Here is a 72089-nt window from a genome sequence, read left to right as displayed (position 1 = left end):
CTGAGCCTTTGGGTAACCTTTCTTTATTTGTATCACCCTCTAAGCTATAAGCTCCCTGAGGCAAGGGCCATGGCTGATTTATATTTTTCTATATATTTAGCACTTTTCCCACTGTTACATAAATATTTGTTGAATTGAATTGAATATAAAAACACTTTCAGGGAAAGAGATTTTGGAAAAGCCAAGTAGAAAATAAAATGGAAAGGCTCAGGCTGTATTGACAATTTTTGACTGGTTTAGTTATTTAAACAAAGCCTCAGTCCAAGCAAACTAAACCATTTGATTTTTTAAAATTACATTATTAGTTGTTTGCTTGAACTCACTAGCTGTTTGGTCAAAACGACTGGATAAATTGTGGGTGTGTAGACAAAATACAAGTAAAGTATGCCAATCAACATCACACGTTCTTATCACTGGTTCACACTGGATGCTCAGTAAAGCACAGCTGTGATGTCTCTTGTTCAATAATCATGGGACTGCTCCTCTTGCCAACTTTGCCTGTAGTTCACCAAAGTCAAGTTGCCCATGGTAAGACAATTTTTTTCTAAGATTATTGTTGATAGGTCCCAAAAGTGTATTAGGTGGTTAAATTCCTCATTGTTAAAAATGGATTAGTGAGTCAAGCAATAAGCATTAACTCACTAATTAGTGTCAGTAACACCTTTACTTTCAGTATTCAGTCTAGTTTTATTTATGTTTTAACATCTGTGGCAGTAGTTTTCAAATTAAGACTATGTAAATATTTAAAATATTTTGTTCTCAGAGGTAATCAAAAATATTTTTGATAAGGCTGCATAGGCAATCCAACATTCCCAACTTCTTTGTTTTTGACTAGAATTTTATTGACTAGAATTACAGTGTGTCAATTTGGATTATTTCATCCTGATCAAAGTTATGGAATATCTGATTAACGAGACAAAGAAAAGCATATTGAAGTGTATATATTGTAGCTTGTTAAATAGATCAACTCTTTCGAAGCATGAGGCCCATGGAAAGAAATAGTAAGAGGAGTTTACTAGTGAAAGCCGAGAGACTGAAATCTGTATTAAGTGCCTTAACATCTGGGTGGTCAATATGGTTGTAAGTAGTAGGTCTTATGAGAATTATGCAATTAAGATAGTTATAATGGGGATGGATATATTTATAATCTATTGTTGTGTAAAATATATTATCTCAAAATGTAGTGACTTAAAATAACAATAATCATTTATTATCTTACATGATTTTTGTGAGTCAGGTATTTAGACAAAGCATAATGGGATTACTTGTCTGTGCTCTATAGTGGCTGGAGCCTCGGCTGAAAGAATTAAGAGTTGGGGCTGGAATAATCTGAAGTCTTATTCACTCACATCGTTGATGCCAGAGGATCTCTTTGGGCTTGTTGGTCAGAACACCCCTACACCCTACACAGCCTCTTCCTGTGGCCTGGGCTTTCTTACAAAATGGTGGTTGGATTCCAAGGACAAAGAGAAAGAGATAGAGAGAGAGAGTGTTTGTGTCTCTGTGTGTGTGTGTGTGTGTGTGTGTGTGTGTGTGTGAGAGAGAGAGAGAGAGAGAGAGAGAGAGAGAGAGAGAGAGAGAGAGAGAAGCTGTATTGTTATTTATGACCTAGCTTTGGAAGTCATGCATTATCACTTCTGCTGCATTCTAATCATGTAGGCATTCACAAAGGCCAGTTCAGTTCTGGAGATGAGGAAATAGAATCAATTTCTTGATGGAGAGTGACAAAGTGCTGGAAGTGCATATGGAATCAGAAATATTACTGTGGCCAGTTTTGGAAAATATAATCTGCACCCATGGACCAGGAGTAATCATGATCACATTGTGTTCTAGACTTGCTAGGGTTTCAAAAAATAATAATATGAAATTTTTGATTTGTGGTCTGAATAATGAATATGATTGGTAGTACTGATCATAGCCAAGGATGTTGACTCCAGGGGGATGGTATTAATTAAAATATCTTTCAGATAATTCAGAAAATATAAGCAAAATGTTTTTGTTGTATTCATGGCATGTTTTTATTGCAAGTGACAAAAATTGAACTCAAATTGGTTCAATCAAAAAGAGTGAATTTATTAACTGGTATAACTGAAAATTTGGGGGACAATGCTAGCTGAGAGTACAACTGGATAAAGGCCTCAAATGATGTTGGTTGCAGGAATCAGTATCTCTCCATATCTTAGCGTTGCTTTTCTATTTTTATTGCTCAGGCAACCTTTTCTCAATCTTGGAAAAAGAAGCCAGCAGCAATTCTAGGTTTATATTTTACCAGCTTAGCAATTCCCATTAAAAAAGTATCTCTTTTTCAATAATTCCAGCAATTGTTCGGAGTATTGAGACTAGTTGGACTCTGAAAAGGTGATTATGATTATACCAATCTTTGAGTGTTTGTGACTTGATTAATAAAGCTTGAACCATGTAACATCCAGAGGGCTGGAGGTTGGGGTTGGCCTCATCCACTCTTATGAATCGAGAGACATGATGTGTATAATTGGTATATGCAGAGAATGCCTTTCACAGAAACTGTAGAAATAGAATACTGACACATTGATATGGGCACTGGGTCCCGGATGAAAGAGCACTTTCTTGCTATGATAGATGGGATGTCTTTGGAGATCACCCAGAAAAGACTGAAATCCCCAAGGATCAATGTTACGGGGAAGAAATTGAGAGCCGATGCTTGTTGATTGATTTAATAAGTTATATATCAATCTGACTTCAGTCTTAGGTATTTGTTTGACACTTAGTTGTTAAACATCTAATATGTGCCAGGAACGGAACTTTACATGTTTAGCTAGGATTGTAGTTTTAGTTTAAGTGAGAATTAGAATTGTCTGGGCAGGTCTGTCAGAGGTAAGGGGTGAGTTAGTAAAATCCAATTGTATGAGGACCTCAGAGCCTCTTGGGAGGTACGTTTGAGGGAAGGTGCAAGTCTTTGAAGTTGGAGGAGAGAGGCAAGTGCAGCATGGTGTCTCCCATTCAGATCAATTCCCTAGCCCAGTTAGCACTGATTTGTATATGAACCCCAGGGAAGATAGTGGGTTTAGAAGTCAGTATTTAAGGAGCTATAAGACAAGTAGTAGCACTGCATTGCAACCTCCTTCTGCAGAGAGAAACCCAAAGGAGAGAGAAACACTCTCTCACTTTGCTGCTGAATAGCTGGATGGCTTTAATATCTTGAGAACTACAGTGTCTGGGACATGGTGGCAAACAGTAGCTGCCAGGAAACTCTTAACAGGCTTAAGTTTAGGGTAGAGGGAGAGTATTTATTTATGAGGTTGTGGATGATGTTCTTTGGGTTCCCTCGAGAACACGTGGGACCATTTCTTTTTTAGAACGGGAAAATGATGGTCAGTACCATAAAATGTAGATTTTTATAAATAAGGGGGGCATTTGAGTTACATATAGTTTGGTATAGTTCAGTAATTTCCAGTACTATTAGAATATCGTATTTGTCCTTTATTAATACAAGGGGCTGTGGAGTGGACTGGACTTAAGAAGGCTTAACCTTAAAAAGTCTGAATTTTAGACTGATGCATTAAAAACTGTAATAACATCCAGGGACATGTTGGAAGTAGACACTGTTATTTCTCAAATGTACTGATTACATAATCTGCAATTTAAAAGAAGATGGCCATAATTATCTAATGGATTTTTGGGATGCTATGTCAGAGATGTCTGGCCTTGTAAAGGATCCCACACAGAAGATGATCAAATGCACTTCTCTCTGAACTGCTCTATTTTCAAATACATTAAGGAAACTAAGGGAGCTTAATTAGCATAGTGGTAGGCTAGAAGACATAAAATAATAAACTGTTGAGATTACAGAATAGTGGGCTGTAATAAAAGTATGCTTAAAGTGTAACATAGAGGAATAAATGGAAATAGGCAAGTTCACAGAGGAAGACATTTGAATTTGGCTTTGAAAGATGATTTGAAGTTGACTAGATATCAGAGATAATGAGGAAAGACCATCCAAGGTAGAGGAAACAGAAATGCAAACACATCTATAATCCCATGTTTGGAACAATGTGTAATCTTTTATATCTTGCTTATGAGTTTAAATTTTATCTTGTTAGACATTAGGAGTCACAAAATGATTTAAATTGAAGAATAACATAATTTGATCCTTGTCTCAGAAAGATTACTTTGACATAATGTTGGAGGTCTGGAGATATAGAAGAGGAGAAAAGACTAGTTAAGCCTGTCTTTCATAAGCAAGGCTAGCAAGGTCAGACTCCAAGCAAGATGATGAAGACTTTGATTTGGTCAGTGGTGGGGAGCTAAGAGAAAGTGGTGCATTTTTGAGAAAGATTGATCAATTATGTATTCATAAATCAGATAAGACACTGTATACTTCTATTTACCTAATTTTTATTATATATACTTTAACATAGTTTTATACTTAGATGGTTGAATGTGTTATAGCAAAGGACTCAAATTGTCTTAGTAGGTGGTGGCTAAATATTCATCAAATAGCAATACTTTCTGTTTGGGATTTGCTCTGAGTTTATTTGAAATTTTATGAAAGGAGAGAGAATGAGTGTGAAAAAGAAAATTAGTAGTCTACTGTGTTTTAATATAGCATAGTTTTTATTTGAATATGCTGAGAAGATATGGAGTAATTGACAGTGTGAAAATTTATTTATTTATTTATTTATTATACTTTAAGTTCTAGGGTACATGTGCACAACATGCAGGTTTGTTTCATATGTATACATGTGCCATGTTGGTGTGCTGCACCCATTAACTCATTTACATTAGGTATATCTCCTAATGCTATCCCTCCTCCCTTCCCCCACCCCATGACAGGCCCCGGTGTGTGATGTTCCCCTTCCTGTGTCCAATTGTTCTCATTGTTCAGTTCCAACCTATGAGTGAGAACATGCTGTGTTTGGTTTTCTGTCCTTGAGACAGTTTGCTCAGAATGAGGGTTTCCAGCTTCATCCATGTCCCTACAAAGGACATGAACTTATCCTTTATCATGGCTGCATAGTATTCTGCGGTGTATATGTGCCACATTTTCTTAATCCAGTCTATCATTGATGGTCATTTGGGTTGGTTCCAAGTCTTTGCTATCACGAATAGTGCCACAGTAAACATAGGTGTGTATGTCTTTATAGAAACGTGATTTATAATCCTTTGGGTATATACCCAGTAATGGGATGGCTGGGTCAAATGGTATTTCTAGTTCTAGATCCTTGAGGAATCGCCACACTCTCTTCCACAATGGTTAAACTAGTTTACAGTCCCACCAACAGTGTAACAGTGTTCCTATTTCTCCACATCCTCTCCAGCACCTGTTGTTTCCTAGACAGTCTAATTTTTTTTAAGAGAATGAATGAAAGCGTTCAAATAGGCTGCTCTTTGTCAGAATTTATGTAAGTATTGAGATTCTTAAGGTTGTTTTATTACACAACTAGGGAAAAATTTTCAGTGTCAAAATGTGATTTAAAATATAAATATTCACTAAACAAATTTTGGAATAAGTGACATATTATATGGGAAAGCCAAACTGTGACAGTATTGTGACCTTCTTAGCTCTATTTCTATAATATTTCCACTCCCAGATCAATCAAGTTCTTCAATTGAATGTTTAGTTCAAACAGGAGACAGTCCTGTTTCTGGTCAGAGAAAGTTAAGAAACCTTACGAAGATAGCTTGGGAGGACCTATATTAAGTGTCTTTGGACAGGTATATTCTGATCTAATGTTCTTGATTTATGAATTAGAATCCTGATACCAAACTCTAAGTTGTATCTCAGTTTCAGTGACACGTTTTAATTTTTGTCCTATGTCTTAACCCTGCTTTGATAATTCATCTAGTATTGCTGCTACTTGAGATTATAACTCATACTTTATGTCTATCTAGAACTGAAGTCCTCAAACTCTGGGGCCATGCTATCTGGGCCTACTATGACTCTCAGACAATCCAACTACCTTTCTCCTTGCATCTGCAGCCTCCAGGTGTCACCCTACTCTGTACACCATTTACTGGGAGATTCACATCCCTTCCATACTTGTAGCTGGATCTCATTGCTGGTCTCTTTTGACTTGTTCTGTCCATTTGCAGCCTGTTCTCTGATTTCAAACCCTAACAGACCACAATCTCCTATATTTATGCTAAAATAATGGTTTTCAGTTTTCCCCAAAATCTGTGGAAATGGTTCAAGTGGTCTATGTTTATATTTAATAAAATTTTACTTAAATGTATTTTTAATTGTTATGAGCCCACCCCAAAGTGTCAACCCTATGGCAATAAAGCATGGATTCTGAAGTCAAGCTTCCGGGGTTTAAGTCCCAGCTCCAACATCACTCACTTGAGTGGTTTAGAGAAGTTGATTAACTTTTCAATGTTTTAGTTTCCTAATCTGTGAAGTTGTTGTAATTAAAGAATTTATTGTGGGATAAAATAAGATTATTTATGTGAAGAACTCATCACAGTGCTTGAAACATTGTGTAGCAAATTTTGTTACTTCCCACCTAGTAAGCACTCTTACTTTTTCCTTGCAAAGAGAACACAATGTTGTTCCGGCTGCAATGTATTCAGCAATAGGAGTTAAGTTGGGATTTGACTAAGCTATGACTTAAGCTTGACTAAGATATGATGCCACTTCAGTTCTTCAGTGGGGTGTCTAGGGTTGAGTGTATGAACAATGAACATAAGGAAAAGTCTTCTTTTCAGGAGTTTTGGGGAAAAGTAATACTAATAAAATGTGAGGAGGAAAGACCTTCCTAATTTTGCTCCGCCATTCTATCTTTCTGCTTCAAATTCTGTCATTGGAAAACTTGCCAAGTGGAGCTGCAGCATCCATCTTGCCACCCTGAAGCACCAAGATGGAGAATGAACATCAATGTGTCAAAGATAGTGGAAGGGTGGGAAAAGCCTTTCTCTATGATGTCATTGTTGAGCCAATGAGTCAATTAAAGACATCCAAATTGTGAACTTTTAGTTAAATTTACAAAAGTCGTTATGGCCTAAACCAGGCATTGGCAAACTATGGCCTGTGCACCAAATCTGACTCTCTATCTTTTTTTTTTTTTTTTTAAATAAAAATTTATTGCAATGCAGCCATGCCCATTCATTTACATGTTCTCTATGGCAGCTTTCATGCTACAATTGCAGAGCTATTTAATGGCAACACAAACTGCATAGCCCACAATGCTTAAAATATCTACAATTTGCCCTTTTACAGAAAGAGTTTGTGGACTCCTCGCTTAAATCAATGTTAATTGTATTTTCTTCTGCTTGAGATTGAAAGCATCATAATGAATACATGGAACAATTTAATAAATATTAACTATTGTTATTCTAGTAAAAAACACACATGCAATGGAGTAACTTTCTTTTTCCCAGTTCTAGATAAATCTTCTACCATCTCCTCTTATTTGAAGAGTATCCTGAGATGGTGAGAAAAATAGATTATAATAAACAAAAAATTCTGTTCCCACATTGCAGACATTCATCTGTGGCAATTGGGACTTTTATTTACACCGTAAAATCAACCAAAACAATTAGAAAGAAGTTGTATGTAAAGCTTGTTTAGGGCTGCACCTGTCATATGTACCTCTGATTTCAAAATGAATATTCACCACAATACTTTATTTTCTCCATTCATTATAAAAATGGTTATAATACATAGCATTATAATGAGTATTTTATAAGGAAATACTATATACACTTTAGTCATCTATTTTACATTATAGGACACCAAGCAATATTTTATTTGAAAAAAATTAAAACGAATTGCATTCCTCAAAGCACAGTTGAAAACCATGGATGTAGAAATATTTTAGCTGCCTGTTCAACTTTGAAATCTTTAACTTTGAGATGAGCCCCTCTTATGTGAAGGACCTCTTCAAGGAGAACTACAAATCACTGCTCAAGGAAATAAGAGAGGACACAAACAAATGGAAAAACATTCCATACTCATGGATAGGAAGAATCAATATCATGAAAATGGCCATACTGCCCAAAGTAATTTATAGATTCAATGCTATTCCCATCAAGTTACCCTGACTTTCTTCACAGAATTAGAAAAAACTACTTTAAAATTCATATGGAACCAAAAAAGAGCCCATATAGCCAAGACAATCCTAAGCAAAAAGAACAAAGCTGGATGCATCATGCTACCTGAATTCCAACTAAATTACAAGGCCACAGTAGCCAAAACAGCATGGTACTGGTACCAAAACAGATATATAGGCCAATGGAACAGAACAGAAGCCTCAGAAATAACACCACACGTCTACAACCATCTGATCTTTGACAAACCTGACGAAAACAATCAATGGGGAAAGGATTCCCTATTTAATAAATGGTGTTGGGAAAACTTGCTAGACATATGCAGAAAACTGAAACTGGACCCCTTCCTTATGCCTTATACAAAAATTAACTCAAGGTGGATTAAAGACTTAAACGTAAGACCTAAAACCATAAAAACCCTAGAAGAAAACCTAGGCAATACCATTCAGGACATAGGCATGGGCAAAAACATCAAAAGCAATGGCAACAAAACCCAAAATTGACAAATGGGATCTAGTTAAACTAAAGAGCTTCTGCACAGCAAAAGAAACTATCATCAGAGGGAACAGGCAACCTATAGAATGGGAGAAATCTATCCATCTGACAAAGGGCTAATATCCAGAATCTACAAGAACTTCAACAAATTTACAAGAAAAAAATCAAACAGCCCCATCAAAAAGTGGGCAAAGGGTATGAACAGACACTTCTCAAAAGAAGACATTTATGCACCCAACAAATATTTGAAAAAAAGCTCATCATCACTGGTCATTAGAGAAATGCAAATCAAAACCACAATGAGATATCATGTCACGCCAGTTAGAATGGTGATCATTAAAAAGTCAGAAAACTACAGATGCTGGAGAGGATGTGGAGAAAAAGGAATGCTTTTACACTATTGTGGGACGTGTAAATTAGTTCAACCATTGTGGAAGACAGTGTGGCAATTCCTCAAGGATCTAGAACTAGAAATGCCATTTGACCCAGCAATTCCATTGCTGGGTGTGTACCCAAAGGATCATAAATCATTCTACTATAAAGACACATGTACACGTATGTTTACTGCAGCATTATATATGATAGCAAAGACTTGGAACTCACGCAAATGCCCATCAATGATAGACCGGACAGAAAAATGTGGCACATATACACCATGGAATACTATGCAGCCATAAAAAAGGATGAGTTCATGTCCTTTGCAGGGACATGGATGAAGCTGGAAACCATTATTCTCAGCAAACTAACACACGAACAGAAAACCAAACATCCCATGTTCTCACTCATAAGCGGGAGTTGAATAATGAGAACACTTGGGCACAGGGAGGGGAACGTCACACACCAGGGCCTGTCACGGGGAGTGGGGCTAGGGGAGGGATAGCATTAGGAGGAATACCTAATGTAGGTAACAGGCTGATGGGTGCAGCAAACCACCATGGCACATGTATACCTGTGTAACAAACCTGCACGTTCTGCACATGTATCCCAGAACTTAAAGTTTAAAAAAAAAAAAAAGAGAGACCCTCTTTCTTAAGATCTTTGTTTAATGCTGGGGCCTTTTTTCCCCCCCCGTATCTTAAACCGATTGAAATGCTTCACAATTTACTCAAGAAAAAGGCACCTATCATTCTGGTTATCTACTTTTAAAATACCAAAAGGTATTTGTAGTAGAGGAGTGATAAGTAGTCAAGTTATCCCTGCCACGAACGCTGAGGGATCTTGGTGAAGTCCCTTCAACTCTCCAGTCCTTTGTTTCTTATGGCAATACCTTAGCAGGTGGTGTGAGGATCAGAAGATAGTGGTTTCTTAGTAAACACTTATTATCTCCTTTCGTAATGGATTTGACACTACACTTATATTATGATATATAGCACATGTAGAGGTTTTGATGATTTTAACTGTTAGATTGAAAAAAGTAGAGTCAAATAGTTTTTTGTGTATTTGTTTTCAAAGTCTAAACTATTGAGTCTATCACAGGAAAAGAACATTATAATATGAATACATGATTGGTCAAAAATAGCACATGTCACTACCCCAGGTGTAATAGAAGACTCTTGATTGCATATGACAAAAACAAACAAGCAAAAATACTAAACCTGGTTTTAGACAAAAAATTCAATGGCAGATAAGTTAAAAAAACACCTAGGGTATAGATCTGTGAGGGCTCTGTGGCATGGTTAGATACAGGGGTCAGATAACATTTTTATCATCTTTCTCTCTTTTTCTCCTTTCCTTTTTCATTTCTTTGCTTGGCTTTGTATTTATTGCTTGACTTTTCTCTGTAGTAGCTTTATACTTAGCTAGGTTTTCTTCCTATAAGGACAGGTGGTAAGTCCAGGATAACATCCCACCTATCTAGCAATTTCTACAAAAGTCCCTGGTTATCATCCTCATCCTCCTACTGCTATGGACAAGGAGACCTGGTTCCCATGTCCATTCCTCAAAACCAGTTGGTAGGCCTGCCCCACCCAAATTTCAAAGACTTAGAACAGAGTAAGGGCCAGCCTTCCAAAAGGAGAAGTGAGCTTCTGGCACAAGAAATTAGAATGCTGGGATGATACCCATATCTGTCACTTTCTGAGTGCGCCATCTTGGACAAGTTACCGATCTTTCTTCAGCTTTAGCTTCATCACTTCCTATTGATAGGAAGAGTTACTCTAGAGGTTTATGTTGATAATTAAATGGCCTAAGGTATTAGAGAGTGTCCTAGAGTTGCTGGCATATACCCAGCTGGTAGATACCCTTATTACATCTTTCCCTGCTTTCAGTAGCATGGAAATAAGATTTCATGAGGAAGCCGAGTGTAAAATAGGAGCTGCTCTGAAATTCCTACCACAGTATCACTTTCCTTTTGATCTCATACATTTATAGATGGAAATCATGAAAATCTGTATAATATTTCCAATAGGTCTAGGCTACTTTAATGCAGCAAGCAAATATAACCTGGGGATAAGGTGAATAATTCAGCTCTTGTAGTCTGTTAGGAACAGTCAAATAACTCCATTTACCTTCCTGGTAGAAGATGTCTAAACCTACCTGTCATCAGGGATATAAATGCCTGAAGGTGCTCAATACCTGTTACCTCCCTCAGAATATTCACCACCCCAAGCATAGAAGTCAAGATGACTGTGGGACTATCAGTCAATGTGTTGATTAGTGATCTGCTACTCTCCTGTTTTGTCCTGTTAAAGTGAGGACAAAAGTGGTAATATTGATACAACCTGAGGAACACACAGCAATTTCAATGTGTCGTTCGTGGGAATGAAGCCATAGCTATGTAACCTTACAAGTGCTAAGAGCAATTAGTTGTAACTGATCTTGACTATCAGAGAAATGCATGGGAGACTGGTGGTGTGGTATCCTTTTAATTCCTGATTGATTTTTGCTGCAGGTTGTTTTTTTGTAATTTTTCTAATAACAAACACTGGGTGACTTTTCTTCAAGCTTAGCTTTTCTTCAAGCATGTATTGTGATCTTTAGTTTCTTGGTCATGACATAATCCATTAGTGGCTGCATCGCAAGCCTGGATAAAAACACAGAGCAGATCAAGTCCCATTAGAATAAAAACTTTTGTTTAACAAAATGGTTCCCAAGTCCTTCTGTGACAGAATTCATTCAGGCAGGATGAAATAAAGCATTTTGGTATCACAAACTATTTGGATATTCTCTTTGAATTGCTCTTAAGTAATTATGAAATCATTCATTGCTTATTCAATAATTTAAAATATCTACTGTGTCTACTGCTTGGCACTGGGGTTCATGGCAATGAACAAAACATCTCTTCTCTTAGAGACATAATATTCTGTAGGATGGCAAAGACAATTGGATTAATTTACTGAGACTGCCACAACAAAATGCCACAGACTTGGTGGATGAAACAACAGAAATTTCTTTCTCACAGTTCAGAAAGCTAGAAATTCAAAATCAAGGTGTTGACAGGTTTTGTTCTCCTGAGGCCTCTTTTCTTGACATGCAGATGGCCACCTTCTCACTGCGTCCTCACACGCCCTGTGTGCACGTTCCCTGCTCTCTCTCTGTATGTCCAAATTTCCTCTTATAAGGATATCAGTTAGAATGAATCAGTGCTCACCTTAGTGGCTTCACTTTAACTTAATCATCTATTTAAAGGCCACACCTCCAGTGACACATTCTGAGGTACTGAGAGTTAGGGCTTCAACATACACAGCTCTGTGGGGGGCATAATTAATCTCATGATAATGTAAATTAAACCAGCGAGTATGTATCATTTAAGTGGGTACCCCAAAACTATAAATAAAAATAAGGCAGGGTAAATGATTGGGTAGAATGCTGGGGAAATTGTTTTAAACAGGATGGTCAAGGAAGTCCTGTCTATTGAAATAGCATTTGAACTGAGAAATGAAGAGAAGGAAAGAAGAATGGGAATATTTGGGGGAAAAGTGTTTTAGGCAGAGGGCATGGTGTTCAGTGTAGTAGAAAAGAGCCTAGAGGGTGATATGGCTGGAGAGGAAAGTGTCAGGACAGAGATGAGACCAGACGGGTAACTCGCGAGTATCATGGCAAGTTGTGGAGGCCTGCTAGGAAGGAGTAACTATCTGCCGGAGACAATAGATTCCTAAACCCACAATCAAGGCTCAGTGTCTTGTATGCTATTAGGGCCGTGCAGGGTTTTGTGGATGGTACTGGCTACCTAATTTGTAGGGCCCAGTGCAAAATAAAAATGTGGGGCATCTTGTTCAGATGTCAAGACGGTGACATCAGGGTATTAAACCAAGTGTAGGGTCGTTCTCATCTCAGAGCTCTGTGCAACTGCACAGGCCACATGCCCTGGCTGTAGAAACATAAGAGACAAAAAATCTGGATTTACACAAATGCTTCTTCAAAGGTAAAATGTGTGGTCAAAAGCTGTGTAGTCTTATGGAAAGTGTGTTTCTGTGGTTTAAATTTAAAATCTCAGTTAAAACCCCAGCTTTTTTGCTTTCTACCAGTGAAACCAACTGGTTTCAAATTTCTCATTTGTAACAAGGGGATAGTGAACCCTGTCTTATAAGGTTTGGTTTTGGTCCAATTTTGCCAAATAGTGGTTAAAAAAAAGTTTGGGTAAACTATAGAATTCTCTCTTAATCCATTTTGTGTTGCTATAACCGAATACCTGATACTGGGTAATTTATGAAGAAAAGAGGGTTATTTATCTCGCAGTTCTGCTGGGGGAAAGTGCTGGCATCTGCTAGGCTTCTGGTGAGAGCCACATGCTGGGTCAAAGCACGATGGAGAAGGTCAAAGGGGACAGGAACATGTGTGAAGACCCAAGTGGAGTCCTGAATTTATAACATAACAACCTACTCTTGCAGAAACTAGTCCAGTTTTGCAAGAACTCACTCGCTACTGCTAGAATGGCACCCAGTTATTTATAAAAAACCTGTCCTCATCATCCAAAAAACTTCCATTAGGCCTTACCTTCCAACATCACCACCCTGAGGATAAAATTTTAACATGTGTTTTGGTAGAAACAAACAAATCGTATCTAAACCTTAGCATATTCCATAAAACATCATCAAGTAATACATTTAATTTGTTTCTCCTTTACATTCTCTTTCGACATCACTTCCATCCTGTAATTCCTGAACAAGGAAAATGTTTTGTGAACTAATGGTAATGATTTACACTGGACATGAAGATTATTCACCTTTTTGTAAATACAGGAAATCAGTCTCATTTATATGATACATTTTATTACGGGCAAGAAGCCCAGGTGTCAGATAGAGTGTTTGCTTTGTCCCATGACATAACCGAAAGTGTATATTGATGGTCTTTATTACTCTGCAGTAATTATTTGGTAAATGGGCCAATTCTAAGTGAGCCTCTGGTCTTGACCTCATCCCTTTTGCTTCTTTCCCCCTTAGACAGTCATTTTTCTGCCTTTCTTGCCCAGCTTTCTCCCCAAAAAGCAGCTGTATTTGTGTGTCTCATCCTGAGAGGGCAGGCAACTGGCTGCTGTCAAAGTCACTCTGTGGCCTGGCCAGTGGGGAGCCATGAAGAACCATCTGCTGCAGAAATTGAGTGTCACCTCTACAGTAGTCTTGTTTAGAGAAGGATCATGGAATTATTCTTAACTGAATATATTGTTTGCCAAAGAAAAGGGCATAGTTTTAAGCAGTAAATAAGGAGAAAACTGTAACCCATCTTGGTAAACTTGCATGCTTAGCTGCATGGAAATAATTGTTCTGTAATCATGAGCAATGACAGCGGGAAGGCACACTGGAAACAGACCTCCTATTGAATGCAATCTCAAATATGCAAAAATAAATGACAAACATACCTAACTTGTGGATGAAAATTAACAAAAGTGTTTGTAAAGTTTGTATTAATCACTTTAAGTCTCAGGGCCTCCCTTTGTAGTATCATCCCAGTCATATCTATTGCTCCTAAAGCTCCAGTTGCAGGGTGGGTTAAGGAGAAAGCATGGACTTTGGCACCAGACCGATTTACATTCAAATCCTCACTTTACTTACTACCTGGGTTTACATGAACTTGTCAAAACCTCTTGGGATTGTTTCCTCATCTATTAAATGGGCATCATAATACTTTAAAGTGTTGTTGGAAAATTTGGAGACAGTCTAATGATTATCACAGGAAGAACTTGAATATAGTAGACGATCAATAATCATTAGGTATTATAATTAGCCAATGTTAAGATGATTGCTTTTCATTATTCTTACCATACACCAGTACAAGAAACTTACTACAAGAAATATAGGCATCTGACTAAACATACAGTTTTAATGGTGGTTGACAACATGGCTCAATTTATTACTTGAATACAATGCAGTACACATTTTTAAAGTGCCAATTATGGGAAAATCATTGTTTTTGTAGTGAGAGATACAAAAATGAACCCTGAATTCAAAAGTTGGTGGAATGATCAAGACATGCAGCTACTGAACTATTAACTGTTTTTCAATAGGACAACAGTTCATTTCTCTATAAAATCCTCTTTGAATTCTTTCTGTAGGACATGTTGATATATTAGTTATATTTCTTGATCATAGCTCCACTGAAAAATATTTCATAACTTGATTAGGATTCAAAATTTTTTATATGATTTTCTTTTTGGAAGCTAGGTCTCTGGTTGAGAACTCATTTTAAAAATCTGTCACATATTCTTATGTAAAACTGAGATATCTCTTTCTTGATACTATTTCTAAATGAAAGCATGAAGATATTGAACCTAGCCTGGTGCTATAGGAAGAGAAGAACCACAGGAGGTATGAATAAAAATGAGAAAAAGACAAAGAGATAAGACTTTAAAATGTCAAGAAATGAGAAGGGAATAAAAGGAGCAGCTTTAGAAAGAAAATGATGCAAAAACTGAAAAAATATATAAGGGAAAAATGAAAGGCAAAAGAAAAGTTAAGTAAAGAGAAAAGCAGGTGAAAAGGGAATTTATGTCAGAATATGTGGGCATGTTGTAAGATCTTTGTCTTACTTTTGGTCTGAAAGAGGATTTTCTTGCTTGAAAAAGTATTTTTAATCCATGACATTTGTTTCTTACTTATATCTCTTAGAACATTTGAGAATCCTGGCCACTGATATATAAATCTATAGAATCAAACAAATTTTATGAAATTCTTGCTATTTTTAGAGATCTGCTGTTTGATCTCCATTGAATATAATATCAGCAGTAGATTTCATTAACGAACACTGCCATTCACAAAACATTTCCCTCTTCCTGTGGGGCAAAATTAAAATTTTATTTAGTTAAATGAGAACACTAGGAATCAGTGCCGCTACATTTGATAAATGTGAGATTGTTCTAATGATAAAATACTTTCTAGGTCTCTTTATAAACAGAGGGCTCTCATCCTGGAAACTCTATGCACTCACTGATATCCAAAATAATAAGCACAATCGCAGGATTGGAGACCATTTTTCTCAGCATGGAGATGTACCCTTATTTCTCATCTCATGTTTTAAAGTGACATTTGGAGGTTTTCATTTTGAGGCATAGATTTGGAGGTTTTCATTTTGAGGCATAGACAACAAGTGTAGCACATCGTTGTTTTGACCACAGTAGAGTTGTGGGTGTTTGTTTGTTTGTTTGTTTATGCAGTTTGTTCCATCTTTTATTTTCTAAACAAGATTCTAAAAAATTTTGTGGGAAGTTTTCAAGGGAATTATCTTACATCTTAGCATTGTGTGGCATTTACATTTGTATAAGCCTACTATGACTCTAAACAGAAATCTCCAGTGAGTCAAAGAATGGGGTTTATTTTACAATGCATTTATCAATAAAATAACTGCAAAATAAGTTTCCTTTCAGAGTTTTGAAATGACAACAACATCCTATTTGTCATGAACATGTCTGGCTGGTTAAAAACAGAAAATTATTATGTGTCTTCAAGATACTTTTGTAAAAATATTTTTAATTTGTATTTATTAATAAAAACCCAAAGTTAGAATACAATAATGTTTTTTCCACGACCATTATTTTCTTCTAGAAAATGCATATGATTAAAACAAATTTTTCTTTCTTTTCCTTAGAATATCTGCTTTCCTTGATATTAATCTGATCACAAACAAAGCTATGAGACACTAAATCTACTTCTTAGCACCAAAGTTACAACACAGAAAATAATCAAGAGATCTTCAAATCAAGTTTTACTTCGACTATCGTAGGAGAAATATTAGAATCAAGTCTGCAAGTCTCTAGTAGTTATTTTAAGAGTCCTAAAGAATCATTTGATACTTCTTTTATTCATAAAGATTGGAAAGAAAATGATAGGGTAAAAAGTTCTAAGCCAACAGGAAGCTCTTAGAAGTCAAGTGTTGTTATTGTAGCATTATCGTCAGTCTGAGTCATTGTAGTAGTAATAGTTGAAATTGTTTATAATCAAAGAGAAGAATAGAAGGCCCACATTATACAATATTTTGTTGGGGCTCCTTGGGACTTTTTATATAGAAGATATGTATTATATAAAATATACTAGTGAAATTGGTTTCTCACCCTTGGCACTATGATTTTTTAAGACCTGTTAGCATATTTATTATTTTAAAAAAGTAATTGACTCCTAAGAAAGTAACAGATTTTGTTCAATAATTCTTTTGAGTATTAATATTCTGGTTAAACCAAAAATCTTCATAGTTCAGTCCCATTAACAAAGGCTTCCCTTTAAAATGAAAATTATATGTCAACTCTAAATTAAGAACTTCTCTAGATTCAAACTCTGAATGGATTGTGATGGAGAATAGAATATGGACTCCTTAATCGATATTCTTTTCCTTGTCTGTTCTAATTTACTTGGTTGTATCACATTCCTAATTTCCCTCAAATGTTAGGGAAGACAGGAAATATGGTACAAGTTAGGGAAGGAACAAGTGCAGACATCTCATATGGAGCCCATAGAATGGATGAAAAAATTAGAGCACAATTTTTATTTAAAATCAGTTCGGCTCCAAAAAGGAAAGGGTTAAGCTGAGAAGGGATAGGTCTTGGCATGTGAGACACGTTTGTTTGGATTTGCTGGTCATAAAGCATTTCCCTTAGTTGGTCCAGATGCAGTTATTTATTTCTCACAGGTTATTCTGCTATGGACTTGGTCAGTGCCCTTGTAGAAATGCTAAGATTTTGGGGTGAGGCAAATGATATCCTCTCTACAAGGTCTTTATTGGTAGCAGTCTGTGGCTACCACAATGATTTCTTTTCTAACCTGCTTTCCTTATCTTTGGATTTTGGAATGCTGCTCTGTATACTTGGTTACCAGCTAATGTGTGTCTCTAGCCTGGGTGCTTGCTTCTCCGTTAATACTGCTTATCTGTTTTATTCCACAGCCTTACCTTAAACTGTGATACAGTTGTGTCCTAATTCCTGATGTGGTTTTTTGATACTTTATTCTTTTCTCCACATATAACATGCCTAGCTCTTGAGTGCCTGGGTTCTACCTTAACTAATAACTTGCAAGTATTATTCCACTCTGATATTCCGTCTCAAGCTCTAGCTCTTACCATGTGTTACTTGGTCTCTGTTCCTAACCTTCTCTGTGAGCTCTGTTTGCCTCCCAGAATTTGAGAACAAACACTTATGAATACGTATGGAAAGGACTTCTGGGTTCCATAACAATACTGATTTCCTCCTTATCAAGAAGCCCTGAACAAATATTTCTTTGCCTTGTAACTGGTTGAAGTCTGACTGTCAATACAATTATATTTATTATAAAAGATAAGTCCCAAAGGGTAAATGTTTGGGTTTGAGGCTAGAGTCTTCTATTTTGTTTCTTCTAATTAATAAAACTTTGCTTTAGACTTGGTGTGTGGAAACTGCGCTGAGTCTGAGGAAAAGCTGATAAATCTCTGAAAAAAATTTGTGTTATAATTTTGTATAGTAGCGATATTGCTGCAGAAAAACAGGTGCCAACCAAAAAGCCTAGCTTTGAAGGAAAGCTTCATAGTTGAGTTATGAGACAGCTGGGGAGCAGCAAAATAGATATGGATCCATAAGCCCCGCAGGAAAAACAACTTTAATCAGGGCCTGACACATTTGGTGATTGTAACGAAGTCTCTTGGTATGTGTAAGCCCTGGATCAAATGGCACCAATTGGCTATTGACAAGCGTTCCATTAGTGCAAAACTGGATGAAAAACTGGCTGTTGCCCTGCACAGACTTCAATAATGAGAAATGAGGTTCTTGTAAGGAAAGGGACTTGGTTTGTTTTCAAAAAACGTATGTGCACTGGCCCAGGTGATACCTCTGGTGGACTGAAATTCCTCTAAGCTCAACCTTCAGATACTATAGTGGCATTTAGTGCAATCTTTCCAAGTCTCTCCAAGTGACAGACCTCTTTGACTCCTTAAATTGATTCCATGGTTCTGAATACCAGTAGCTAATGCTGGCAGTTTGACCCAGGAGCAGGGAGCGTCGTCCTGCCCTGAGAGCCCCTCAAATGGATTTTACAAGGGAGTGGGGCATACTATGCTTCTAGGTGCAGCGAAGCATGTTTCTAGCACTTTTCACAGATCATAAATTAATTTGAAATGAACTTCTCTCCTCCCAGAAAACATAATATCAGAGAAGGACTGTCATCATGGTTTTTCAGTAGCATAGTGCCTGAGGGGAGAAAAATCATTTTCTCCTGCATTTGTTGACTGGACGTGTGATTGGTGCCAAATGCTAGGCTGCCACAAATGCGTGGTGTGTGTGTCCAATTCAAAATAATTTGCAGTTTGGAGTAGATTCTCCACACCGTCAGCCCTGAAACTGAAAGACTGGAAAGAGCTATGCATATTTTTTTCTAAAGATAGGTGTTATGTAAAGCCCCAAACTGATGTGTCAGGGAGCCCAGATGTCCTGTCCTCACTGTTTCTGTATTGTAAATATAAGTGACTATTCTTGGTAGTTATCTGGGAAAGATAAGAAGTAGCTGGTAGGACATGCAGTCTTATTTTATAATTATGTGTGGGCATTTGGTGAACAATTATAAAATAATACAATTTCTTCTCTAGTAGTAATGCTGCAAGGTAGAAGGCATAAAACTAATTTTGTTCTTCAGAACTTAAAATTCACTGTTTCTTTCACTTGTGTGTAGCACCTGCTATTTTATATACAATAAAATTTTACAGAATTGATTATATTAAACTTGGTTAATATCATTAGTTTAGTTTCATATTTTCTTTTCCTTAGTATATGGTAGGACCCATAGAAAACATATTTGATTAATTGTACTATGAAACATATTTGATTAATTGAAAGTGACTGTGAGTTAAAGAGAATAGGAAATATTGAGGTGGAAGAGAAGGGAGAAAGGAAAACAAAAGGGAGAAGATGTGTGTTAGTAGGCAAGTATCCAGGTAATTCAATATCAACTACCTTTTTAGTGGCCTTTTCTCCTGCCCAGATTTTCTCTTGATCTCTAGAACTTAACATCTAATTGTCCATGGACTACTCTTGTAGTATGTTCCACACGTGCCTCAAATTCAATGTCCAGACTGAACTATTCGTTTTCCTCCAAATGTGTCATCCTTACTTAGTTCCTGTCTTGAGGAATGGCGCTACCATTCTCCCCGGGAGTCATCTCAGATGACTTTACCCACCTTCTTTCTCACTTAATAGTGATAAGCAGTTGTAGAGTTCATCTCCAAAATTCCCTGCACGTTTATAGCCAAGTTTCCTGCCTTAGCAGTTCTCATTGGATTACTAGGTGAATGGACTCAATGACTCCACCACCCCACTACTTTAATTTAGCCTTCACCCTGCAGCCATAGCTTTTTAAATGCAAATTTGATTTCATCACTTCGCTGATTAAAATTCTTTAACAGTCCTTTTTGCCCACAGGATAAATTTAGCACCCAAAATTCTTTATGATCTAGCTGTGCATACTTCTCTAATCTGATTTCCTAACACTACAATCTGGGGTGTATTTATTATATGAAAAGCAGTTTTCAATAAATACGGTGCTGTTTTATATGTCCATGTCATTTCATATTTGATTTTCATTGTTGGGAACACCTTTTTGTGTTTTGTGTTTGGTACTTGGTTGGGGATTGCACAGTTATCCACAGTGAAGTAACATTTCTTCATCTGCGAAGCCCCTCCTGGACTTACTAGTTTAAGTTATGCTTTTACTCTACCCCTCCTAGTATCATGTGCGTAATCTTAACACTGTGTCCATCCATGTTAGTTTAATTGCTGTTTTTTCTGTGTCCCTCATTTATTCTAAGCTCTTTAGGGCCCAGAACAGTGCTTTTAACATTTTTGAGGCTCTGGTGCGTATAGTTTCTGGTATATGATGAATACTTAATGTATATTTATTGAATGAATATACAAATGCCATGATAAAAGCACAACTTCATTGGGATGATGGATGAAGAACTCCCAGTTTGGAGAGAACATGTCTATTGTTTGGGGGGCATTTGGCAATGCATAGACTTAAGAGCTGAAAGAAGATTTGATCTTCATTCACATTTGATTTGCACTTCCAGGCATATTCATCTTGAAGAAGCCCATAGCAATTGGAGACTACTGGAATGGAATATAGAAAAAGTAACACTCACATGAAACACTGAAGAGAGGTTTTATTTTGTTCTTTCAGTCTTTGATGTGTTGATACACTTGAATTTCCCTCTCTCTTTTCCTTTCTGTCTTCTTCCCTCTCCCCCACCCTCTATAGCTTCTTCCAAAAGAAGTGTAAAATAGTTGTATTAGAACATATAGGTTTATTTTTAAATTATTTATATATAAATATATGAATAAATACATATTTAGTCTTAGATGACTCAATATGTATGTATATTATGTATATATATAAAAAATTTTAAAAAATTTAGAATATATTGCATTTCTTTTTAATTACAGTATAATTCTATGCTGATGTTGATAAGGATTAGAAAAGGAGTCTGAGACTGGAGAAGGAGAAAGGATGTCACGTAATGGCAAAGCCAGAATATGTATCTTGAGAGCCAGTCTTAGAGGAAGTGTATGAAGCAGAGGTAAAGTGCATGGAGGAGGCAGAATGCATAACTGCAAGGGCAGAAAGAGCCAGGGCTGAGTGGTACACAGGGTTCCTATGTGTTCAGCCTGGAAATACCATGGACAGAGCTAAGACTGGCTTCCTTTGTGGATTAGGGAACACCGTGAAAAAACTACCATTGGGTACACATGGGAAATGTCTTTTTAGCCATAACGAACTAATTATTAACATAAGAATTCCCAAAAGCTTTTTCACCTATGCTCTGCTGATACTCTAGAGCTCTAGTAGCACTGACAATGGGCGGTCAACATGCTAGATATCCCTTCTCTTGTAAACTCAACTTCTTGGGTGCTCTCTTAAATTGGAGAGAACACATCTAGGGAAGAAAATGTATCCAATACCTTCTGTGATGCCGGGTTCATGAAAAGCCAACTGACAGTGCTAGGGATTTGAAAGCATGTATGGCCTGGGTAAAGGGCTGAGTAGGATATCATTTGTAGGGTGCTTCTTACTTTGGTGTGTAAAAGGAAGTTGTTATATTAAGATTGCTTTCAAGATGTGGCTAAAAAGCAATGTATGTGCTTCAGGCAGGAAAAACAACCAATTCCTATTTCTACCCACTAGCCCAGGCACTTTAATTTACTCCTCCTAACTGCGCTCTGGTATTAGTTTATCATCCTGATTTTACAACAGGAGAAGCTGGACTTCACAGATAGTCAGTGGCAGAGCTGGGTTCAACCCTGGGTCTGGCTGACTTGAATCCTGTTCACATTCTTTTCTCCACTCTGCCTATTTGCCGTCACATCTTGGCTGGCAGCAGGAGAGTCAAACCTGACAGCAACCGTGAAAAGCTTGGAGTTTTCAGCCTGCTAGGCAAGCGGCGGTGCCATAGAGGTAAGTCCCTGTGAGCTCTGTCATTTATTTCTGTCTACTTTAAATCTCTTATCTATAAGGCGAAAAGCATTTACAAAGCTTTCAGGAAAATGCTTTGTGATTACCAGCACTAGCCGAGCAATAGCTTGCCTGTTTTTCACAGATAGCTGCAAAATATGTCTTTTAGGGAGAATTATCTGCTTTCTTCCACTTAGATTCATATACAAACACACCGATGAAGAAATATGTTTTGGATTCCCATAGTCCTAGGTGTGAGCAGATAGTTGCTTTCTTTTTTTCTTTTTCTTTTTCTTTCTTTTTTTTTTTTTTGAGATGGAGTCTCGCTTTGTCACCCAGGCTGGAGTGCAGTGGCATGATCTCGGCTCACTGCAACCTTGGTCTCCTGGGTTCAAGCAGTTCTTCTACCTCAGCCTCCCGAGTAGCTGGGATTACAGGTGCCTGCCACCATGCCCAGCTAATTAGTGTATTTTTAGTAGAGACAGGGTTTCACCACATTGGCCAGGCTGGTCTAGAACTCCTGACCTCGTGATCAGCCCGCCTTGGCCTCCCAGAGTGCTGGATTTATAGTCATGAGCCACTGCGCCTGGCAAGCAGATAGTTTCTATTCCAGGTTACGCTGAGTCAGGTGAAAAAAGCAAGTAAACACTGAAAAACAAAGTAAATATTCAGTTGTGAATAAACAAAATCCCCAAACCTACCCCTGGTGGTAAATTTCTGCCTTATGGTAATTGTTGTTAAGCCTAGGAATCCCAAGATGTAATTCCATTGGTGTGAAATATCAGGTGGTCCCTACCAGTGAGACAAATATTTTTTAAGACCTTGAGAAAAGAAGAAGGAAAGAGCTAATAGCTCCTTCTAACTAAAACAAAACAAAACAAAAAACCTGGCACTCCACATTGTGTACGTATTTCAAAACAACGTGCCTTACATGATAAATGATATAGGTTTTATTAATTGAATAAATAAACAAAAACTAAAATGACTAAAAGCATACCTAGCCCCTCTTTTTAGGGTCTACTTGGATGATATTTTTATCTTTGAAGAGAGAAAGAAGATATTCGAATTGGCACCTCCTTTGGCCTGATGAGAGCTTAATCTTTAGTGTCCTTTGCACTTTCTCCATGCAGACTTCAGCTATGGGAGTAATTCTTAACAAATTGTACAGTTGACCTTCTATAAGCCAGCTCTTCCTGTATGATTAAAAGATTTAGTGTTGCATGAGAATGTGATGATTCACGAAGCTCTAGACACCTTAGACTCCTTGCTCTAATACAAGTTGTTGAAAGATAGACCCAAGATCCTTGCTGCATTCTCTGGGTGAACTGTGGGAGCCTTCAGACCTGGAGCCCAGGCCTTGCTGCAGCTGCTGTGCTTCTACTCCTCCCGCCTAGGCTTCCAGAGTCAGGGAATTCCCGAGAGAGGAAATTCTGAGTCCTCAACAAAGAGCCAGTTTTTGTATAGTCCCACTGAAAAACTGAATATAACCTTTAAAGGGTAGAGAATCTCTTATTCTGAGATTAAAGAAAAATGATACTCAAAGCCAACTGATTCTAGTTGAAATAGCTCTTCCTTACGAGGTGCATAGTCCTGGCTGGAAAAAGGCTTTAATAAGCCAGGCATGGTAGGGTGACTGCTTTGCTCCACTTTGCTTTGCTGTTGAAACATTAAGCATAATCTGATGTGTCAATAGAGTCACCTCAGGTACTCAGAATCATTTTAATTCCTCTTACCGTCAAAACATAGTGTCAATACTGACACGAATTGGCATTAAAAATATACGCAAAATCACCTGGAGAACAGCACTTTTTACTGATAGGAGGTCTCTTTAAAAGCAGTGTCTGTCAAAGATTCAATTTGAACTCTTTTTTGGCTTTGAATTTTACAGAGCAGCCAAAAAAAAAAAACAAAACAAAAACAAACCCTGACCTGCTTTGCATCATTCAAACCTATCTGTGGAGGAAAGAAGCTTTTCCTTTTTATCTGACCCCATGGGAGATGCTGTCCATTCCCAGCGTTGCCCGAGACGGATGTTCAAGATGACACATAAGTGGATGACATCACTCATGACTCATGATTAAATACTTCCCTGGGACTCACAAGATGTGCTCGGAAGAAAATGGGAAGAAGGAGTGGGTGATGCTGAGAACATTCTTATACATTCAACCTGGGTGCATATTTTTACTACTCTAGGTAGATTTCAGGAGAGAATATGAGTGTACAAAATGAAATAATATAGATGTAAAAGCCTTAAATTTTAGTTTTGAGGGAATACAAACAAAAATGTGCATATATTTGCCATATTATATTTCATACGCTTTCTAATATATCACACAAAATATGTAAATGTATGTGCCATGTAATTTGTAAAATGTATGCAATTTATATGTTCACTGTGTATTATGTATATGCAGTGTTCTAGATCCCCATGAAAATCAAAAAACTAGGAAAAAATATTTTATTTTTGATAAGTGACATATTTCTTGCTAAGTGGCATATTCAGTTTACCTAAGTAGTATAACTACATGTTCATTATGTGACTTTTTATAAATATATTACAATGTTATATTTGATTTTTATAAAAATATATTGTAATGTTACGTTTGAAGAGGCACAGTGTTCTTTCAGTGTTATTTAGGAAATTATTTATTAAGGTGGGAAACCCATCAGATGTATGCTTATTGACATTTTGGCACACACAGTTGTTTGTTTTATTTTCTTACTTTGCAAAAATCTTTAGGGAATAAATGACCTGTTGAACTGAAAAGTGAACATCATTGCATTTCAATCTTTGAAAGCAATAGATTCTATCGACAGGAATGACCAGATTTTCTTTTTTGTTTGAAATTGTAGAGCTGGTTATTCTTTTTCTAGTTTGCTAATGTTAGCAGGTGTTTCATGTGTATTTGTGTGTGTGTGTGTGTGTGTGTGTGGGTGGGTGTGTGGCAGCAAATCACTCAGCTGACCTTTTTCGTAATCAACTACAATAAATGGAGTGTGTGTGTATGTGTGTGTGCCTGCACTTTTGGTGTGATGGACAGTTTGCTTAAATATATGGGAAAAGTTAATCCCTCTGCCCCTGACCTTTGGCACAGGAACCTTGTGCTTCCAGTAGAAAGTGTGGTAAATGCCAAGTCCTTTGGGCAGAGAATGTTTGCATTAATGTTTTCTGTGCTGGAGCCTGAGCCATAGATTTTCTGTCAGCCATTCTTTGCACTGCTGATATGGAATAGGTTGAGCTGTATATAGAATATAGTGCCTGCTGCCCTCTGTTTTGACACCCTGAATATCTTAACCCTAGCCAGTGTATTAAAGGAGAAAGTCTCCCAGTCCCTATCATGCATGTGATTGCCATGTACTACCAAAGGTGAAAAGAGCTGTGCAGTTTAATGTGATTGTCAAAAGGTCAGTTGTCATGTTAATTATCAAGAGCTGAGTGATTATGACACAAAGAGGGAGGAGGATGGATATGGTACATACCACCTTGTAAATAGAGTTAACTCTTGATGTTCTTGGAAGTGCAAGGCTGCAACTCTCCAGCATCACATAGGCCTGAATGCAGCTCCGCATATGCTGATCTCTGTCTAGAATGCCTCATCACCATGAAGGTTTTGGATTACAGGGAATACGTGTTCCAAACAGGGTGAGGCAGCTTTGGCAGAAAGGCCTTGCATTAGGAGATGAAATGTTGCCAGTCTGGCATCTGAATTTAGCAGCTGAGAAGCCATTCTTGACTCCTCTACCTCCACATAGCCTCTATTGATTCAAAATGTAAACATCCCGCAGATCAATTGTTTCTGCCCCATCTGCTTTTTCATGGCCTTAGGTCCTCTCACTTCTTGCCTAGATTAATTGCCAGATTACTGGAAGCTGCCTGTCCAATCCCTTCTTCTGTGTAATTTTGAAAATAATGTAAATCTACCACGCCTTTCTGACCTGCGTGTTATTTTCACACACACCTTGTCTTGCCCCTCCTGTCATTCTACATAGCTCTCTCTCTCCATTTCCTATATTTGTGCCTCCTTTAAATCCCACAGATACGTATCATCTCCTCCCTGGAAGCCTTCACGAGTCTGATTTAAAAGTCCTCCTTTGGGCTGTCATGGTACCATGTGCTTTCTTTGGTTATAGTTCTTTTCCTGATGTATTACAGTTGTCTCTTGACAACTCCTGCCTTCCAGAACATAAGCTCCTTGAGGTAAAGAATTATTACATTTTGTTTTGTATACCAGAGCTGGGAAAAGAATAGTTACAAAACAAGAGTTTCTTGTATTAATACAATAACATGAATTTTAGAGTAGAATAGTACATGACAGACAGTAGTCCTGGTAGATGGTCAGTAAAAAAGAGTGTTCATTTAGGAGATGGTTGGTGACATACGTTCATTCTCATAATTCTCCTCCCTGAACCTCTCTCATCCCTCACCTACACCAATCCTGACATGATCACTTGAAATTGACCTGGGTTAAATCATATAAATCCTTGTATTCCACCTTCTTGAATCAATTATAATCTTTAGTGTTGGGAGAGGAAGGCCCTTCTTCCTTCTTTCCCTAATTTCCAAGACAGAAATTTCTTCTAATTATTCCTGGGCTTCTTTTCTTTTCTTTTTTTGCCTCATCTATTACAATTCCCCTTGGAGTGAGAAAGATGACTGGTTAGTCTGGGAGTGGATTTAAGGATGCATCGCATATTTCTTTACCCTCCTTTTTCTCTCGGAGCATAGCTACACACAGGAACATGCATTCTGCTCTGCTACCCCATGTCTTAAATTTTACAGAACAGACCCTCACACAGGGAAGTCTGGTGCTGCCTATGACTGGATGAGGAGGACACTCTACTTCTGATGCTCAATAACAGGGATTCAAATTGCCAAGTATACAAACCACTTCTCCAGGATTAGATTTATCAGTATAAAAGGTGATATGTTGCTATTCCAACTGTCTTACTCTTTTGTTGTATTTTGTATTTGTTTCAGAATGCAGGTGGAGAATAGGGATATGTTTATTGGGTGAACTTAGCTCAACACATAGAATTTGAGAGTGAGACGAAATCTTAGCTGTACTCCAAATATATTAATCTTTGAAAATTTCACTTCCGCTTACTAAAGAACAGTAGATCACTTTATGTTACTTAGAGTCAGTCATCACTGGAAAAATTAATTAGGCTTATGTTTGAACAATTATCATGGTGATATGAGGGCAGTGACAGGATGTTAAGTGTAAGATGGAAGCCAGGAGGCCACAGCCTCTTTACATCCAGGTGAGCAGCAGGATTAGTACCAGCAGTGAGGGCTTGAAAGCAGAAGCAAGGAATGAAGATGTCTGTGTGTGCGGGAAGGATACAATGAGAATAAGTATGGAAATAAAATAGGTTGTAGATATCAGTAATCCAAGCAAGAAAATATAGCTCAGAAATCCAGGGAAGAAATTTGGACAAAAGGCCTACAGAGGCATAGAACTTTAAGATTGTAAGATATCCTGTATGTCATCAAGTCTAAACACACATTCATTATTTGTATCGTGTCTTAAATATTGTCACTCTACAATATCAGCTCTGTGTAGTATCTACCTTTTTCTCAGAGCCCCAGCCCTCGCTATATATTATCTTACTTTAGTCATTCTGTCTTTGGACATCTCTAACTGTTCTCCTTTATTTTGAGTGAAATCAATTTCTTTTGATTAATCTCTGTGATATTTATCACTAACTGTGATATAGCTGAGCCGTGGAATCTCACGGCTGAGAGGGACATAAAATACTTTCTTCTGCCATAGTACCTAGAAGGATGAATATTATCCTAAGCACAGATGGTATAATTTCATTGTAAATATTAGGAGTGGCCTTAAAAGGAAATTGGCTCTGGTATTCGTCTCTGTTGGAAAATACAGCTCCATATTCACTAGGTTAAAATCCTTGTCTTTGGCAGACATTCACCAATTTTCTTGGTTAATATTAAATAAGAAGTCAAGTCCTTCAGTCATCAGGGGATGAGTTTTGCAGTTAACTTATCCTCGCAGGTGCCGTGGTTGTGCATTCTGTTTAGAGCCAGCTGTTTTGTTGGAGCATAACTGAGGCATTTTTTATGGCCACTGTAGGTGGCTGGTAACCCTTATAAGAAAGTATTTTCAGACTCCTCCTCAACTGCACAACTCCACTCTCCTCCAAAAGAAGGTCCATGCATCTCATGGTCTGTGGTGGGTATTCCTGAGACGGTATCAAGCACTTATTCAAATGCTTGGCTTCAACAGTCCAAAGATGAGAATAATTTTCACAAAATATCTTAAACATATGCTCTCTTTCTGCTCTGAGAAGTGGATGGCCTTTTGTTCTAGAGGAAATACTGATTAAATGACTAAACTTTTTAAACAGATATCAACCACACTACCTTCTTATTTTCCAGAACATGTGCATATTTTTAATCATCTCCAATATCTTTAAATGCATTTGCCGTGTCTACTCAAACAAATATCAGTGACATGCAAAATTCCAGCAACTTGTAGCCTTCACTCTCTGATGTTCATTTCTATTTTCTTATATGATTTTTGACAAACTTCTTCTGCTTACTCTCCTCCTTTCTATATTCTGATCTTTCAGAATACAGAATTCATATCTTTCTTGCCTCAGGTCTCATTTTTCTCATATCCCCTTTTGAACAAGTTTCTGCTTTAGCTGTTTGCCTCTGAGATCATTCTGCTGTTTGACTTTTGATTCTCTGTATTGGAATCACTTATAAGGGACATGCCCACTTACTGCCCTTGCCAGAGAAGGGAGTTTGACAGATAGAACCTCAATCTGTTGCAGAATCTGTTACAGAATGCCATCACTACTGGCTTGAGAATACTTCATTTCTTACCACATGCCTTCTTGAAAGGCGTGATATATAGGAATGTTGTATAAAGATTATACTATTGTCTACTATACTACTGTATATGATTTACTTTTATTTCCCTTATATTATTATAACACTGGGTATCTATATACTTGGAGTATACACTTGTCTATATAGTTATCTTGAATGAGTTATGCTTTAAGATTATGCCGTCAGGCCGGGCGCGGTGGCTCAAGCCTGTAATCCCAGCACTTTGGGAGGCCAAGACGGGCGGATCACGAGGTCAGAAGATTGAGACCATCCTGGCTAACACGGTGAAACCCCGTCTCTACTAAAAAATACAAAAAACTAGCCGGGCGAGGTGGCGGGCGCCTGTAGTCCCAGCTACTCGGGAGGCTGAGGCAGGAGAATGGCATAAACCCAGGAGGCGGAGCTTGCAGTGAACTGAGATCGCGCCACTGCACTGCAGCCTGGGCGACAGAGCAAGACTCCGTCTCAAAAAAAAAAAAAAAAAAAAAAAAAGATTATGCCATCAGTTTTTCCCAAGGCTCACTAGAAGAAACAGCCCATATTGGACTTGTTTTTTAAACAAATTGTTGAGGATATTATCCACCATATCACATACTACGTTATATTTAAAGCTTCAGAAACATGCCTTTTAGTATTTAACAGGGGAAAATGCTATCTCTTTCCACATATGCTTTCTCCTTTTAATAATGATAAATTTACATTGTCAACAATGTAACTCATTACATTCCCATTTATTTTGCTCTGGTTGCCAGGAAGCTCAGAACAAAATGTAATGGTTATATGTAGCATTTGACATTCTAGTTAGTACAAATGCATTTTCCCTTTATCTGGGTTTTATATTTATATCTTATATTAGTTTTTTGTTGTTGTTGTTGTTGTTTGTATGCCCATCGTCTTAGTCTGTTTTGTGTTGCTGTAACAGAATACTTGAGACTGGGTAATTTATAAAGAAAAGAAGTTTATTTAGCTCATGGTTATGCAGGATAAAAAGTTTAAGGGCATGGCCCTGGCTTCTGGTGAGTTCTTTTGTGCTGTGTCATAACAAGGTGAAGAAGGTCAAAGGGGAAGTGAAAATATAGAAAGAGAGAGAACCCGAGGAGCATCCTGGCTTTTTAACAACCCACTCACAAGGGAACAAATCCATTCCCTAAAGAGCTAATCCAGTCTTGCTACAGCAAGAACTCACTTATTGTCAGGGGAACAGCACCAAGCCATTTGTAACAGATGTACCCCCATGGCCCAAACACCTCCCAGCAGGCCCCACCTCCTAATACCACCCTTCTGATGATCAAATTCCAAAATGAGTTTTGGTAGAGACAAAAAAAAAAAAAAAAATCCAAACCATAGTACCAATAGCGTCAAATTTACTTTTGAGAGTCAAGATACTATATAGACATATAATACCTTCCCTGAACAATCCTCTTTTTTTGCTTGGGAAAGATGTGTTACATTCCTTAGGGACCTACTCTTAGAGTCTCTAGAGCATCCTTGAAATATTTCATAGTGTAAGTCCCATTCTAACTCTTTGAATACTTACAATGTACATGGCATGCCACTAGATGCTATAAGTCATGCACAAACCAAAACAAACAAAAACATAGCCCCTTTCCTCAGTTCTGCTTTATTGCTGGGGCACAATCTTCTACAAAGTAGTAGGTATTTAAGGACAATTGAGAAGTTGAAACAAACTACAGGAGGCTAGGAAATGTACCAATTGAGTAATGAGGGAAGGCTTTGTGGAGAGGATTTCTCTTGATCTGGGATTCAAACTGTGTATAGATTTGAGTACATGAAGCACACAAATGAGGGCAATGGTGTGCTGGTAAACTGGTTTCCCCTTACTTCTGCAAAGCCCTGATTTGCACTGTTTGCCAGTTTTCATGGTGTAAATACTTCTGCTATGGCCAATTTGAAGCTATCAGTAATTTAACAATGTTCATGCAAAGTTCCTGAATATTTAAAAATTAGCTCTCATGAGCCTGTTTGAGCTGGGTTTAGCATACCACTGGATGAAGTCTTTATAAGAATGTGATACTATGAGCAAGAGTTCAGATTTATGAGGTCCCTCTAAGGAACAGAAAACAGTCCTGACTGTCTGCATCTGGAGGTTCATATTGGGAAATGATGGCAAGATGTAAGAGTTAATTTGGGATAGAATTTGGAGGTTTTTGCTGTGCATTTGGGGTTTATTCTTTAGGATGTGGGAAGGTCTTAAGTACTTTTTAATAGAGGAATGACAGGATAGAATTAATGTTTTAGGAAGATTGGCCTTTTATTAGTTATATGCTGGGTGGTTTTAAGGGAGTAGAGGGGAGCGGAGATGAGACTGAGGAGCTTCTTGAAATGCAGTATGTATGAAGTAATAAGGGACCAGAGTTAGGACAGAAGTAGCCAGCATGGGAAGGGAAGACAGGAGGAAGGGAGGACAGTGGGGACAGTGCATCTCTGCTAGTATGGCATCAGCTGACTTGGCTTACAAGCTCTGACTGGAATCAACTGAGGGTTAACTTACATGTTTGGGGATTGATATTGGATGTTACTAGAACCTTCAGTGAGGCTGTGGAGAGAACACTCATACATATTCTTTACATGTGGCTGCTTGGTTTTATTACCACATGCTGGCTGGATTCTAAAAGTGAGAGTCCAAGGGAGATAGACAGATGAAAACCACATTGCCTTGTACAATCTGGCCTTGAGAATCATGTGATGTCTTTTTTACTACATTCTATTTTTGAACCAGTCACAAAAGCACAGCTAGTTTTAAGGGTAGGAGAAATAAGACCTCCACCTCTTGAAGGGAGATAACAAGGCTATAAAAGACCACGTAAGAGTGATACACAGGAGTTTTTTAATAACAGCTTGCTAATATTATCATTATCTGAGTTTAAGTGTCTGTAGGTAAACTGATACCCTCTGAAATACAGTGAATATTTTTAGTAAATGCCTGGTATGTATTCAGTAACAACCTTGCAATGGTGGTTGTGTAGCTCTTATTAAGTGAATGGTATGATTACTATTTGGTTCTATTACACAAGATGACAGATAATTTCCTTCTCTAAGAAGGGGGAACAAGATCTTACATGTATGATGAGGTTGCTTTTATATTAATTAACTGGGACAAAGTAACATAATAATTGCAAACTCTTATTGACAGCTTCTCATGTACTAAACTCAGTAAATCATTTTTATCCATGATCTTGTATAATCCTCACAAATAAACCTGAGGTAAGTATTATTCACCCCATTTATGAAGGATAAAATTGAAGTTCAGAGAAGTGATGTAATTTGCCTGAGGTCACATTGTTAAGTAATGAAACCTGAATTCAGTTCTAGAACTTTGTTCTTCCTCCTTTTCATGAGATGTATTATATTACCTCTTCATGAGCTAGAATGTGTCACCTCTTCATGAGGTGATATGGTTTGGCTGTGTCCCCACCCAAATCTCAACTTGAATTGTATCTCCCAGAATTCCGACGTGTTGTGGGAGGGACCCAGTGGGAGGTAAATGAATCATGGGGGCTGGTCTTTCCCATGATATTCTCATGACAGAGAGTGAATCTCATGAGATCTGATGGATTTATCAAGGTTTCCACTTTTGCTCCTTCCTCATTCTCCCTTGCAGCTGCCATGCAAGAAGTACCTTTCACCCTCTGCCATGATTGTGAGACCTCCCCAGGCATGTGGAACTCTAAGTCAAATTAAACCTCCTTTTCTTCTCAGTCTCAGGTATGTCTTTAGCAACAGTGTGAAAATGAACTAATACAGTAAATTTGTACCAGTAGAGTGGGGCACTGCTGAAAAGTTACCCAAAAATGTGGACGTGACTTTGGAACTGGGTAACAGGCAGAGGTTGGAACAGTGTGAAGAGCTCAGAAAAAGACAAGAAAATGTGGGAAAGTTTGGAACTTCCTAGAGAATTGTTGAATGGCTTTGCCCAAAACGCTGAGAGCAATATGCACAGTAAAGTCCAGGCTGAGGTGGTCTCCAATGGAAAAGAACTAGTTGGGAACTGGAGTAAAGGCGACTCTTGCTATGTTTTAGCAAAGAAACTGGTGACATTTTGCCCTGCTCTAGAGATTCATGAAACTTTAAACTTGAGAGAGATGATTTAGGGTATCTGGTGGAAGAAATTTGTAAGCAGCTAAGCATTCAAGAGGTGACTTGCATGCTGTTAAAGGCATTCCATTTTATAAAGGAAGGAGAGCATAAAAGTTTGGAAAATTTGCAGCCTGTCAATGCAATGAAAAAGAGCATCCTATTTTCTGAGGAGAAATTTAAGTCAGCTGCACACATTTGCATAAGTAACGGGAAGCCGAATGTATTCCCAAGACAATGGGGAAAGTGTCTCCAGGGCATGTCAGAAGTCTTCACAGCAGCCCCTCTCATCATAGGCCCGGAGGCAAAAATGGTTTCATGGGCCTGACCCAGTGTCCTGGTGCTATGTGCAGCCTAGGGAGTTGGTATCCTGTATCCCAGCTGCTATAGCTATGACTAAATGGGGGCAAGGTACAGCTTAGGCTGTGGCTTCAGAGGGTGCAAGCCCCAAGCGTTGGCAGCTTCCGTGTGGCATTGAGCCCATGGGTACACAGAAGTCAAGAATTGAGGTTTGGGAACCTTTGCCTAAATTTCAGAAGATATATGGAAACACCTGAATGTCCAGGGAGAAGTTTGCTACAGGGGCAAAGCTCTCACGGAGAACCTCTGCTAGGGCAGTGTGGAAGGGAAATGTGGGGTCAGAGCCCCTGCACAGAGTCCCTACTGGGGCACCAGTTAGTGGAGATGTGAGAAGAGGGCCACTGTCTTTCAGACCCCAGAATGGTAGATCCACCGACAGCTTGCACTGTGTGCCTGGAAAAGCCGCAGACACTCCATGCCAGCCTGTGAGAGAAGCTGGGAGACAAGGCTGTACCCTGCAAAGTCACAGGGGCAGAGCAGCCCAAGACCATGGGAACCCACTTCTTGCATCAGAGTGACCTGAATGTGAGACATATAGTCAAAGGAGATAATTTTGGAGCTTTAAGATTTGGCTGCCCCGCCAAATTTCAGACTTGCATAGGGCCTATTGGCCCCTTTGTTTTGGCCAATTTCTCCCATTTGGAATGGCTGTATTTACCTAATGCCTGTACCCCAACTGTATCCAGAAGTAACTAACTTGCTCTTGATTTTACACGCTCATAGGCGGAAGGGACTTGCCTTGTCTCGGATGAGACTTCGGACAGTGGACTTTTGAATTAATGCTGAAATGAGTTCGGACTTTAGGAGACTGTTGGGAAGGCATGATTTGTTTTGAAATGTGAGGACATGAAATTTGAGAGGGGCCAGGGGTGGAATGATATGGTTTGGCTGTGTCCCCACCCAAATCTCAACTTGAATTGTATCTCCCAGAATTCCCACATGTTGTGGAAGGGACCCAGTGGGAGGTAGTTGAATCATGGGGGCCGGAAGGGACCCAGTGGGAGGAAGTTGAATCATGGGGGCCGGTCTTTCCTGTGCTATTCTTGTGATAGTGAATAAGTCTCATGAGATCTGACGGGTTTATCAGGTTTTCCACTTTTGCTCCTTCCTCATTCTTTCTTGCAGCTGCCATGTAAGAAGTGCCTTTCGCCTTCTGCCATGATTGTGAGACCTCCCCAGCCATGTGGAACTCTAAGTCAAATTCACTCTCCTTTTCTTCTCAGTCTTGGGTATGTCTTTATCAGCAGCACAAAAATGGACGAATACACGAGGTACACAGTATCACTTCTCTATGAAGTAGGGAACTGGAATAGAAATAGGGCCTTAATATTGGCTGCAAAGAAGTAAGTGTCTAAGAGTGGGGTTGCTAATGTTGCACATGAAATGATACCTACTATGTGGAGGTGGACAGGGATTCAGAAAGTGATTGATTTAGGCAAGTACCCTGCAAGCTTTGCATTCTTTTGGATTAAAACTAGGTTTCAAGTAAGAATATGGAATGAAGTCAGGCCAGAAAACCTTGAAAACGTGCTTGTAGAAGAGTATAGCCATCTTCACACGTCTGTTTTAACACTAACAATATTAGATAATAAAACTCTACTAATATATCTGCTTCTCCCAGTGGGCTCTGTGCTCTTGGCAAAGTGTAGTATGTAGTAGATTGTCAATATATGCCTATAAAACTAAAGAGAAAGGAGTTGCACTTCATCCCTCTTTGACTCTAAGTTCATTTCCATTTTGTTTTCCAAATGTTAAGTTTCTTCAAATTTTAGCATCTATTAATATTTCTAAGTGGAACCAAAATATGGGGTCTCTAGAGCTCTTTTTTGCTTCTTAGTCCAGTGCATAAAAGTGGAAGAAGCACATTCTTATATGCCTGTTTCCTGGTTGTAATAATCCTGATGGGAAAAGGAAGATGGATCACAGGGCAATGGCAGCAATACTCTGTTATAGTCTCTAGAGAAAGTCATAATCCTTGCCTATAATGCTGTATAGATATCATTCTGCAATATGAGTTTGGAAAGAAGATTTCATTAATTCATCAGAACAGTTAGAAAACTGCTAGAAATTTTACGACCTCATATTCTTTAAAGTAACCAGTTTGATGTATTGTTGTGACTTTTATTTGTTCTCCCCTTTGACATTTATGTGATGAGCACCTTTGGTGATGGCTGAAATTATACATAGACTAAGAGGACTCAGGCATAACAAAGATGCCTTTTAATTTTCCTGGAGATTAATCTCTCCCTCTTAAATCTACAAAAGTAAACTTTTTCTTGGTTTGATTTTGCACTCCAATATTTTTTTCCAAGCTATAATTAGAGATGAAAATTAAGATAGCAATGAAAAAAAAAAAAGACTCTGATTTATTACTTTTGACAGGGAAAGTATTTTTCCCAGGCTGTTTCTGAATTCCTTTCTTTAGAGGAAATGGCAGGGAAAGGTGACTATTTGTCAGCTAGTAGCAGCTTCCAAGAGAATAATTATATTTGGGAAAATATTTGAGATTAAAGCACATTAGAAAAGATGCATCTCATCAAATCAAGGTATTGTTCAAATCAACCTGTTTTCAATGTTAAATCTGTATGTTTTAAAGCTTAGAGTTTTAATAACTTATGCTCCTTGTAGATCGATGACATAACCTCTACAAACCAGAATTTCACCTAAAGATGGCACCCTCCTTTGGAAAAACACAGGGGCTGGTATTTTAATGAGCATTTACAAGCCAAGTGCCTGATGAACTATGTGTTTGTGCCACTTTTTAAATTGTCACAAGTCGTTGAGGAGGTGTTGTTATACCTATTTTGTAGAGGAAAAACTCAGACTGAAATTCACTACCTTGTCCAGGGAGCTGTAAAACATAAATAGAAGAGCTATAAATGGGATTCAGATTATCCTAAACCAATGACTCTCAAACTTTTTGTTTCTTTTTTTTTTTTTTTTAAACCCAAGAGAGTGCAATGGCCACATGCCCACTTTTCTTTCCCTGCCCAGTTGTGAAATGTTGCTTGCTATTTCTACCAACTTAAAATATTATTTCTGGCTTTCTTTCTTTCTTTATTTTTAAATCAGAAAGCCAATATGTTTCTTAAAAAATTTCAATATTGAAAAATATATTTTAACCATATTTTATTGATCCGTGATGCCATTGATTGAAAGACATACCATTGGATTATGTATGTTCTACTAAGGAAAATAAATACTATCAACAAAACTATGACATAATGCCTTAAAAATAGTCCTGCATGATGCATGAATCAGTCACATCACCACTCATTGCCTTTCTTCAATTCCAAGAGATTTAGCAATTTCTTTTGTTTTTAGTTCCTCTGCATGGCAGGTGATAGGCAATCCCTTTTGTATGCATTTAATAACAAAACCTAACACAGCTTCATCTACTTCTGGATATTTTTTTCTTAGGTTCTGTAAAACACATGGTTATTGTTTTGTAAGGAAATAAGGAGCTCTAGTCATTCCTGAAATGATGAATATTTGCCTCACTAAAAGTAAATGCATTCCCCACTGCTCTATTTCTGTATATTTTTGCGTATATAATGACTTCTGCCTCAATGCCAAATCATGGTGCAATCTTTTAGAAGACACTTTAAATGGCAATTAAACTCAACACTTGTAGCACCAAGAATATTCAAAACTCAATGGAAGTGACGACAATGTGAATATTTATACTGAAAGCAATGACAACCACATCAAAACTGCCACCTGGCCAGCAGTGATTATAATATGTCATTAAATCTAAGACTCTTCCTAATTTCAGAGGTATTAAAATGTGAAAAACTATACTTCTTAGAATCAATGAAATAAGTAAATATTAAATATGCTTTTTGACGGCCTCTCTTTTCTGCATTTCAGATTCGGATCGGGTCCCAGCTCTTCTATTCTTGAAGCACCCCTGCCCCCTATACCTCTCATCCTGCAGAGAAATACTGCTGTACGCCGTGCCTCTTTCCAGCAAGACAGGTTTCTTCATCTGCTCTAGGCTGCATTTTAGCATTTACCCCAAAGCCTATTATAAATGGACAGAAAATTAAATTTTTCTTTTTCCTCTTAGGGAGAGAAAACCTAACTAAATTTCCAACTTATGACAGTGTATGTTCCATGTTTTCATTGTATCATGGTCATGTGTAGCCCTTTGCTGATAGACAGGGTGAGCGTAAAGGTATTTAATTTTCACTGGTTGATTGAACTCATCACTAAACTTTTTAAACAACTTGATAGTTTGTATATAAGAATTAGTTTCTGTAAGTTGTCTGTTTAGTCTGTTGATAGTTTGTTTTGCTGTGTAGAGGCTCTTAAGTTTAATTAGATCCCACTTAACAATTTTTCCTTTTTTTGTGTGATTGCATTTGGTGTCTTCATCATGAAATCTTTGCCCATTCCTATGTCCAGAATCATCTTGTCTAGGTTGTCTTCCAGGGTTTTTGTAGATTTGGATTTTACATTTAAGTTTTTAATCCATCTTGAGTTGATTTTTGTATATGGGGTAAGGAAGGGACCTAGCTTCAGTTTTCTGTATATGGCTAGCCAGTTATTCCAACACCACTTATTATATAGGGAGTTTTCCCTATTGCTTGCTCTTGTTAGCTTTGTCAAAGATTAGGTGGTCATAGATGTACAGCCTTATTTCTGGGCTCTCTATTCGGTTCCATTGGGTGGTCCATTTATCTGTTTTTGTGTCACTACCATGCTGTTTTGTTTACTGTAGCCCTATAGTATAGTTTGAAGTTAGGCAATGTGGTACCTACAGCTTTGTACTCTGCTTAGTATTGTCTTGGCTGTTCAGGTTCTTTATCGGTTCAATAGGAATTTTAAAATAGTTCTTTTTCTAGTTCTGTGAAGAATGTCATTGGTACTTTGATAGGAATAGCATTGAATCTGTAAATTGCTTTGGACAGTATGGCCCTTTCAATAATATTGACTCTTCCTATCAATGGGCATGGGATGTTTTTCCAATTGTTTGTGCCTTCTCTGATTTCTTTGAGAAGTGTTTTTGCAATTCTCGTTGTAGAGATCTTTCACCTCCCTGGTTAGCTGTATTCCTAGGTATTTTATTCTTTTTTTGGCAAATGTGAATGAGATTGCCTTTCTAGTTTAGCTTTTGGCTTGGCTGTTGTTGGTGCATAAGAATGCTAGTACTTTTTGTACATTGATTCTGTATCCAAATATTTGCAAACCATGCATCTGACAAAGGTCTAATATCCAGCATCTATAATGAACTTAAACAAATTAACAAGAAAACAACAACTCCATTAAAAAGTGGGCAAAGAGCATGTACAGATACTTTTCCAAAGAAGACATATATGCAGTCAACAAGCATATGAAAGAAAGCTCAATATCAGTGATCATTAGAGAAATGCAAATAAAAAGCACAGTAAGAAACCATCTCACACCAGTCAGAATGAACATTATTAAAAAGTCAAAAAATAACAGATGCTGGTGATATTGCAGAGGAAATGGAACACTTACACACTGTTGGTGTTGAGTGTAATTTAGTTCAACAATTGCAGAAAGCAGTATGGCAATTCTTCAAAGAGTTAGAAGCAGAACTACCATTCGATCCAGCAATCCCATTACTGGACATATACCTAGAGGAATATAAATCATTTAACCTTAAAGAGGAACGCACATGAATGCTCATTACAGCAGTAGTCACAATAGCAAAGACATAGAACCCACATAAATGTCCAACAATGACAGATTTGATAAAGCAAATGTGGTACGTGTGTACACCATGGAATATATGCAGCCATGAAAAGAATGAGATCATGTCTTTTGCAGGAACATAGATGGAGCTGGAGCATAGATAATAGTTGAGGAAAGGAAAACCAAATACCACATGTTCTCACTTACAAGTGGGAGCTAAATGATAAGAACTTATGAACACAAAGAAAGAAATAACAGACACTGGGGTCTACTTGAGGGTAGAGGGTGGGAGGAGGAGAGGAGCAGAAAAGATAACTATTGGATACTGGGCTTAATTCCTGGGTGATAAGATAATCTGTACAACAAGTCCCTGTGACAGAAGTTTACTTATGTAACAGAGCTTCACATGTACTTCTGAACCTAAAAGAAAAGTTACAAAAGAATTATTTTCTGTTATTAAACATGTCATTTGGAAACATTTTCATATATAACTTTGAATACTTTGTTGTGCCCTGAGGAAAGTATGCAGTAGCTGATTTTTGACTTTTATTGAAAATTTATTTTTTTCTCCATTCTTCACAGTTTTGCCATTGAAATGTAATAATACCTGCATACTCTACCAATCCAAACAATATATAGTCAAAAGTGAAATTGATAGTCTCTCACTTTCTCTTTCTAATCCCATTTTCTAATGTAACTACTGTCAACTATGATTTCCTTTGCTAATAGAAACAAATGCCACACACACATTCGCACATATATACATATATATACACACACACACATATATGTATATATATGCACACCCACTGAAGATTAAAAACCAAACAAACATTAGGACCTAACATGGAGCTGCTATTCTTCCCTAATGGTCTGTTATGGACCTATTTTGAAGTCAATGCATAATGATCCACATTTTTTAATAGCTGCTTATTGTTTCATAGAATTGATATATCATGGTTTAGGAAACCATTTCCCTATATATGGATACCTAAGTTTATTCCAGGTGCTGTAACAAAATATCATAAGCTGGGTATCTTATAAATAACAGAAACTTATTTCTCAGTTATGGGTCTGAGAATTCCAAGATTAAGGTGGCAGCAGGTTTGATGTCTGGTGAGGGCTTGTTCCTCATAGACAGTGTCTTCTTGCGGTATCCTCACATGGCAGAAGGGGCAGACAAACTCCTCCTCTTTTATGAGGGCACAAATCCCGTTCATTCTCTAAAGGCCCCATCTCTTACTACTATTGCACTGAGGATTAAGATTCAACATATAAATTTTGAGGGAACATAAATATACAGACCATGGCAATGGATGGATAGTTTAGTTATTTACAGATATTGTTATTATAAACCTTTAGATATGTTTTTGGGTAAGACTTTTGACAGTATCAAACACTGCTGATTTTTCTTTTTTCTTTCCCCCTGACAGAATCCTAAAAACGAAGATACTCAGTGAGGGTGTATGCATACTGTAAATTTAATATTGCTAGTTTTATTTTCCAAAATATTATAAAAATGTACATTCATCAATAATAAATGAGACTGCCATTTTCTGTAGGTTTTCATTAGCACTGAATGTTCTCAGACTTTTACGTGGTCATGCAATAGGCAAAAAAATCATTGTGTTGTTTTAATTTGCATTTTTATGTTTACTGATTATGGTATATTTTCATTTTTTATTGATCATTTGCTTTCATCTTTTGTGAACTGCCGGCTCTTATCTTTGACTCACTTTAGACTGTCTTTTTCTTATTGATGTGAAAGAACTCTTTATATATTTAGAAATAATACACAATGAGTGCTTACTCTTTAACCTGACTCTGACTCTCAGTACTTTATAAGAATGAACACGTTTAATTAATCCTCACAACAGCCTTATGAAGTAGATACAAATTTATAGGTAAGGAAACTAAGGCAGAGAAAGGTTAAATAATATGCCCAAGATCACACTGCTAGTAAGTGGCAGAGCTGGTGTTCAAACTGAGGCCATCAGGATGTAAACTCACATCCTAACTCCTGCACTGTGTTCTGCTCAGCTGGAAGGGAAGATTGGCAAGTGTGCTGAGAACAAAGAGACATACCATCGCTGGCGTATTTCAGAGCATATTGGAAGACAAATATTTGTGTCTAAAGTCTGATAAGAATGATACTTCTCTTAAAAAAAAATACAAAATATACCATTTCAAAGTGGATTCTTGACACTGTAGACTGTTGTTGAAAGTGAATTGTGGGGGACATTGAGAAAGCCGATGAGGCAGAAGCTGAACAATGAAAGCAAAGGAGCAGAGGGGAAAAGCTTAGTCACAGGAGGCGAGGCATTGGAGGTCATAAATTCTTTAACGCAGGGAGACTGCAAAAATAATGTCAGTACTACCTTCTTTGTTGTTTGTAGTTTAAGTAAATTGTATGTAGTTTTCATTCCTTTAGTTAGTGTTAATTAATCCCTTTGTGGTCTTTATTAAGTTCTCCGTTAAAGAAAACTGACATCTGGCCCTTCCTTTTCCCCAAGGATTGCTACAGAACAGATAGGTTTATGACTGTTATGATATTTATTTTCAAAACTTTGGATGTTCCAGAAACACAACTTATATTTTTCTCAATACCTCTGTTTAGTTTCATTTTTAGAACCCTGATATTGCCTGATTGCAGAAAGAAAAAATAAAATATCTTAGTCAACTTAAGATAAACTCAGGCATCTGTTTTAAGCTCATTTAATTCAGGATTTCCCTCTCTTACTTATTCTTTCCTTTGTCCAGTATTTTCTAGGAGCTTTGGACCATGGGAGTTGGGAAGGTGATCTGGCTCAGGGCCATTTTTCTTCCAAGTGAGTATCCATAAGATGATGCAATCCTTTCTGGTCCTTGGACATGACCATACTTCTCATGGAATCTTATGGGGCATCTGTTTTGAATTGAAGTGTCTTCCTCAAAAATATGTATTAAAGTTTATCCATTATATATTGAAGACAGATATGAAGGTACCCCTCCCCCATATCTCAGAATGTGACTTTATTTGGAAATAGGGTCTTTGCAGATGTAATTAGTTAAGATGAGGTCATACTGGAGCATGGAGGGCCTGTAGACAATAAGAATAGGATCTTCTTATAAGAAGATAATATATGAACATACGAGATGAGAAGACCATGCTCTGAGAAAGGCAGAGGTTAGAGTTAATGCGTCTGTAAGCCCAGAAGTGCCAAAGATTGCTGGTGACATCAGAAGACAAGAAAAAAGCAGGAACAGATTATCTCCCAGAGCCTTTGAAAGAACCTGGCCCTGCTGACATCTGGATTTTGGACTTTTAGCCTCCAGCACAGTGAAATAATAAATTTCTATTGTATTAAGCCATGAAGACTGTAGTACCTTGTTATAGCAGCCCTAGGAAACTAATACAGCATCCAAACTCAAGCTACTTCTAGAGTGTCCTCTTAGCCTACGGTTCCAGTTGCATTTACAGCAACATTCACTGCATTCTGGATCACTTGGGAAAATGGCCATTTCCAGTGTCCTGTCAAACTGCCCATCTGCTAGAGCACTTAAAAACTCTGCTTTACTCAGGGGCCAGGGTAGCTTGGATACTGCCTGTAGTGCTTGCCAGCTTCTAGGACAACAAGACAGAGACCAGGCTTCGGTACTCTCTGTTCTTCGATCCTGAAACCCTTCTGGGGGTCCTGTACTCTTATGTCTTAGAGCTCTCTTACGGGTGTGGGCACAGGGCGGTCTCTACATGAGTCCCATAGCAGTATGTTCTCCTGCTGCTCTTTTTGCTAAACCTTCCCCTTCTTCACTTATCACACCTCTTATATCCATATCCTCTCAAACTTGGGATTTTTGTGGGATTTTTATCTAGTCTGGGTAAACACAAACAACTGCTTCCACAGCCTGGTCTATAAGTACTTATCCCTGAATTTTTTATTTGGCATCTGGCAAGTATGAAAGTCTAGAATTTGCTATCTTTATTCTTGAATTCTTTCATGACAAGAATGGGAGAGAGTCACTGTGGAAAGGAATAGTCCAGGAAAAACTCATTTACTAATATTTTACAATAGAATTCTGACTAAAGTAGCCAGGGTGAATGTACAAGTCTTAGCTGAAAATTGAGGTCAAATTCTAAATCTCAGAACAGATGCAGGTACCCAAGCCTCATCTCCTATAGAATGTGACTGTTTAAGGAGTATACCTATCCACAAAGGGTCATATTTAATGAGGGTGAAAGGTGGCAGTATATGCCAGTCATTGTGACTACCACTTGGTACCTAAATATCAGTCTGTCAGTCTGCACATTCATATTGGCTAATGTTTTCATAAATTTGTCTTCTTCTCAGAAAATGTGAGTTTCTTCCTAGCATTTTTGAGGGCTTCTGTACATTTGTTAAGTTATTCTGGGATCTTTCTGCAGTGACGTGGCTCTTTTTTGTTGTTTTTGTTTTTTAACTTGCCTATTCCTAATTATATTTTACCTTTGTATGATTGGGGAATCATTTAGGACCTCATAAAAATAATCAAGTAATTTTAATAGAATGATACATTCTGAATAGAGCCGATCTTGACATAAAACTAAGTATTCTAATAATACGGCCGGGCATGGTGGCTCATACCTGTAATCCCAGCACTTTGGGAGGCTGAGTCGGGAGAATTGCTTAAGCTCAGGAATTTGAGACCAGTCTGGATAATGTAGCAAGACCCTGTCCGTATAATTTTTTTTTAAATCCGCTAAGTATTTTAATAATAAAGGAATTATTACATACCTGCTATGTCCTTAACACAAAAGTGTGTGGTATGGAGAGGGGTATGAGAGATTTGTAAGGCATAATATAAATCCACATGGAGCTTTGCATCTTCTAGGGTAGCAGGACACATACATCCATGACACACAAAACCACAAATACAAGTTACAGAATACAGATTATTATATAATAAAACAGTAGATAACATACTGCCTACTAGGCAGCACTCAGGCATGAGGTAACAACTCAAGCAGGATGAAATAAATCTGGCCTGGAATTACCTCCAGCTGAAGATGACTTGACTCTTGGATCTGGAAAGAAATCCCATTTTGAGGACACACGCACAACAGGAAGCCCTTTTTATTCTAGATACACTCCTGGATGCAAATTCCCCAGGTTTATTTATGTTCACTTAGGCCTCAATCTCACTCAGCTTAATACATTAATTGAAGTGAGTTTGCTAAGGACAGACACATAGGTCTTATTACATACAGGCTAAGTGGTTGAAGGAGATGTCTCTATTTTCTGCCACCCTAGTGCTGTCTCTTTGTGCAGCCCCATTACTCAAACAAAAGAAAATCTTCCCAGAACACTAGGAAGCCCCACCTTTGGCATCAGTCTTGTATGGAAGGGTAGAAACATGTGGGCAGCTTGAGACCTGAGGTCACCATCCAAACTCATCAAAGAAAATAGCACTAGTGCACATCAGTTATGTTTCAAAATGGTTTCTGCCAGTCGTTCTAATCTATTTTTTTATTGCATTCTTAATTTTATTCATTGCTATATCACATAATTCCCATATTTTATGTTGCCTTTGTGACTGTTTTCTCTTGTGTGAAAGTACCTCTTAGTCATTCGCCTGTTGTAGTTCTTTGGATGCTTCCTTCATTTTTTTATTTCTATTTATTTATCTATTTATTTATTTTTGCTAATGGATTATCAGCACTTTGTGATTTTTTTTTTTTTGCTTTTCTTGATTTTTCCGTCACAATGAATTTCCTTGAGTGAGATTACTGAGTTAAAATGAAAGAAGTTCTGCTGTTTTCCAGAATAGCTGTAACAATTTACAATGCTGTTTGCCATGTATGAATGTGTTAGTGTGGCAGATTCCATATTCTAAAGATGGCCATAAGAATGTCTGCATTCCACATGAATTCTTTGCTTATGTGACCTTGACATTCCTCTCATCAAACAGTGAGGCTCTCCCCGCAACACTTGACTCTGGGTGGGCTTGTGACTTGCTTGTAACCAATAGAATGCAACAAAAGTGATGCGGCACGACTGATGAGGCTGAATAAGGAAAAGCAGTGCAGCCTCCACCTTGTTTTCCAGAACATTCACGTTTGGTGCCATGAACTGTTGTATACGAAATTTGGGTGCCCTAAGACCACCATACCAGAATGCACATGCCGAATCACATGGAAAGGCCACAAATAATAAGCACCCTAAATGGTAGTTCTAGATTTCCAGTCTCCCAACTCAGGTGCCAGGGATTGGAAGTCATACTGACCTCCAAGCATGAAAATTTACTTGGCAATTATGTATATGGAATTGCTACTCAGGAAGAGGCTAAAGTGGAGGTCTGGATTTAAAGGTCATTAAGCAATGATGAAAATTGAAACTATGGGAGTGATTGTGATTGCCTAAGAAGAGTGCATTAGTTAACTATTGCCACATCACAAGCCATCCCAAAACTTAGTGGTTTAAAACAACACTAATAAATATTTGTTCATAATTCTGAAACCTGGGTTGAGCTCAGTGGGGTGACTTGTCCCTGTTCCACATAGTATTGGCTGAGCTCATTCATGCATTTGCAGTCAGTTGATGGCACAACTGGAACTGGAGGATGCAATGTGGCCTTATTCACATGTCTGTCACCTGAGATAGGATTGTTGGAATGGATGGGAGCTGGTCAGATGTTTCTCTTCCTCATGGTCTCTCATCTTCCAAGGTCTCTCTCTATACATAGGCCTTTATCTTCAAGAAGGATACCCCAAACTTTCTTACATGGCATCTCTGGGCGGCAAAAAGATTAAAGGAAATGTCTTAAAGCACAGCTCAGAAATTGCACAGTGTCATTTCCCTTCATTCTATTGGTTCAAGCAAAAAGCCAGCCCAATGTGGGAGGGGAATTGAATGTGAATTCAGTGATTCACTAAGGCTGTTATGTAACAATCAGTCACAAAGGATGTGGAAATGAGAATAATCTAATGCTCTGAATAGCACAACATCTAAAGAATGAGTGTAAAAAAAGAAGCCCATTGTGTGACTGAAGGGTGGCCAGAGATATAGGAGGAAAAGCAAGTAAGAATGGTATCACAGCGATTAAAGATTCCACTTCTAGAAAAACAGAGCGAAAAGTAAGAACACAATAATGAAACATATCTTCAGATTTAATAACAAGCAGTTATTGGTGACTTCGACAGGAAGAGATTCAGTGGAGCAGAAGGAGCTGAAGCCAGATTGCAGAAGGTTGAAGGAAGGAAGCACAGGGAGAGAGAAGGTTGCCTGTAAAAGGGCAGAGAGAACTGGGGAAATAGCCAGAATTTGACATGTTTCTATTTTAGTTTCTAAGATTTTATATACAGGAGGAATTTGGACCAGTCAAAATGCTGAGAGGAAGGTGGAGACAAAAAGGAAAAGGTTGAAGGCATTTGAGAAACAAATATTAAGGAACTGAGTTCTAGTTTCTTGGTTTAGCAGAAATTAAAGTCAGTTTAACTGTACAGAACAAGATTTTGTTACTTTAAGCTATTATTTTTCATTCATTTTAGTTTTCTAAAAAGACAATTTACATGGAATCAAAAGGAGTAAAATCCATTAAAATGCATAAATATGTAATTTCACCTTGCTTTTTGAAGTACCCAATTAAGAATGATTTAATCTAAAATGAATCCATTTAGAAGTAAAAATGTTTAAATTAAGAGGAAATATTTTGGAAGTATATTGTCTTATGAAAGTAAATAGTATATTTAAAATATGCATCCTTGCATTTGACATATTTATTCATTTTCTTCAAGATGTAAATGCTTTAACAAAGGTTGCAAATGTAGATAAATAAATTAACTTTACATCAAAGAGTAAACATCTCACACATGGCAACAAGAGAGCAGTTGTATTTAAGATGTCTGATATCGCTTTATGTCTATATTAATAATAAAATATTTCAATGTACTATTTTTCCTCATGGAAAACCCTGCTGTCCTTATTCATATACAAATCAAGCTGAAGGGGGATCTGGATGCGTGTCTCCCAGAAGCTTTTTCTGGAACTGATTTGATGAGATGATTTATACTTTCTAACCACCCTTTTAAACAGATATGTTCTTCACTATTCTTACCTTTGGAGTCCTAGGTGTTTTTCTGGGTTTGATAGAGTAGATCAGACACACGTGTTTGCTCCAGAGAGTTTAAACATACATTATTGATTCTATCATTTGAAGGTAAAAATGCTTTCAGAAGAAACTTGGAAAACAAGTCTAAATCAATTGAATATAAAGACCAATAGAAATCCCTAGATATGGTTTCCACAGCAACAATTTGAATGTTTAATATTTCTTTGCACTCAAAGGGTAATTAATTGCTTCATTAATTCAATGCAAGAATTTTGCAACCTACTATGTGCTAGGTAACTGAGAAGCGACAATAATCAAACCAAACAGTATCTTGTTTTAGCCCCTTCTCTCCCATCCTGCAGCCAGTAGAGAGTTCACAGTCTACTCAGGATGCCGGGCAAATAAAGAGTTTTAATGATAATGTGATGTGTGCCATAATGAAAGTGGGAAAAATGTACTTTGAAAGCACAGAAGGCAGCTAAATTTGTCTATTGAGACTACAGACTGACAGGAAAGACTCACCTGTTTAAACAGCTGAGAAGACACTTGAGTTTTATTTTCAAGAATGATAATGGTTTGTAGAATGAATTGAGGGCTTGGGAAGAGGTGGGAAGATGGACTGAGTGGTCAGGAGGAAAGAAGTACCTCCTTTTCAGAGGAAATAGCATGTGTAAAGGCAAAGAACTGTTAGGACATTGTGGTTTTGGAGTGCTCCTTGTGGTTTTTTTCTCTAGTGTGACAGAAGGCACGATATGCTGAGGAAGTGGTAAGTTATTATGCTGGTAGAGTAGATAGAGATATGATAAAACATTTCTATGACATCATAAGAAGTTTGAACTTTACACTATTAGTGGGGAATGTTGAATGATCAATTATTTATATCAGGCATAAATATTAAGAACAGGAAAATCAGAGCAACGAATCATAGGACTTGCATGACATGAGGTGATTACTGTTTCTATTTCTCTGCCTTCAAGAAAAGCAATTGTCAAGGTATGTTTGCAGGTGACTTGTTTTATGTAAAAGAGTTTGGGGGATGCCCCCTTGTTACTTGTTGTGTTATTGAATAGTTTTTATCAACAAGACTTAATTCCACATGCTGAATCTCACAGTTTGTAATTAAATCTTAGACTCTTGTTTTATCCTTATGGACATGAAGACCTCTTTTGGCAATTTTTAATTCACTTGAAGGCAATTTTAAAGTTACTTCTTTGAATTTTCATTTTGGACTAAATAATCCTATCTCATTTTTTGTCATAACTGCTATGTTACAATGCTTTAAACCATTTCAGTTGCTATTTTCTGGATTTTTCCCCCAGTTTCTTGATATATTCCTTGTAAGTGGTAAAATAAGCACCAAGCAATATAGTATTTTAAAAAGATTCTGGATGATGTTAGACCTAATATAAAGGATTATTCCCAGCCATTTCTTATCATACACCTATTAGGATATACCTAGTATTATGTTAGAATTTTTTAAAGGCAGCTCTGCATTGGTGAAAGACACAATTTATGTTTTGACCATTCTTTTTTAATTTTCTATTTGTGCAGTTAAAAACATTTTAAAAGCAGTCTTGGAAAGTTACTTCTTATCATTGATGGATGATTTCTCTTGACATCTTAAATTCCATTCATATCTCAAGCAACAAGATGTAATGAAATGAGGAGATGCTGGGGAGACCCGAGTTCAAACCATGTCTCTTTTAGAAAGGTTGGAAGAGGGCAATTTAAACTAAAAAAGTCCCAGAATAATTATGGGACATTTCCAAAAGTATCCTAATTTGGATGATAACCTGCATTGTCACTTTAGGCTCTTACAATTATGAGTTTGTGCTTCTCTGAATCTCAGCTTCCTCCTTGGTAAGAGGGGACAACACATATAGTCAGTACAATTGTTGGGAGATTTAAATATTTTGAAAAGTTAAAGTGTTTAGCATGAAGCCTGACACAAAGCAAAGACTTTAGTTAAATAGGCCACTTCCTCTTTTCTTGTCCCCTTTCTATAAAAATGATAATTCCTCCCTTCAAATCAGGTAGACTCTGTATATATAAATTAGCTAAATATCTGAGATAAAAAATACCCAACCAAATAACATGCTTGTAAAGTTCAGACTTGGATTTCCGTAGGAAGCTTAAGGTGCATCCTTGCTATACCCACAGTCTAGGTCATTACTAATGACATTGCATAGTACTGAATTCTATATACAATGGCTTGAGTTATCCCTTAGCTTCATATGCAACCAATAAGAATGCTTCTATGTTCAGCTGAGCCTTCAGTTTTTAGGTGAAATCTCATTAAAACAGAATTTCACCAAGTGCATTCTTAGGAACACTATTCCCTATAGGTAGTTAGTGGACATTATGAATGGGGAAGAAGTGCTATGGACGAAAAAAAATGTGGAAATGGGAAATGTTGGAATAAACAAAGTTAAAGGTAGTTGTAACTTGCAGGATTTCCCAGAGCCTTTAGCATACTCATCTTTGCTGTGAATCTGAAAGAGTGTAATATAGTATGCAGCATTTACAAAATAACTAATTGAACTTGGATCCCTTTTGCCATGGAGCTCCTCAGCATACCAAATTATTGATAGCTCAGTTTACCACAGTGTTTTCCCATCTTGATAGAATGTTCATTCATTTATTAAAAAAAAATATTATTGGCTTTGATTGACTGCTTTGTGTCTAAGTGGCACTTCAAACCATATTATTTAACACATGATAGTTTAATATATGGAAAGTAATTTGAACTTAAAAAGTATAGTAACATGGTAAATTCAGTAAATGATTTTTTCATGCTTATTTTGTGGCAAGAATTTAGTATGTTAGCTGTTTAGTGCAATGGTTTCCAAACTTTCTAAATTGTGCCCTCAATTCTTCACAGAGCAAATATACTTATTTATTTATAAATTGTATTTGTATATTAATGGGTTAATATATAATGTAAGCATGTGAAAAATTTAGATGTTCAAAGGGAGTAGGTGAAAAAATAAATAGAAATAGAAATTCTAATATTTTCTTCCTGGGCTTTGATGGCTCACCTTGCCAAACTCTGGGACACATACTTCTCTACTTCTCTCTTTGGAGACCATTGTACTAGTAGTAAAGAAGCAAAGAAGGAAACAGACATAACTGCAATATACTTGGAGGAAATATTGTCTTTCATTCATCATATTTGCCATCACTTATTATGGAGAAAATTGAGGTTTGACACTATTGTAAGCTGTTCACAGAAAAGGATAAAGAAACAGTTTTTTGATCTTCATAAGCTTATCCTGATTGAAGGAAATATATAATAACAGAGAAATATTGATTTATGAAGAGACTCATTGAGAATGGTGGGATAGGAGTCTCTAGTGCTTGCTCATTCACAGAAACATCAATTTTAATAACCATTCATGCACAAATACCTTTGCAAGAGCTAAGAAATCAAAGTGAGAATTATAGTACCTGGGTGGAACACAGAAATAAGAAAAGGCACATTGAAGAAGGTAGAAAGGATTGTTGCATACTGCTTGCATCACTCCTCTCCCAAGCCCACACAGCACAGTATATATATATATACACACATATAGAGAGAGAATATATATATACACACACATATATATAGAGTGTATACACACACACACACACACACACACACACATATATATATATATATATATGTAGAGAGAGAGAGAGAGAGATAATCTTCAGGTTGGGAAAAGAGAGTTACATAAGCACAAGACTTCATAGGCTACAGCACCAGGCCTGCCCTAGTGAACTTCAGCACCAGACTTGCCCCCACAGACCTAGGTTTTAGACTTGTCCCAGTGCTAAGCTGGCTCTCAAACCTCAGTCTTCAGGCCTGCCCCTATGGACTCATGCTGTATGATAGCCACCATGGCTCCAGGCACTGGACCAGTACCCATGGACCAAGGCTTCAGGCTGGCTCCTGCAAATCTAAGTGCCAGCCCTGCCCCAGCGCCAGACCAGCCCCCATCATCCCTGATTCCAGGCCAAGCATCACAAACCCAGGTGCCACACTTGTCTGCCCTCTGACTGAAGCATCAAGCCAGCTGTTCTGGTGACTTCAGTAGCCAACCTATCTATGGACCCTAAGAGCGGAGCTGCCCAAAATTACTGGTTGAGCCAACTGGTGAAGTGTTTTTCCTTTTAAAGCCAGTCTGTAAAGACTAGAAAAAGTGCCTATTTCTTTAACTGCATAGACACCAACACAAGGCCAAAAAGATCTTGAATAATCAGGAAAACATGACACCACCAAAGGAACAAAATAAATTGCCAGTAACTGACCCTAAAGAAATAGAATTAGATGAACTGCTAGATAAAGAATTCAAAATGATTATCTTGGAGAAGCTCAGTGAACTACAAGAGAACACAGATAGGCAACTAAACAAAAATCAGATTAAAAATACAGAGATATAGACCAATGGAACAGAACAGAGTCCTCAGAAATAATACCACACATCTACAGCCATCTGATCTTTGACAAACCTGAGAGAAACAAGAAATGGGGAAAGGATTCCCTATTTAATAAATGGTGCTGGGAAAATTGGCTAGCCATAAGTAGAAAGCTGAAACTGGATCCTTTCCTTACTCCTTATACGAAAATTAATTCAAGATGGATTACAGACTTAAATGTTAGACCTAAAACCATAAAAACCCTAGAAGAAAACCTAGGTAATACCATTCAGGACATAGGCATGGGCAAGGACTTCATGTCTAAAACACCAAAAGCAATGGCAACAAAAGCCAAAATTGACAAATGGGATCTAATTAAACTAAAGAGCTTCTGCACAGCAAAAGAAACTACCATCAGAGTGAACAGGCATTCTACAGAATGGGAGAAAATTTTTGCAATCTACTCATCTGACAAAGGGCTAATATCCAGAACCTACAAAGAACTCAAACAAATTTACAAGAAAAAAACAAACAACCCCATTGAAAAGTGGGCAAAGGATATGAACAGACATTTCTCAAAAGAAGACATTCATACAGCCAACAGACACATGAAGAAATGCTCATCATCACTGGCCATCAGAGAAATGCAAATCAAAACCACAATGAGATACCATCTCACACCAGTTAGAATGGCAATCATTAAAAAGGCAGGAAACAACAGGTGCTGGAGAGGATGTGGAGAAATAGGAACACTTTTACACTGTTGGTGGGATTGTAAACTAGTTCAACCATTATGGAAAACAGTATGGCGATTCCTCAAGGATCTAGAACTAGAAGTACCATATGACCCAGCCATCCCATTACTGGGTATATACCCAAAGGATTATAAGTCATGCTGCTATAAAGACACATGCACATGTATGTTTATTGCAGCACTATTCACAATAGCAAAGACTTGGAATCAACCCAAATGTCCATCAGAGACAGACTGGATTAAGAAAATGTGGCACATATACACCATGGAATACTATGCAGCCATAAAAAAGGATGAGTTTGTGTCCTTTGTAGGGACATGGATGCAGCTGGAAACCATCATTCTCAGCAAACTATCCCAAGAACAGAAAACCAAACACCGCATGTTCTCACTCATAGGTGGAAACTGAACAATGAGATCACTTGGACTCGGGAAGGGGAACATCATACACCGGGGCCTATCATGGGGAAGGGAGGGGGGGGAGGGATTGCGTTGGGAGTTATACCTGATGTAAATGACGAGTTGATGGGTGCTGACAAGTTGAAGGGTGCAGCACGCCAACATGGCACAAGTATACATATGTAACAAACCTGCACATTATGCACATGTACCCTAGAACTTAAAGTATAATAATAATAATAATAAAATACATGAACAAAATGGGAAGTTCAATAGAAAAATAGAAACCATAGAAAAGAACCAAACAGGAATACTGGGGTTAAAGAACACATAATTGAGCTGCAAATTTCTACAGAGAGCCTAAATAGCAGACTTGATCAAGCAGAAGAAAGAATTGGTGAGCTTGAAGATAGGTCATTTGAGAATATCTAGTCAGAGGAACAATTTAAAACAAGAAACACTATGGGACTTACGGGACACGATTAAGCAAACAAATGTATATATTACAAAATTTTCAGAAGGAGCAGACAAGAATGAAAGAGAGGAAAGCTTATTTAAGGAAATGATAGAAAACTTCCCAAATCTGGAGAGGAAAATGAACATCTAGGTCATTGAAGCCCAAAATTAAACATAGAACATAAACATATATTTAGATTAGACATAAAAAGATCTTCACAAACACATTATAATCAAATTATTAAATTAAAGACAGAATCTCTCTTTTTTTAAAAGGAGGAATAGTTTCTATTGTGTATATATACACCACATTTTCTTTATTTGTTGATGGACATTTATATCAATTCCATAACTTGACTGTTGTGAATACCACTGTAATATGAGATAGCTGCAATTTGAGAGTGCAGATATCTCTGTGACATACTGATTTGAGACCCTTTGGAAATCCCAGAAGTCGGATTGCTGGATCATATGGTAATTCTATTTTTAGTTTTTGAGGAGCCTTCACACAGTTTTCCATAATGGCTGTACTAATTTACATTTCCACCAACAATATACAAGGGATTCCTTTTTCTCTCTATCTTTGCAAACACTGGTTTTCTTTCATCTTTTTTATAATAGTCATTCTACAAGGTGTGCAGTGGTATCTAATTCTGATTTTAATTTGCACTACTGTAATGATTAGTGATATTGAATATATTTTCATATATCTGTTGGCCATTTGTATGTATATTTGCAACAACATGGATAAACCTGGAGGACATTCATCTAAGTGAAACAAGCTGGGCACAGAAAAACAAATACCACATATTCTCACTTCTCTGTGAAATCTAAAACAACCAGACTAATGGAAGAAGCAGAATTGTGGTTTTCAGAGGATGAGGAAGGGGGCTTGGGGAGATATTGGTCAAAAGGCATAATGTTTCAGTTAGACAGGATGAATAAATGATAAATATTTAAGGTGTTAGATATGTTAGCTTGATTTAATCATTCCACATTCCATACATATATCATAGCATCACATTGGAACCCGTAAATACCTACAATTGTAAGATATCAATATTAAATAAAATAAAAAAAGAAAAAAGTCAAAGACAGAGAATTTTGAAAGCAGCAAGAGAAAAGCCATTTATCACATGCAAGGGAAACTACCTTCCCTTATAAGACTATCAGCAGACTTTTTTTTTTTTTTTTTTTTTTTTTTTTTGCAGAAACCTTGCAGACCAAGAGGGAGTGGGACATAATATAAAAAGTGTTGGAAAAAAACAACAAAAAAACTTTCAACCAAGAATATTATATCTGGCAAAGCTATCCTTCAGAAATTTGGGAATTATAAAGATCTTCCCAGACAAACAAAAGCTAAGGGAGTTCATCATCACTAGATGAGCCTTACGAGAAATGGTAAAGGGAGTTCCTTCAATTGAAAAACAGTACACTAGCTAAAAACATAAAAACATATGAAAGTATAGAACTCACTGTAAAGGTAAGAATATCATCAAAGTCAGAAGATCCTAGTACTGTTATGGTGGCATATAAATTACTTTTAACACTAGCATAAAAGTTAAAATACAAAATTATCAAAAATAACTTTAGCTGTAACAATTTGTTAAAGAAAGCACAATATAAAAAATATAACCTGTGATCTTAATAACATAAAAAGTGGGGAGAGGAAAAGTAAAAGTGTAGAATGTTTGTATGTAATTGAAATTAAATTGTTAGATTAAAATAGACTATTATAACTAAAAAATATATTTTATTTAAGCCCTGTGGTAACCACAAAGAACCTGTTATAGGTCCAGAAAAGATACAGAAAAAGGAATCAAAGCATACCACTACCAAAAAAATCATCAAGTTACAAAACAAGACTATGAAAGGAAGAAAGGAACAAAGAAACTACAGAACAGTCAGGAAACAATGAATAAAATGGCAATAATAAGTCCTTATCAATAATCATTTAAAATGTAAATGCATTAAATTTTCCAATAAATGACATAAAGTGGTCGAATAGCTTAAAAAAATAAACCTTGATGTAATTCTATACTGCCTAGAGTGGAGTCAGTTTTACATTAGGGACACACACACAATTAAAGTGAAGAGATGAGAAAAGATATTCTAGGCAAATAGTAACCAAAAGAGAGCAGGAGTGGCTATACTTATGTTGAACAAAATAGACTGTAAGTCAAAACCGTCATAATAGACAAAGAAGGTTATTATTTAATAATAAAAGGGTCAGTTAATCAAGAGGATATAGCAATTGTAAATATATATTCACCCAACATCAGAGCACCTAAATATATAAAACAAATATTAATAAATCTGAAGGGAGAGATAGACAATAAAATAATAGTAGGGGACTTTAATATACTACATTCAACAATGTACAGGTTGCCTAGACTGAAAAGCAGTAAGGAAACAGCAGACTTGAACAACACTCTAGACCAAATGGACTTAACAAGTATTTACAGAACATACCATCCAATAGCAGCAGAATACACATTTTTTTCAAGTGCACACAGATCATTTTCCAGGACAGATCATATGTGAGGCTATAAAACAAGTCTTAATAAATTTAAGAAGATTGAAATCATAGCAAGTATCTTTTCTGACCACAATAGTATGTAATTTAAAATCAATAGTGGGAGGAAAATGGAAAAATTCTCAGATATGTATAAATCAAATAATATATTCCTGAACAATCAATGGGTCAAAGATAAAATCAAAAGAACGTTAAAAACCTATATGTTTTAAATATATAAAATTATTTTAATAACTTTATTTTAATTGATTTATTTAAATATAGAAAATAATTTTGGGTGGCAATACCCTAAACATCAAAGATAGTACCATTTTAGTATTAAGTGTGTCAATGGGGAAAAGCCTAAGATTTAGGGTCAAGACACCCAGGTTCAGACCCGAATTCTATCATTTCCCATCATGTGATCTTAAGCAAGTTACAAATTTCCTCTGAGTTTCAGTTTTTCTCATCTATGAATGAAGAAAATGTTACTTTGTTGTATTGTTGGAATATAATCTAATATATAAAATGTATCAAAAGCTTATTTTACTTGACTAGAAATAATGTTGTTAAGGCATATATTAGAGATCCCAAGTCTGGTGGGAGGTAAACCTCTATTAAAAAACAAATGTGATTAACCTAAATTATATAAATACACACACACACACACACACACACACACACACATTCAACAATAAACAGATCATCCAGACTGAAAATCAAAATGTCTCTCAGAGGGAGAGAGAGGGAGGGAGATTGAAAGAGAGAACTCCTGTTTTACTTTTGTTTATTTTGAGACAGACACTCTTAAAGTATGAATATATAAATGTGTATACTTTTCCTGTTAATGAAGAATAATGAATAGACTTTAAAAATTCATCTTATTTAAAATCTTTTTTTCTTCCCCTAATCAAAAGACTCCTGTAGAGGATCTTCATGTTTTAGCTTCAGAGCCTCTTCCCTTGCTGGACCCTGTGAGATGTTTGTCCACACATAGTGACTTGCTGCTTGCTTTCCATCATATTTCAGCTTTCACAGTCAACTTTCCACTTTCCTGACCACCTAAAAAGTACCCTGTAAATATCCCTTTATCCCTTTATCCCTTTACCCTGTCTTCATCTTTTTTTTTTTTTTTTTTTTTTGAGACAGAGTCTTGCTCTATCGCCAAGGCTGGAGTGCAGTGGTGCGATCTTGGCTCACTGCAACCTCTGCCCCGCCGGGTTCAAGTGATTCTCATGCTTCAGCTTCCTGAATAGCTGGGATTTCAGGCGCCTGCCACCACGCCCGGCTAATTTTTGTATTTTAGTAGAGATGGGGTTTCACCATTATTGGCCATGCTGGTCTCAAACCCCTGAACGCAGGTGATCCACCCGCCTCAGCCTGACCTCAGGTGATCCACCCACCTCGGCCACCCAAAGTGCTGAGATTACAGGCGTGAGCCATCACTCCTGGCTGCCTTTATCTTTTAACCTGTTAAGAGAGTAGGTCTTAAATATTCCCACCATACACACACACACACACACACACACACACCAGTAATTATGTGAGGTGGCGGATATGTTCTTTAGCTTGATTGTTGCAATGCATATCACAAATTACATATGTCTATCAAAACATCATATATACCTTAAATATATATAGAGAGAGATAATTTTAATTTGCCAATTATACTTCAATAAAGCTGGGGAAAAAAACCTAGAAATATTTGTAGAACATTAATCATATACTAGGTAGTAGGCATCAGGAATACAGAAGTCATGATCTTTAGAGGAACTTTTAAATATTAAAGAAACGCCCTAAACTGGGTAGTGTTTTCAAAAACAAAAGGGAAGGTAACCCTGGAAAATTCCTTCTTAATATTATGAATATTTTATTTTGAGTAGGAACTCTTTCTATGAAAGGATCATGGGGAAAATGTTGTATTAGGCATCAACTTGCTTGGAGGGATGCTAGGACTCTCCTGTTCATGATTCTTACTTGAGTCTTGTTCTCATGAATTCTATTTGTTTATAGCTATTTCTCCTCTTTAGGCCTACTTTAGTGTATAAGCCTTCTGCTATCCTCTAAGATGTGGTTGCTAGTCGTTGCTATTCCATTCTCCTCATTACTTGCCATTTGATCTCGGTGTATCAGCCATTTAAACTTTTTCCTTTGTCAATGGCTGCCACATTGTTCACTTACCAGTAGTCTTCCATTTCATCCTTTGTGATGGTTACCCCAGTATATTATTACTTTAGATGCATTTTATTTCACCATGACTCTAAATTCTTGCAGATGTTCACTTACATTTTAATCACATAAAATAGTCTTCATTATTACTTAAATACATGTGTCTTTAGAATTTTTCAAAAGGTATTTTCTATCTTAACGTTATCCTGCACTTATATTTGTTCACGTAAAAGTGTAGCTATTTAAGGGATGGGTATAACCTGTAGAAAGGTTTCTCAGGTTTCTAATTTTTTTCTGAAACTTTTCACTTCAAATAGAATTTTAATTGTATTGGCTCTAAGAGAGTGCAAACCAAGTTAGTATTGAGTCAGCAGATGGAAAAATCCTTATCATTGAACAATGAAACAACTTGAATTCTTTTTTCCCCCTTTTGCCATCTGGTATCTGTGCTCATATTTGAAACATTAACCATTCAAGAAAGAGTTGTTTTTTGTATCCAGTAGTCAGAATATTTTTCTGAAGACTGGTGCTTATCTTTTCAGGAAAAAAAAAAAAGATAAAATGCTATAAATATGAATGGAGCCCTGAACTAATATTTGACAGTCACATAAAAGCTTAAGAAAATGCAGAGTACAAAGTGAGTCTAAGGAGATGCCATTTTCAATTTATTTTCATAATCTAATTCTGTATTGCTTGTAAAGGTTAATCTAAATCCAGCAGAACCAAGCCTGTCCACTGTTTACTTGTTATAGGCACTGCTACATTATTCTAAATGCGGCAAGATGAACATGGCTCTTGTTCACAACCTAGTTGCTATTTCTTTTTGAATCATAGCAGATATAATTTTTTTCATGTGACCTTCAAATTATTAGTAGTCAAATAGTGTTCATAATGGTAAAATGCTTCTAAGAAAACACCTAGAAAGGAATTTATAATATTCACTTTGAAAATAGTGACACAATATACATTTAACCTCCAGTTATTCCAATAACCTTGCAGATCATCTTTTTCTGGATGTCTACCTACTAGATGTCCTCAGCTTCTATTTGATGAGGAAGAAAGCCAAAGGAACTCAAATAGTTTAAATATTAATTTAAATAAGAACCTAAGGAAATATCTATTCAAAACTTTAGCCCCTAAGAGTCAAGCATTACCTTATGTGGTAGTAATGGCTTCTAGATATTCTGGTGTTTTCCTTATGTATAAAACTGTTTATCTCTATTTTTCATGAGTTTTTCTAACATAAACAAAACATAAATAATTAATCGACATTAATTCTTTATGTATTTGTATTATGCTTGAAGCCAAATTCTTGGTCTAAGTCTAGATCTTTTAGCATGTGGGATACATTTTGCCAATTTTCAAATTGGTTTGTCTTTGAGTAAACTTTGAAGACTATTTTCTTCTTGTGGTTGCGTTTTCCATTTGGGAACTTGTTAGCAATGCCTTGGTTTCTAGTGGAGTGGATCAATTCCAGACGTTTTCTCTGTATGAATCACTAAGAAGATTCTATTAACTATCCTTTAGATTTGGAAATAATTTGTTCACTGAACAATCAGTCTGTGATGGACAAGTTTAAGAAGATTACAAATAGCACTCATTAAGTAAAAGTTAAGTGTTTTCTTGAATCAACTTGAACCTTTATCCACTGGCTTAATCTAGCGCTGGTCCATTTATTTGGTTTTGGGACAGACCCTTTAACTTTCTCTCCTAATGGAGTTAAAGAGCTTTTGGGCACAGGGAACAGTGATGTGCTCAGCTTGTCATGTTATGGGAAGAGGGCTGAGGTTGCTTTCCGTAGCTACAGAAGAGGCTTCAAAGAGAACCTCCCCTTCATTCCCTGTCCCTTATTAAGCTACACTTTCCACCTAGCAGCTCTGATTACAGTGAGTCTGAAAATGTCTCCTTCAGAAACAGTGTCCATTGCTCACTGTTTTTGCATCTTGCCTGTTACCTAAGTCTCTCTCAGTTTCTTATTCATGCTGCCAGCAAAGTGTCCTCTATTGACCTTGGCCTCTGCCTACTGGCTCCTATCACTTCAGGGACTCATCCTCCTTAATGTGGATTTTCAATTTATACTCCCACTGACTTTCAGCTCTCTCCACATCTCACAGTCACCTCTGCCACAGAGAATGTGTGGTTGCACTGATGGGTCTTCATGTAGCAGAGAGTGCTACTGCAATCTCAGGTCAGGCTTACCTCAGAGGCCACTGTTGTCTATGTGCATTAGAACAATGACAGAAACCAAAAACTCTACCAAGAACGTTACTTGTCATTTAACTCAATGTCAAGAACCAGATTACTGCTCATCTCAGCACTGGGAAGCAGGTATTATTCTTATCCCTGTTTTACAGATACGGAAACAAAGACTCAGAGAAGCTAAATACTGACGGAGCTGGGACTCACTCAGCTCTGTTTAACTTCAAATCCCATGCCTTTAACCACTGTAATATGGCAGAGGCCAGGTCACAGGGTCATGTTATGCAAAGCCCAGAGTGCTTTGAACATGGTTGCCCTCAGAAGGGGCCTGTAGGCACAGTAGATGCCCCGAGGCTTTTCAGGAGGGACGATTTCAGCGACAGACGCCTTCTAGCACATATAATTTCCTGGCAGCACAATGAGGCTAGCATATCTATCCTATTACACACAATTTCTTGGTGGATTGAAGATGTGAAGCAAAACTATGCTTTAAACTTCAAAGCACTTGTATAATGACAGAAATGGTACTGAGCTTGTAATAATAGGACCTGGTACTTGTACCCTAGGCCTGGAATTTATTAACCTTTAAATTTTGGACACATCACTCAATTTCTTACTTTACTCATCTTAATAACTGGGTCAATCGTAATTTTTAAAAGGACAATCACATGGACTTAATCTTTTTAAAAAGATTAGCTTATTTTGATAAAGGGCTTGGCATTTGATAGAAATTGAGTACACTAGAGGCAATTTTGTTTGTTTTTTGTTTTGTTTTGTTTTTAATTCTCCAAAGAAAGACTACGTCTGGCTGCTTAAAAAAGGAGAAAACCTCTTCATTGAAGTGTAACACACACAGAAAAGTGCAGAAAAAAGTGTTCAGCTGAATGAACTATCTCAAAATCAACTCACTTGTGAAATCACTTTCTTACTCAAGAAATAGAACATGGGGACAGCACCCTGGAAGCCATTTATGTCCCCTCCTAATCACGGAACCCTCCTTTCTCCCCAGAAGTAAACACTGTTTTGGTTTCTAACGCTATAGATCAGTTTTGCCTACTTTTTAAAGCTTTATGTAAATAGTGTCATATGAAATGTATTCCCTTGTGCCTGGCTTCTTTTGCGAAATTATGTTTGTGAGATTCATTGATGTTATTGCACGTGGGTGTAGTTTGTTCATATTAATGGCAGTAGTGTGTTTCATTAGATGAATGTACCACAATGTATTTATTTTACAGTTGGTGGATGTTTGAATTGTTTCCAATTTTTGCCTATTACTAATAATGTTTCTATGAATATTCTTGACCACATCTTTTGGTTAATATGTATACATCTTTAGTCTATATGTAGGTATGAAGCTGCTGGGTCACTAGATGTGGTATCTTTAACTTGAGGAGACAATACAAAGCAGATATCCCAAATAATTTTCCGTTCTGTCAATAGTGTGTGACTGCTTGTTGTTCTTAAGACTAACCAAATCTTGGTATTTCCAGTTATTTGAATTCTGAGGGGTTTGCAGAGGTATGTCTTTATCTTTCCTCGGCTACTATTGAGGTTTAATCACACCACTTTTTTTTTTTTTTTTTTTTTTGAGATGAAGCCTTGCTTTTTCACCAAGGCTGGAGTGCCGTAGTATAATCTCAGCTCACGACAACCTCCACCTCCCGGGTTAAGCAATTCTCCTGCCTCAGCCTCCTGAATAGTTGGGATTACAGGTGTGAGCAACCATGCCTGGTTAATTTTTGTATTTTTAGTAGAGACGGGATTTTGCCATTTTGGCCAAGCTGGTCTCGAACTCCTGGCCTCAAGTGATTAACTCGCCTTGACCTCCCAAAGTGCTGGGATTACAGATATGAGGTACTGTGCCCAGCCCGTTTAACAAACCCTTTTAATATATTTGTTGGAAATTTGGATATCCCGTTTCATAAAATCCTTGTTCAGTCTCTTGCCACTTTTTGCAAATGAGTTCTGGATTTTTCTTATTGGTAGTTTGAAGTACTTTATTCTATATTAATCCTTTGTTGAGTATATGTGTTGCAAATACTGTGGCTTACCTTTTCACTGTCTTAAGTGTTTTTTTAATGAAAGGAAACTTCTTAATTTTAATGTAGTCTAATTTATTAATTTCTCCTTTGATTAGTGCTTTTTGTTCTCTGGGAAATATTTCTTAACCTCAAAGTCATTTAGAAGATGCTCACTTGCACGGTCTTTCAGAAGCTTTGTTGTTTTTATTTTCACATTTAGAGCTACAATCCTCTTGGATAGGCGATAGGAGTCTGGCTACTACATTTTTCTCCATGTTTTCATTCACCTGTGTCCTCTTCGCTTTAAGGAAAAAAATGAGACTATGGCCTGAGGAAGATGTGACTCTTTTTCTATATATCTGTGCTCTTTATGACTGTCTTTTTACACATTGTCACATTTCCTGAACATAACTCCCTCTCCCCCACTTTATTAAGCATATTTGAGACATAGAATGAATTTCTTAAATAGTATTTTAGTACTCTTGTTTCTTAAGGAGATTAGGACGAAAACATTATGAAACACCCTTGATGAAAACAAAGAAGTTAATGCAGATATATCAAGCAGTTTATTCAGAGAGATGCAGGTCATTCTTACTTTTCAAAGTTCTTCCCACTGTTCTCTGCCATGCTATGGACTAGAAGGTTCTATCCTAGGATCACTCTCAATACCTGCATTTAATCAACAATGACATCTCTTTCATTTGATAGTCAACGATATGAATGAAGAAAGGAGGCTTCCCAGAAAAGAGGCTTCCTGCATTTTACAGCAGGGTTTGATGGGCATTGCGAAAACAAAAGAATGATTCTAGACTGTATGGGAGAGCATGGCTACTTCAGTGTCTGTTGTCATAATTTGTTTTCTGAAAAGCTTGTACATCGCTAGCTAACATACAACCATGACTAAAGTTGTAGAGGTGCTCCATCATGGAACAGGCATCCTTCATGTTTCTTTTGTCCTGCTATTTTACTTTCCACACCAAACACTGTTACAAACACAAACCATTGGTTTAGCATGAAAAGGTTGCAGTAAGGAACGTACAAATGGTGGCTTGCAGCAAGGCCTTGCACACATGTTTCTCATGGACAAAATTGGCATTTCTGCCATCTCATGTGCCTCTACTATGGTGATTGCAAAGCTAATATTTTTATGTTTCTCTAAACTGTAGCATCTTTCTGTTTGTTAAATTTATTTTTTTTAAGTGTAGGTCAAAATTACAAATGTCTTTTTCTTTGTCTGCTTTCCAGAGTTGACTGCAAAAAATGAAGAGGTTTCCAAGAGACAAGGCCTATGTGAGTGTGTCAGAGGCTAGACTCATCTATGATTTACTTTCCTTTCTAACTCCTTGGGAGAGCACTGTTTTCCTGTCTCTGTGCAGTTTGCAGTTTTGGAAGGGCACACTAATAAAGGCACACTTCTAAGAAAGATAGGAAAGGCCAACTAGTGCTTCTCAACTAGTTTTAAAGAACTTCTGGCTTCTACAGATATGTGATGATATGCATAGATATAATTGTTAAGGGCTTATCGTACAACTTAGTAAAAATTTCTGTGCTTTTTCTCTGGTACATGGCCTTTTAAAATGTCAGTAACTTTGTTAATTCCAAGCCAATTATTTTCACACTTTTCAAAGCATGAAATCACACTGGTCATATGTATCTCTATATTGGGATACAATAAAACACAGACACACACACACACACACACACACACACACACACACACATTTACTTATTACTTTCATTCCCAGAGATGATGCCATTGTTCTCACTATTTTAATTTAATATGTGCAAGCTTGGTCAGTATTAAATGTTGATGGTAAAAAGATAAGTAAGATACAGATTCTGACCGTAAAGAGATTCTTAGGGTAGAATATGTATACTGATCAAAAGTTAAGCTATGGACTACAATATTTTCCCTCTGAATATTCAGAAAAATACCACTTAGGACCTAAAAATTATAGTTAGCGTATTTTGAAAATTTTCCCAGTTCTGATTGCTGGCCATGTGCTCGATGTAAATAAAGAGAAGATCTTTGCTGTGAAGGTACTTACATACCAATATGCTACACTTTCTCACTTTGCATAGATTCAAAATCATGAAGCTACTACAGCAGTGCAATTTTTATTGTTATCTGGTTTTGCTTAATCTCACCGGATGGCTTATTCTTTTTTTACTTTGTTTTATTTTATTTTAAGTTCCAGGATCTATGTGTAGAACATGCAGGTTTGTTACATAGGTATACATGAGCCATGATTGTTTGCTGCACCTATCAACCCATCATCTAGGTTTTTTGTTTTTGTTTTTTTTGAGACGAAGTTTCAGTCTTGTTGCCCAAGCTGGAGTGCAATGGTGTGATCTCAGCTCACTGCAACCTCTGCCTCCCGGGTTCAAGCGATTCTCCTGCCTCAGCCTCCCGAGTAGATGGGATTATAGGCGCCTGCCACCACGCCCAGCTAATTTTTCTATATTTAGTAGAGACGGCGTTTCACCATGTTAATCAGGCTGGTCTTGAACTTCTGACCTCAGGTGATCCACCTGCCTCGGCCTCCCAAAGTGCTGGGATTACAGGCATGAGCCACCACGCCCAGCCATCATCTAGGTTTTAAGACCCATATGCATTAGGTATTTGTCCTAATGCTCTCCCTCCCCTTGACCCCCATCCCTGGACAGGCCCCCCATGTGTGTTGTTCCCCTCTCTGTGTCCAAAGCTTTTCTTTCATAATTTATCTGAGTTGAAACACTATTGTATCCATAACTTTAAATATTTTATATTCTGATATTGAGGAAGTAGATGACCTTCATTAGGTTAGGGAGTGGAGTACTAAAAGATAGTCACTCTTTCATGAAAAGAATGCAAAGCAGAAAGTTCTTGTTTCTGTTGAATTTTGTATAAATATGGCTTTGTCCAGCTAGTGAACTGTATTAAATTTTGACACCATTGCATATCTGGTATGGTTTTTTGAGGTAGGAATATGTAATTAATAATTAATAATTTTGACAAAGTACAATTTTTTTCTTTGTTTTTGACTGAGCAATGATCAAATGGATAGATTACTCATGTTAATATTTTGTAATATCTGGATATTTCTATAAACTAAGAATAAGCATAGACAACAGCAGATTGTCCCAGATCATCATTATTAATATAATCATCATGGATTACTCTATAAGGTCAAGGTGTCAGTTCTTCACAAATCAACTTATGGGCTTGATGCAATTCTGCACAAAACCCTTATGTGATTATCTGGAACTTGAGGAAATCTTATTAAAATTCACCTAGAAGAGGGAAAAAGCAAGAAGAGCTAAGAAAATATTGACAAAAAAGTTACGGATGGAAGGCTTGTCCTATGAACTCTTAAAAACTAGAACAATTCAGTGATCAAAAACTGTATTTTAACTGTCAATTTAATGCATGTATAGATATGTGAAATCTCAATAACATGTATATGAAAAAATATTCAAATTTAACTAAATCCTAGTATTCAAGTATCTATCTGAAAGTCTATCTATCTGTCATCTATGTATATTTAGAACATTTAACAAGGAAATATGCAAGAACCATATAAAGAGATCTACAGCATTTATTGAGTGATATAAAATTATTTTATTATGTCCCTAGATTAGAAAAGCGTGTAGGATAATATAAATGTACAATATAAATTATCTTATGTACCCTGTAGTATACTGTTCAGTACATAAAGTATTCAATGACTATTTCTTAAATGAATGAGTATAAAAAAGTTTGTGTTGTTTTGTAATTATTGGAAGGCTTATTTCAGTATGGAATAAAATCTAAGTAAGTATTGATACATAGAAAGTAATTATCAGGATAATTTTGAAAAAACATAGTGTCCTAGGTACCTGATAAGAATATGTATGAAGGAGGTAGGTATATTAGTCAGGAGTTTCTGGAGAAACAGAATCAATACGGGGTGTGTGTGTGTGTGTGTGTGTGTGTGTGCGCGCACAATATATGATTTATCATAAAGAACTGGCTCATGTGATTATGGAGGCTGAGAAGTCCCATAATTGGGTGTCTGCAAGTGGAAGACCCAGGAGAGCTGGGGAGGTAGTTCTGAGAATCAGAGTGCTTGTAGTATAAGTCTCAGTTTGGCCCTCGGTAGATTGGATGATTGAGGGCAAGCCTTACAGAGTCCACCAATTCAAATGCTAATCTCGTCTGGAAACACCCTTACAGACACATCCAGAAGTAATGTTTATTCTGGGCACCCTGTGTCACAGTCAAATTGACACATAAAATTAACCACAATAGGGAAACAGGAACAGAAAAAAACTCCAAAGTTTGCCAGATTACATGGTGAAACAGGATAAGTAGAAAAATACTTACCCGAAAATAGTGTGTTGGAGAAAGAGAAGCAATCGCCTATATTTAGGCCCTGAATTAGATACTCTTTGTTTGATAGACAGGGCAATGTCAGCTTGGAAACATCTGGCATATCAGGTATTATATTCAAAGCAATAGGATATTGGGAAGACATGCATATTTCTAAGGAAGAGAGAAACTTAGAGTGAAACTTAATGACTGTTCTCTCTGATATATGATTTATTAAAATTCTTTCCAGTATAATTACCCATAAATTTGGGAAATCAACTGCAATGTACTCCCAGGAATCAATCAGTTCCTTTTCTTGCTAGATCGATCCCTTGTGGGCTGCTGATCACTATTCCTGGATTTGGACCAGTGATGCAGAGTGCATTCATTATTCATTCACTTATTCCTTCAATAAATATTTGTGAAATGCCTACTCAGTGACAACATGGTGGTGGTATGGCTGCCGATTTAATAGGAATCAGCACATGGCTTCTAGTCTCTTGAGTAAAGAGAATGGGAAGTATTGGGGAAGGCAGGGGACACAAATTTGTTTGTCCAAAGAATATGTAGGGTCTGTAGAGTAGCTGGCTAAATTTGTAACTGCTGCCTAGACAGAGACACGTTATCAAGACAGGGGAAATACAATAAAGAGTAATTCACACAGAATAGGCTATGCAGGAGACCAGAGTTTTATTATTACTATTTAGTCTCCTGAACATTCGGGGATCAGAGTGTTTTTTTGGGGGGTGGGGGGTAGATGGAGTCTTGCTCTGTTGCACACACTGGAGTGCAGTGATGCAATCTCGGCTCACTGCAACCTCTGCCTCCTGGGTTCAAGCAATTCTCCTGCCTCATCCTCCCAAGTAGGTGGGACTACAGGCGCACACTGCCACACCCGGCTAATTTTGTGTTTTGGTAGAGACGGGGTTTCACCATATTGCCCAGGCTGGCCTCGAACTCCTGAGCTCAGGCAATCCGCCCGCCTCTGCCTCCCACAGTACTAGCATTACAGGCCTGAGCCATCTGGTCCGGACGGATCAGTTTTTAAGGACAACTTGGTGGGCAGAAAGACCCAGTGAGTGCTGAAGTGCCAAGAGTGCTGATTGGTCAGGTCAGAGATGAAATCACAGGGAGTCTAAGCTGTCTTTCTGTGCGGAGTCAGTTCCTAAAATCGGATGAGCCAGTTCATGGATCTGGGTGGCACCAGCTGATCTCTCAAGTGCGGGTCTGCAAAATGTCTCACGCACTTATCTTAGGAGCAGTTTAGGGAGGGCAAAAATCTTGTAGCCTCCAGCTGCATGACTCCTACACCATAATTTCTAATCTTGTAGAGAATTTGCTAGTCCTGCAAAGACAGTCTAATCCCCAGGCAAGACGGAGGTTTGTTTTAGGAAAGGGCAATTATCATCTTTGTTTTATACTATAAAGTATAAACTAAGTTCCTCCCAAAGTTAGTTCAGCCTACACCCAGGACAGCTTGGAGGTTAGAGGCAAGATGGAATTGGTTGGGTCAGATCTCTTTCACTGTGCCAGTTATAATTTTGCAGTGGCGGTTTCAAGTTGTGTGTAGATCACAAAGTGTGTGTTGACTACGTGAAAAGTAAACAATAATAAAGAGTTGAGACCAAATCCTAGGAGAAACATGGCGCTATTAGAAATTTTCTTTTTCTTTTTTTTTGAGACGGAGTCTCGCTCTGTCGCCCAGGCTGGAGTGCAGTGGCCGGATCTCAGCTCACTGCCAGCTCCGCCTCCCGGGTTCACGCCATTCTCCTGCCTCAGCCTCCCGAGTAGCTGGGACTACAGGCGCCCGCCACCTCGCCCCGCTAATTTTTTGTATTTTTAGTAGACACGGGGTTTCACCGTGTTAGCTAGGATGGTTTCGATCTCCTGACCTCGTGATCCGCCCGTCTCGGCCTCCCAAAGTGCTAGGATTACAGGCTTGAGCCACCGTGCTCGGCCTATTAGAAATTTTTAAGCAAGAGGAGAATATGGTCATATTTGTGTTTTAGATGGAGTGCTTAATCTACAGTGCAGAACAGAGATAAAAATCAGACAAGATTGGAAGCTGGGAGATAGGGGCCATTGCAATAATTTAGACAGCAAAGGCTACATATTTTGTATGTTTCATAGGTTACATATTTTGGGGTCCTTTAGAAAAATACAGAATTTTAAATGCAAAATTAGATGTGAAGCTCTAGAAGGGGCCTTAAGACTCATGAGTTTTATTCTAGATCCACCTTTAGATCCAGTGAAGTAGTTTTGGTGGTCTGAACTATGGTGGGGGCAGTAGGAATGAAAAAAGATGAATGAATGAGGAAATTTGAAAAGGAACTTGGTGATTGGATGTGCAAGATGAGAACTATCAAGGACCATGCTTAGTTTTCTGGCTTGTGCAATCAATTGGCTAGATGAAGGGTCTGTTCATTGAGACAGGAAACACAGGAGGGGGGAGTAGATTTTGGTGACAATATGGGAAGTGAAGTTTTGCACCCATGCAAAGTAGAAGTGATTATGAAATATTCAGGGGTGAAGCTCAAGATAGTGAAATTTTCCCACTTCTGATGAGGCTCAATTAATTTTGGCAACTGGAGTGTTGAACATCCTGAGTAGGTGTAGATTTAAATTTGCATAATCCATAGTTAAATGATTATTGCCTTGAAGCCCTATTGCCTAGGTCTGAAAACTAATGCTGGATTATGTAGGACTCTTACTGTTTTTCTAACCCTTACTGTGGTGCCTTTCGGGATGATTTTTTTTTTCCTGGTCTGTTGCACTATAATACTGGGACATGTGCTGCTTAGCTAGCAGGTTACCCTGAAGGCTTTTAGTTCTCTGGGGAAGATGAATTTTTGGTTGTATGTGTAGGGTTTCTCTAATGTAGGTCAGTGTCTGAGCTCCCTTTGATTGTTAATCCATAGTCTTGAACTGATTATGCAACCCACGGAGGACCTGCTAAATATAATGTTTTAAAGTTCAGCAGCAAATTTCCTTCTCCACTGTCCTTTAATTTTAAAATGGCTGACAAATTTTTCTTACAGTTTTTATGAAAGTGAAGTAAGATATGACTACCAATGAATATAAAAATCTCCCCACTAGGAAAGTTTTAGACCGTCATCAAATGACTTAATATAGGAGATAATAATAGAGACTGTTTTGCAACCTAAAATATAGTATTTTCTACTGTGAAGACTGTAATTACTATTTACAGCTAGATTATAGGGAAATCTGTGGGTGTCATGGAATTCAGTTTAAAATTATGGAAACTCTGTTTGCATAATTAAAAGGCTAGTTAATAAATTCCCTCCTATTTTCTAACCTATTTAAGCAGATCATATATGTACCAATATTTCTTTGCTAACTATGGTAGAGAAGACAACCAACTTTAAATCTTCTGTTGCTGAATAATACCCATAATAACTGTGTATAATATATGACTCATAATTAGCGAATATGCCGAGCTTTTTCAAGAAATGCATTAGATATGGCATAGATACAAATTTCTGCTTCATTAAATGACTTTATGGACTATATTTTGCTGCTTTTGCACATGTGATCTTTTCCACTGTTTGATAGCAGGATTACTTTACAGCTTCTTAATGAGAATACCTTTTTTTTTTTTTACTGAAACCTTTTCTGAAGTTTTATTGAAGCTCTGGGTGACCTATTTCTAGCAATTTTAGAGCTCTAACATTTTCTCTCCCTTATTTAAGCAGCTTTAACTTATGTTTGATTAGTGGTTTTAGAAGTAGATTCATAATCTAATTTTAGGAAGAAAATCTTTTCTTAACAGGAGAAAACAAATTTTAAAATAACCTTACATGTCACAAGGTACCTATGAATTATGGAAATGGCTCACATTCCCGGGGCACTTATTGGGTAAAGAGAGTGTGAAAGCCAGAGATGACTTCTCTTAGTTGCATTTTATTCTTAGTTGCATTTCTGCAGGAAAATTTCTCTTTATTAAGACGACTAGATAAATAAGTTCATTGATGGGTCTAAGGAATGACTGCAATACAATGTTAGGTGCTGTGATGTTATAGTAGTATAGAAGCAGATATGAGATGCTGGTACTGGGTATTTGTAGAATGGGTGGGAGGTTTCCAGGTGTCCAGGTGCCCTATATTTAAGGAAGCTTAATATTCACATTTGAATTTTGGAGCAGCTATGACTTAAACATCAAGAAATATTGTGATAAATGAATTGAGCCCTGAAAGATAAATAGGAATTTACCTACCACAGAACATGGAAAAAGGCTGGAGCAAAAATTTAGAGGCATTAATTCATATGATAATTTTTTTAATTAGAGTAAATTTTAATTTTAGTTCTAAAAGAAATCCACACACTGTAACAAACTGAAACAATACAGACATATGTAATGTAAAGAGGAAATATCCACTTTATGTTGTTGTCCTCCCTATCCCCAGCCTCTATTCATGCCTCTCTCCACATATTTAATGTCAATTGTCTGAGAGCTTCTCCTGAGTTTACTCATTTACATATCTGTGTGTGCATGCATGTGTGTATGTAATTAGTTTCATTGTTATGTAACTTGCATCATTCAATATGCCTTATCAACCCTTTCCTGTTAGTGCATTTCAGTCTACTCTATACATTTTAAGAACTACCTATCAGCATAGTATAAATATATCATAATTTATTTAACCATTGCCATATATAGGGTGTTTACAATTGCTATGGACTGAAAATCACCCCCTCTGTAATTTTAATGTTAAAATCTTAACCCCCAGGGTGATAGTATTAGGATGTGGGACCTTTGGGAGGAGATCAGGTCATGAAGGTGGAGCCCTGCTGAATGGGATTAGTGGCCTTATCAAAGAGGCCCAAGGGAGTCATTTGCCCCTTCTGTCATGTGAGGACATAGCAAAAAGAAGGCTATCTATGAACCAGGAAGGGGGCCCTCACCAGATAGTGAATCTGCAGGTGCCTTGATCCTGGAATTAGCTTTCCGTACTGTGAGAAATAAATTTATGCTGTTCATAAACTATATCATTTATGGTATTTTGTTATAGCAGCTTGAATGAAATAAGACAACTATTTTTCTATATTACAAATAATTCTGCAATGAACTTCCATATCCATAATTATCTCCTAATTTATTCCTCTAGTTTTCTTTCCTTTCCCTCTTTTTTCCTTCCCTATCTTCACTCACTCTCTCCATCACCCTCTCACATTTATCTAAACAATACCTTTGTGCACATTTGTGTTTCTGTAGAATAGATCTTGGAAGTGGAATTGCTACAACAATTAAAATATTGATGTATATTCCTGAATTTCCCTTCCAAAAACTCTGTACCAGCTTACACTTCCATCAAAATTTAGTTGGGTTTATTTCATCATTAATCATGGATTTCTTTGCCTATTTAATGGGAAAAAGTGATAGTCTTCAAATCTTTTTGTTGTTTTTCCTAAAATGGTGAATTTGAATTTGAGCATCTTTTC

The sequence above is a fragment of the Macaca mulatta genome, chromosome 15 (genome assembly GCF_049350105.2).
Source record: "Macaca mulatta isolate MMU2019108-1 chromosome 15, T2T-MMU8v2.0, whole genome shotgun sequence".
Taxonomy (NCBI): domain Eukaryota; kingdom Metazoa; phylum Chordata; class Mammalia; order Primates; family Cercopithecidae; genus Macaca; species Macaca mulatta.
This window is presented reverse-complemented; position numbering follows the sequence as displayed.